The sequence below is a fragment of the Polypterus senegalus genome, chromosome 11 (genome assembly GCF_016835505.1).
Source record: "Polypterus senegalus isolate Bchr_013 chromosome 11, ASM1683550v1, whole genome shotgun sequence".
Taxonomy (NCBI): Eukaryota; Metazoa; Chordata; class Cladistia; order Polypteriformes; family Polypteridae; genus Polypterus; species Polypterus senegalus.
Window position 1 is genome coordinate 9,791,341 of NC_053164.1, and position 72,089 is coordinate 9,863,429.

At 43.1% G+C, this 72,089-nt stretch overlaps 1 protein-coding gene across 1 annotated transcript; it reads right to left on the reverse strand.

Moving 5' to 3' along the window:
• Positions 1 to 5,480: 5,480 nt before the first annotated feature.
• gpr184 (G protein-coupled receptor 184) lies at positions 5,481 to 56,193 on the reverse strand. The gene is made up of 2 exons (XM_039768039.1): positions 55,636 to 56,193; positions 5,481 to 6,696 (listed from the first exon to the last, which is right to left on the reverse strand). Exon 2 carries the CDS (start codon positions 6,691 to 6,693, stop codon positions 5,641 to 5,643), a length of 1,053 nt encoding a protein of 350 aa, XP_039623973.1. The 5' UTR covers positions 6,694 to 6,696; positions 55,636 to 56,193; the 3' UTR covers positions 5,481 to 5,640.
• Between the last annotated feature and the right edge of the window lie 15,896 nt (positions 56,194 to 72,089).

Consider the following 72,089-nt stretch of genomic DNA (forward strand, 5'->3'; position numbering starts at 1 on the left):
GCTCAGTGTGTGATCTTGAAAATTGTACATAGCGCCTTTCTATAATTAATACTGCTATATATATATATATATATATATATATATATATATATATATATATATATATATATATATTTCATTTTGAATTAAGCTTTGAAGACTGAACCTCGTGCTTTAAGGTCTTACACTTCAGTCTGCATGACAACTCTCTCTTAACAGCAGGGAGTCAGCTAAGCTGCTGCAGTTTGAGCTTTGGATCCACTAGGGGGCAGTAGATCCCCAATAAACGAAAATGTTCCCAGACTTCGTTTAGACTTGACTGATTGGGCAACGTCTTGTCCACCCTTCCCGTGTCATTAAGAGTCAGGGGCTACCCAGTGTAACACAAAGTGGTCTGTTAACTTTCATAGCTTAAGTGTAGTTTTTAAATCATAGTGTAATTGCTAATGTATCTATATAGCACCTTACATGATGGGTGCTATGACAGAAGCGCTTCATAAAGCATCCAAAAGTTTTCTTTTTCTATTATAAGGTGTGAGGGACAGATCAGCATTTCAGTCAGGATGGACCCTGATCCCTTGCCCGGCCAGGAGGCCTTGAATAAGGAAGGTCAGCAAGGAAACTGCAATTTCCCCTTGGGATTAATAAAGTATCTATCTATCTATCTATCTATCTATCTATTATATAGTGCCTTTCATATCTATCTATCTATCTATCTATCTATCTATTATATAGTGGCTTTCATATCTATCTATCTATCTATCTATCTATCTATCTATCTATCTATCTATCTATCTATCTATCTATCTATCTATCTATTATATAGTGCCTTTCATATCTATCTATCTATCTATCTATCTATCTATCTATCTATCTATCTATCTATCTATCTATCTACTCCCCTTCCTACACCACAGATGAAGATGAAGATGACACCCACTGTATGCCTAACTTACCTAGAAACGGGTCTGTATTTGAATTGCCTTTCCCAAGGTTTCTTCCATTTCTTTCCCTACTAGGGTTTTTTTCGGAGTTTTTCCGTGTCTTCTTAGAGAGTCAAGGCTGAGGGCTGTCAAAAGGCTTTGTGCCCATTGTGGCACATTTGGGCTATATAAAAATAAATTGTATTTTATTGTATTGCATGGGGGTGGCACAGTGGGTAGTGCTGGTGCTTCGCAGTTAGGAGACCTGGGTTCACTTCCCGGGTCCTCCCTGCATGGAGTTTACATGTGTCTGTTTGGGTTTCCTCCGGGTACTCCGGTTTCCTCCCACAGTCCAAAGACATGCAGGTTAGGTACATTGGAGATTCTAAATTGTCCCTAGCGTGTGCTTGGTGTGGGTGTGTGTGTTTGTGTGCCCTGCGGTGGGGTGGCACCCCTGCCCAGGGTTTATTTCCTGCCTTGCGCCCTGTGTTGGCTGGGATTAGCAGACCTCTGTGACCCTGTAGTTAGGATATAGCAGGTTGGATAAAGGATGGATGGATGTATTGTATGGGCACAATGTCCCCCCACTACTCAGGGTGGAAGCATTCCATCTGGTGAGCCTCAGTTTAGGAGTAACATGGGAGTTGTGTTATTGATGGCACAAGGACTATTGTGGACCCAAAATTGTTGAGCTTCTGGGGTTGGACAGTTAAAGAAAGCCCTCCACTTGAGCTGGTGAGGAGCTGGACAACACTCATCTTGGAAAAGAAAAGGAAAGGATTGGACTGAATTGTGTGCTACTGAAGCACTTTGGTTGAACCCTAGACTGTCCATGTGCAGTTGTGTCTCGGGTTTGGGGTGCTGCTACACCATAAAGGTCATGGCAAAGGTTGAGGCTGCTGCCTATTCAGGTGCAAGGCGGGATCCAAACTTGGGTGGGATGCACATTACTAATAGTCAAACTGACTCCTTGGCTTTGTCACCGAATAACCTGTCACACTTCTCTTGGGGTTGCTATTCAAACCCTTCAGGCTGTCACCTTGCTTGGAGTTGAACCCACCTCTCTAGTCCGAGGCAGTGTCATTGACCAACACGTATAAAACTTCACTCTCAGAGCGGGTGGGCCTTGAGGTTTGTGAAAAATGTGAGGAAAGCCAAACAGGAAAGCAGAAAGAGGAAGGATGCTAATGACTTCCTTAGTTAGAAATGTGAGCATTAATTTGAGTCACATGCTGGCTGTGGGTTTATTTGTCATCTTCTGTTCCTGTTTTTTATCCCCATTTTTTGTATATTTATGTTGAGGTTGCAAATTAAAAATAAAGAGATGGTTTTGGAAATGGCTGAAGTCGCTGAGGTAGTTAAAAAAAAAAACTCCTTGGTGGTGGGACTCCAGGGTGGGTGGATGATATTCGGCCGGAGTTGTTGAAGATGTTTTTGGGCTATCTTGGCAGATACATGTGGGTGGTTTGGGCACAGGGCCTCCTTGATTGGAAAATGGGGTTGGTGTCCACCATCCTTCGGAAACTTTAGGAAGAACAGACTCCTCAGACTCTCCGGGTAGGCCTAGGCCAGATTCCAGCTGTTGGGCAAGACCTCGGATTTCAGGAAGGAAAATACGTGGATTTCATCCTGGTTACAGAACTCTGGAGTAGCTTCTCCCCTCACAAGGATACTGGAGGGTTCATTGGAGTGTGCCCAACTAGACTCCAAGTGTTTTGTGGACCTGGAGAAGGCATTTGACCGCGTTCCTTCCAACACAGACAGGCTTATACATAACTTCTCACAGCACACGGTTTATTTACATTTGCGCCCCCACAGCACAAGGTAAAGCACAGTCCCACCGTCACCAACGCCTTCAGTCCCCCACACAGGCTTTGTCCTCTTCCACCCGACTCTGGCCAATGACTTCTGGAGACTGGCCCCTTTTTATAGGGTACCCTGGAGGCTTCTTCTGGCAGCACTTCCTGCAGCCACTGTGGTCTTCCAGGACCAGAGTTCAACACGTGTGCTCTAGAGTGAGGAATCAAACTTGAGTATCTCTCAGGCTAAAGGACCAATCTGGGTTTGGAGGACACCAGGAGAACACCACCTTAGAGCCTGTAAAGTCTGGCGGAGGACAGATAATGGCAGGGTTTGGGTTAGGCTTTTTGGTAAAACTGCAATAGACAGACATTTTAGACAGGTGTGCACCTCCAGCTTTCTTGCAACAGTTTCTTGAAGGCAGCATGACTGAGCCCTGGTGCACAAAGACCTGGAGGAACTTAAATGTACCGCATGGACCCCTGGCCTCAAAGCTACTCAACACCTTTGGGTTGAATTGGAACTGCACCTGTGAACCAGACCTCATCACAACGTCAGTACCTGACCTCACACATGGGCAGAAATTCCCCCAAATTCACTCCAGAATCTTGTGGAAAGAAGAGTGGAAGCTGTAATGGGGTTGGGAGCAACGCGTTGGTCTTGGAATGGGATGTCCATCAAGTTTGTGATGGTCAGGTGTCCACAGATCTTTTGACCATGTAGTGTGTTTCATGAGGACTTTCAATTATTTCTGCTCATATTTATTATTTCCAAAATATTCCTCCCAATCTTTCCCTGCTTCTTAGATTCATCCCAACTTTAAGGTTACCTTTGTGAAGTCAAACGTGTCCAATCAAGATTATAACAGGCATCTAGGGATTGTTCTTGCCTTGGGCCCAGTGATTGTTGGGATAGGTTCCAGCTTCTCAATGAACTTGCTCTGGATAAACAAGTTTGGAAAATGGATGGATGGATAGATGGGCAGATGGATGGATGGATGAATTAGTTGAGGATCGATGGATGGGCAAATTGATTAGTGGAAGGATGGATGGATAAGCAGATGGATGGATGGATGGATGGATGGATTAGTGGAGGATCGGTGGATGGATGGGCAAATTGATTAGTGGATGGATGGGGAGATGGATGGATGAATTAGTGGAGGATTGATGGATGGGCAGAGGGATGGATGGATGGACGGGAAAATTGATTAGTGGATGGATAGATGGATGGTTGGATTAGTGGAGGATCGATGGCTGGATGGATGGGTAGATGAGCAAATTTATTAGTGGATGGATGGATGGATTAGTGGAGGATCAATGGATGAATAGGCAGATGGATGGATGGGCAAATTGATTAGTGGATGGATGGATAGATGGATGGATTATTGGAGGATTGGTTGATGGAGGGGTGGATGGATGGATGGATGGAAGGGAAAATTGACTAGTGGGTGGAATGATGGATGGATGGGCAAATGGATTAGTGGAGGATAGACAGACGGATTTCTGAAATCCTATCAGTCTTTGCCGTGGTGTTTTCAGGCTCTCACTTTGCTGTTCCTTATGCCTGCATGTTAATGCAGAATTAGTCACTGATATTGAAAGGCTGTAAGTGATGGAGACGGCGCCACATTGGTCCCCATACCTTTCAAATATCAGTTTAGTTGTTAAACTAAAAAACAAAGATTAAATAATACGAAGTTCACATTTTCAGAAGCGAAGTAAGGTGTTTCAGCAGCCCCACTACTTGCTCGTCTCTGAGATTACCTGATTCCATTAACATGCAGCATTTTGTACTTGGAGAGCTTTGTCTTGTGCTTCAATAAGTTCATGAACGTCAGCTCAACATTATCAAACACAAACAACAGAAATGTATTTTAGAATGTGGTGTAGACCTGTATTTATCAACATTTTTGGTGTCATGACCCACTCAATACCAAATATGTGTCTTTGTGATGCACTAAGGGGGCAATCATCAGATCTTCAGAGTGGCAACCCATCTTGTGACCACCATGGCCTCATAACCGATGTAAACAATAGCAACACGTGACTGACCGGCAGCGGTCTGTGCCCCATAGTAGTTAAGAATTACTGGTGTGGGTGTTGTGAGTTTGGCGCCCCATCCGAGGGTGGCTCTCAGTCCATCTGGGACAGTCACCAATTCTCAAGTGGCCTGAACTGGATACACCAGTTAGAAAAGGAATGGTGGGACAGATTACTGTAGCCATGTGTGTAAGAAGCTGAGGAGAAACTGAAAGCCTCCATTCCTTTCTCATGGTTGTGTGTGGCATTTGTTACATATGTGCAGCTGGTGATCACTTTCTGGAAGTTGGAGTCTGGAAATGCACCCCTGTTGGGGACTTTGGGTACCACTGGAGGGTGCTGCTGGGGGTGGAATGTCCTGGTTTTTCCATATGAGCTGGAAATGCTCTGGATGACCTGGGGATGACAATGGAAGAAGTTCCTGGGTCGGATTTAAAAGAAAGCCTGCTGCCTCACTTATCTGGGTCAAGAGGGGGGAGGCAGTGGGCAACGCTCAACAGGAGGTGGAAGGAGAGAATTGGTAGTTGTTTATTGTGACAGTGAGGAAGGTATTGAAAGTGAATAAAAATATTTTATTTGTACCCAAAATTGTGCTTGGGCATTATTGTGTCTGCAGTCTGGGGCTCACTGGCGACCCCTTGTGGTTACAGTGGCTAAACTGGCTCTGTCTCCTGCCCAAGGCTGGTCCCTATCTCTTCTATGCCATCATTCTTCATCAAATTAAATTGAACAAGGCGAGTTTGATAATAAAAAGTTATTTTATGTCAGTGGTTGCCATGAAAGGCGCTATATTACAAGGACAGACTGATCACTTTGCGAACAACAACAGTGCTTTACTCAAGGAAAAAAAGAGCAAAAATGGGATCAGCTGAGGAATTGCTCATCCCGACTCAGGTCCCTTAAATTTTGTCCAACGCAGTCCAGGAGGTGACGACCCGAGTAGACAATTGTCTGATGGACAGTTTACTGCTGCTGTGTGGAGGCCATCTGTGACCAAGATGGGCGCAGAGCGATCGGCTGATTCCACTGAGGTCCTCCCGCACACAGTTACTGGAAAACACATAGAGGAAGGGGTCAGCCACGCTGTTTAGACTGGACATGGCCAGGGAGAAACTGAAGAGGTGATGCACGTGGCGGTCAAAGTCACAGCTCCCTGGGTGGAGGGAGGACACGATGGTGCGGAGGAAGAGGATGATGTGGTAAGGGGCGAAGCAGAAGGCAAAGATAACAATCACCCAGATGGACAGCAGCTTCACTTTGCGCTTGCTTTTGTCCTGAATGCTGCTGCTCTTGCGCACCCCTCTGAAAACCTGAAAGTTGCAGAAGATGAGCAGAGCCAGGGGCACCAGGAAACCAAAGGTGATGCGGATGTAGTTGAATTTGGCCACCAGCGTCGAGAGCGGGTAACTGTCATAGCAGTCCTTCATTTCACTACTGCCGTTGAGCAGGGTGTTGTTGTTGCTATTGACCAGGGCCACTGGCAAGTGAACACCCATCACCCCGAGGATGACAAAGGCACTGATGTACCAGCCATACTTTGGCTTGCGGAAAGCCTTGGCCCATAGCGGGAAGGACACGGCCAGGCAGCGGTCCAGGGAGATGCAGCACAGCATGAAGATGCTGATGTACGTGTTGGAGTAATAGATGAAGCCTGCAATGTGGCACACATGCCTGCCCAGGTGCCATGTGTGGTTGTTGTAGTAATAGTGGATCCAGAGTGGCACCGTCAGGGTGTACAGCAGATCCGAGAGGGAGAGGTTCAGCAGGTAGACCCCCAGGATGTTGTGGCTGCGCACCTGCTGGATAATGGGGCAGAGCGTCAGCAGGTGGGCCACCAAGGCCAAAGTGAACACAACCGAATAGATGAACACCAGCGGCCAGCGGCCCTCGCTGAAATTGATCCCGCAGCGAGTGTCGTTGGTCATCGGGCCAGGCGGCGCCTCAGCCACCATCACCTGTGGGAGGGAAAGGAGGACAAAGAAACGTTAGAGACGGTCAACAGAGACCTCCTGCTGGCCAAGCCAGATACTGCTTGACGTGTCTCCCCATTCAGGGCAGTGAGGCATAAAAACAAGTCAGTAATTTGCCCAATTCTTCTACAGAATGTCCCTCAGCATTGCCTTTTCAATCTCACAGATTACAAAAAGAAATACAGAAATTAACATAAAACCTAAATTTTCCATCACATGATCAACATTCATTTCTTTGTTGAGATGGTCTTCGTGTCAGGTGCTGAGGAGTGGGCCAATTGGCCCTGCAGTGGTCAATAAAATTGTGTGCATGTGCAACCTGAACTGTCCAGTTTAGCAGTGATTTCGTATTCATATTAAAATGAGGACCACCATTTTTTGTTTCTGTATGTTGTGGTGTGAAATTTTGAAAACAAGTTGTTAAATACTTTGTATTTTGTATGTCTTTATTTGTATGTCAGACAAAGCAAATGTAATATTAGTGTTTTATTTCATTCATATGCATTTTGTGTCTAATCCAAGAGTCTTTAGGACTGAGTCAGGAAGTTAGGGCAAAGTTGGCAGGTGATTCTCTGCAGGACATACTTGCTCAATCAACCCCAACAGGAAAGCCAAAAACTTCCTAGCTGGTGTCGCAGGTGGCTTACGCCCACCTCAGACCACGTGGGGGCAACCACCCTGGTTGCTATGGGGACCACGGGTACAGAGCTTAGACGCTCAACCCTGTCGGGGCCCGTGGTCACTGCCAGGGGGAGCCCTGGACCTCAGCACTTCTGGGTGTGGCGGAGAAGAGGAGCAGGTACACCTGGAGTGCTTCTGCTACACTGGGGAGTGCCGGTGGAAGATTGCCGGGAAGCACCTGGAGCACAACCGGGTGCATATAAAAGGGGCCTTCATTGAGGGACTTGAGTCGGGTGGAAGGCGGATGAGGTCTGGGAGGAGATCAGGAGGTGGCCTGAAGAGAAAGTGAAGGCATTGTGTGTGTTGGCCAGGACTTTGGGAACTTTTGGGGTTTGTGAGCACTTGAAGAGTAAATAATAGTATATATAATAAACGTGAGTGGGGCGATTACAACGTGTCTGCCTGTCTGTGTCCGGGCCAAGTTCCACACTGGCAAATGTCACTCAACAAACGGTGTTAGGGGGCAGGTGTGAAAATACGCCAGTAAATGGGGGAATTCTATTGGTCTACAGTTGGATGTATGGTTTTGAATCAGAAGCCATTCTCTTCCACGACGCCCTATTGGCCGTAAGGTTTGAACAGAGAATGGATTCATTTGCTTGCTTTACCCCTCCTTCATCTCTCTCACACCATCACCATGAAGAAGCATCTCTCTCACACACCATGAACAGCTCAACAGCCATATCGAGACAGTCATGTGGCCTGTCCTGAAGAAAGCCGACTTAAAATGAGGACTTAACTAAACACATTTCAAGTAACTAACAAATCTGTGTGCCGCCTGAAACTACACCTCAGCATTTATCAGGTGGTATGGTTGGCAGTTTTCACTTGTGCTTGGCATATTGTTATTTTATAAATATTATCAGTCAGTCATTGTCCAACCCGCTAGATCCTACCACGGGGTCACAGGGGTCTGCCGGAGCCATTCCAAGCCAACACAGAGCGCAAGGCAGGGACAAACCCCGGACAGGGCACCAGCCCACCACAGTAAATATTATCAGTAATACATTATTTAAAGTTATAACTTAACTCCTGCTTGTCTGTCTCTTTATATAACTGACTGAGGTTACAGATGTAGAAGGGAAGGTGGGGAGAAGTTATAAAAGATCTCCCACATTTCAAGGGAGAACTGTGTGGTTTGTAGTGGGGGTAGAGAGATAAGAGTTGGTCTAATTCGGGAGGGTTAGGCTCGACTGTTTTCAGTACCCATCATGAGTTGAAGCTGTAAACATCAGGGCTTTGTTGTTCAAGTGTACAGTCATATGAAAAAGTGTGTGAAGCCCTCTCAGCCTGCATAATAATTGACTCTCCTTTCAACAATAAAGATAGGAGTGGTATGTCTTTCATTTCCTAGGAACATCTGAGTACTGCGGTGTTTTCTGAACAAAGATTTTTAGTGACGCAGTATTTAGTCGTATGAAATTAAATCAAATGTGAAAAACTGGCTGTGCACAAATGTGGGTCCCCTTGTCATTGTGCTGATTTGAATGTCTGTCACTGCTTAATGCTGATTACGTACAACACCAAATTGGTTGGATGAACTCGTGAAGCCTTGAACTTCACAGACAGGAGTGTCCAATCACGAGTGGTGAAAGGTATTTAAGGTGGTCAGTTACAAGTTGTGCTTCCTTCCCTTTGACTCGCCTCTGAAGAGTGACAGACAGCATGGGATCCTCAAAGCAACTCTCCAAAGATCTGAAAACAAAGATTGTTGAGTCTCCTGGTTTAGGTGAAGGCTACAAAAAGCCATCTCAGAGGTTTCAACTGTCAGTTTCAACTGTAAGGAATGGAATCAGGAAATGGAAGGCCACAGGCACAGTTGCTGTTAAACCAACACAGCAGGTCTGGCAGGGCAAGAAAAATACAGGAGTGGCATATGAGCAGGATTGTGAGAATGGACAACCAACAGATCAATTCCAAAGACCTGCAAGAACATCTCGCTGCAGATGGTGTATCCGTACATCGTTCTACAATTCGCACAAAGAACATCTGTATGGCAGGGTGATGAGAAAGAAGCCCTTTCTGCACTCACGCCACAAACAGAGTCGCTTGTTGTATCAAATGTTCATTTAGACAAGCCAGATTCATTTTGGAACAAAGTGCTTTGGACTGATGAGACACAAATGGAGTTATTTGGTCAGAACAAAAAGCATTTTGCATGGAGGAAGAACACCGCATTCCAAGAATAACACCTGCTACCTCCTGTCAAATTTGGTGGAGGTTCCATCATGCGGTGGGGCTGTGTGGCCAGTTCAGGGACTGGGGCCCTTGTTAAAGTTGAGGGTCGCATGAATTCAACCCAATATCAACAAATTCTTCAGGATAATGTTCAAGCATCAGTCACAAAGTTAAAGTTATGCAGGGGTTGGATATTCCAACAAGACAATGACCCAAAACACAAAGGCATTCATGCAGAGGGAGAAGTACAACGTTCAGGAATGGCCGTCACAGTCCCCTGACTTGAATATCATCGAAAATCTATGGGATGATTTGAAGCAGGCTGCCCATCAAATTGAACTGAACTGGAGAGATTTTGTATGAAGAATGGTCAGAAATACCTCCATCCAGAATCCAGACACTCATCACAGGCTATAGGAGGACAGCGTCTGGAGGATCAAAGGAGCAAAAGTAGGCTCAATGAATAAATATATATATATATATATATATATATATATATATATATATATATATATATATATATATATATATATATATTCATAACATTCGTAGTCTGAGTCCGGATCTGATTGTATGGGTGGTTACCTACCCGGTAATGCATGTGTGGTTGGTCTGCCAGTTGGCAAACATCTGTCATGCCCTCTCAGTTGCGAGAAGCAGATCATAGAATGTTACATAGTTTACTGTCAAATAATGCAAAGAATACGCAACATGGACAGTAAACTATGTAACATTGGGAATGAATATTATCTTTTAAAACAAGTCAAATACGCATCTATTTTTGTACCAAAGTATTTCTCTCTTGTAATTAATTTTCCACCATAGGTGCAAAAGGGATGGTATTGTTTCTAGTCTGTTCTGCATCAAGAAACACATCCCAGGGGAAAAAAGCACCCCCTTGCTGGATACAATTAGTAACAGAATTATATGCAGATGTCTTAAGTGAACCGCACACAAAACACATGGCACATAACACAGGCATGGAGAGCAGAGCGGGTAGTTGTAAGCCAATGTTTACAGTATGTCACCGTGAAGTTTATTTCATTGTATCTGATTTTTCTCATAGGAGCAGAAACCAGACACATTTATGGTAAGCCAGCTGACAGAAAAAGACATGCAAGACAAGCTGGCTGATGGAGGGTGGGAGACAGATTCACGACAAACAACTCAAAGACGGATAGTTGAACTATTTGGTGCATGGCCAAGAGCCCAAGTCTGCTACTTTACATTTCCTTTGTGTATGAATTCCAAGATCAGGAATTTTGTAAAACAGGCCTGACCCATTGCCTTGAAGTTTATTTCAAAGCCATGCCATTCAGATGGCAGAGGGAAACCACCAGAGAAGAAAAACAGAAGCATGTGAAAGTCACACAAGCTGCCTCTTTGAAATGTGACCACAAGAAATAAGTGATGAGAACAGGTGAAGATGTTGTTTCAGTTCAGTCCAGAAATAAAGAGCCCGTGTGACATGAATTCTATAAATGTGAGTGGTTACAATGACGAGGATCCAGCACATCATCAGAAGCATCTTCACCACGCTGTCGACATTCCTTGCTGGAATCTGATTGTCAGCGTTCTCCCACTTGGCTTCTCTCCAGCCTGAATATGTACTTACTGTATACAAGATTATACATTTTATTCTGGGATTGAATGTTATCTTTTAAAGCAAGTCAAAATACACATATATCTTTATTGTACCGTATTTCTCTCTTGTAATTATTTTCCACCATGGGTGCAAAAGGAATGGCATTGTCTCTACTGTAGTCTGTTCTGCATCAAGAAACACATCCCAGGGGTGAAAAAGCGCCCCCTGCTGGATACAATGAGTAACAGAGTTATATGCAGATGTCTTAAGAAAACCGCACACAAAACACATGGCACGTAACACAGGCATGGAGAGCAGAGCGGGTAGTTGTAAGCCAACGTTTACAGTATGTCACCGTGAAGTTTATTTCATTGTATCTGATTTGTCTCATCACGGTGGCGCAGTGGTAGCGCTGCTGCCTTGCAGTTAGGAGACCCAGGTTCGCTTCCTGGGTCCTCCCTTTGTGGAGTTTGCATGTTCTCCCCGTGTCTGCGTGGGTTTCTTCCGGGCACTCCGGTTTCCTCCCACAATCCAAAGACATGCAGGTTAGGTGGATTGGCGATTCTAAATTGGCCCTAGTGTGTGCTGGGTGTGTTTGTGTGTGTCCTGCGGTGGGGTTGGCACCCTGCCCAGGATTGGTTCCTGCCTTGTGCCCTGGGATTGGCTCCAGCAGACCCCTGTGACCCTGTATTTGGATTCAGCGGGTTAGAAAATGGATGGATGGATGATTTTTCTCATAGAAGCAGAAACCAGACACATTTAGGGTAAGCCAGCTGACAGAAAAAGACATGCAAGACAAGCTGACCGATGGAGACAAATTCCCGACAAACAACTCGAAGACTGGCACGGCAGGATAGTTGTCCTATTTGGCAGTGGGCCAAGAGCCCCGGTCTGCTAATTCAAGTTTTCTTTGTGTATAAATTCCATGGGCAGGGGTTTTGTAAAGCAGGTCTGACCCATTGCCATGAAGTTTATTTCAAAGCCGTGCAATTCAGCAGATAGGAGAAAACCGCTGGCTGTTTTAAAACGGGACCACAAGACATAAGTGATGAGAACAGGTGAAGGGGTTGTTTGGGTTCAGTCCAAAAATAAAAAGCCCGTCTGACATAAATTCTATGAATATGTAAACATGCGAGTGGCTACAATGACGAGGATCCATCACAAAGTCAGAAGCCGTCTCCGCACTGCCAAACATGCCTGCCGCCGGATGGGCGTATAGTCGTCAGCATTTCCCCACCTAAAGAACTGGCTAAGATGAATGTCTGCACTGTTCCTTGGCTCCTCTCTGCCCTGGATATGCACGTATGTATGTATTAAATGAATTATAAATTGTTTTATTAATGGAATGGAAGTTATCTTTTAAAGCAAGTTAAATCCATATATCCATCTTTATGTACCTCAATTCTCTCGCCTGATTATTTACGCCATGGTTACAAAAGGGATGGGTATTGGCTCCACTCTCTGTTCTACATCAAGACAGGACACATCCCGGGGGGAAACAGCGCACCCTGCTGGATACAGTAGTTAACAAAAGTAACGGTAACTTAAATAAATGATGCACACATAAACAGTAAAGGGGCAGTAAGCTGGGAATTGAACATCAGCCAGGGTTAAAACAGCAAGGGACATCTCACAGCCGTATAACAGTAGGGACTACCCACAGTTCCTTGCGGTTCATTCAAATGTATTTGGAAGCAGTCAGTTCTTGGATTTGTGATTATTTTGTTTTGTTTTACGGGATTTGTGATTGGGACTTTACACCTTGGATGACCTTTGCCTTGTCGTGCAAATTCCTTTTTGCCTTTTCTGCTCCACAAGGCTTCTTGCTACAGAGAGCTTTTGTGAAGAATGTGAACGGGAAGGTCTACAGGACGGTAGTGAGACCAGCTATGTGATATGGGCTGGAGAAGGTGGCACTGACCAGAGTGTAGGAGACAGAGCTGGAGGTGGCAAAGATGTTAAGAGTGTGACGAGGATGGACAGGATTAGAAATGAGGACATTAGAGGGTTAGCTCAGGTGGGACAGTTGGGAGACAAAATCAGAGAGGCGAGATTGTGTTGGTTTGGACATGTGCAGAGGAGAGATGAGGGGTATACTGGGAGAAGGATGGTAAAGATAGAGCTGACAGGCAAGAGGAGAAGAGGAAGACCTAAGAGAAGGTTTATGGATATGGTAAGAGGGGACATGCAGGTGATGGGTGTAACAGAACAAGATGACGAGGACAGGAAGATATGGAAGAAGATGACCCGCAGTGGCGACCCCTAATGGGATCAGCCGAAAAAAAAAGAAAATTTGTAAAGACTCGTGTTTGTCCTCGTCGCTAGCCGGGTTAGATTGTTATTCCCTCCAGTGGGTCTTTCTGGAAGTTTTTTGGGACTTTGTGCTTGATGAACTCTCAAGTTCACAACACTGTTGGTGAGGCCACCTGCACATCACTGCAAGGGACTAACCCACAATCCCTGAAAAGGCTGCGGCCACCCACAGTTCCCTGCAGTTCATCTAAATGCGCTAGGGCAGCGTTTCTCAACCTTTAAGTATTTGCGACCCGAGTTTTCATAACAGTTTTAATCGCGCCCCCCTAACGAGGAGCCCACTAATACCAGGTTGTTCTTTTTTAATTAATGATATATCATAGATGCATATTTTATTACACCTACTTAACTTTTATCGACATTTATCTAACTCTATATTTATTTTTCTACTGTAGTATCAGAATGTAGTTTAAATCAATTTATTTTGGTTTCAATAGATGTAGTTTTCATATTTTTGATTCTTGTTTTCACATCGTCGCGCCCCCTTTTTGTTACTTCGCGCCCATACTACCCCACACAGAGTTTGAGAACCACTGCGTTAGGAAGTGAGAGATTTTGCTGGTGCCGATTGTGATTGTCTGGATTTTTAATCATTTTGCTTTTTTTTTTTTTGGATTTTGAAGTGGGATTTTGTTCACATTGGATTGCCTTTAATGTTTCGGGCACTTGCATTGAGCTTTCTTTAGTGCATCAGAGCATTTTTTGTGAAAATAAACCTTAAACTTTATAAAGACCCCATGCTTGCCCTTGTATCCAGCCAGTGTTTGAGGGTAAATCTGGGGCATTTGAAGAATTACGGCCCTCTCTCTTTGGGCTTTGGAACTCCAAGTTCTTGCACTGAATCACTGATGTTGACGAGCAGGTGACCCAGCATTTTGGGGGACCACCCACAAAACACAAAGCTCCTAACAGAGTCATAACGAGGCTAAATAAAAAAAAAAAAAACAATAATGCAAGACAAAAACAAAAGTAAAATTAACATAAACATTAGAATAGCATTTGAACCCCAAGCAGTAGGGGGAGCCCTGGCTGAAATACAACAAACAAATCTTCCAGCAGCAACCCAAGCTTTTTCTAGATCAGCAGCCCTCAATTCCGGTCCTGGAGGGCTGCAGTGGCTGCAGGTTTTCATTCTAAACCTTTTCTTAATTGGTGACAAGTTTTTACTGCTAATTAACTCCTTTTCCTTTGATTTTAATTGACTTGTTCCTCTGAATTGCTTCATTTCGTTCCTTAAATGGCACCCAAACAGAAATGAAATGTGAAGTGAGGGAGCCAACAGAAGACCAACTCAGTCAGGGCCTCAAACTCCAACCAATTTCATTCCAACCAGTTGCTTAATTAGGCACTGATTCTTGTTGTTAATGAAACCCGTTCTTTAATTCAATGGCTTGTTGTCTTCCGAAATTGTTGATTTTCTCTTTTCTGTTAACATGTTTTGTGGACCAGAGCAGATCAACATTCTTTCTTTATTTTCAGATATTGTATGATGGTCACAGTGTTGCTGGTCATGTTTTGGCTCATTTTGTATCTCATTACTGCTTGGCTGCTAAATAAGGAAAAAAGAAACAATTAAGGGGTCTGAGTCTTCAAGAGCAAGTTGAATAAAATTATTGCAAAAGAACATAATTAGGAGCAGAAACAGGTCACTCATTAAGAAAAGGGTCAGAATGAAAACCTGCAGCCATTGTGGTCCTCCAGGACCGGAGCTGTGGATGGCTGATATATATATATATATATATATATATATAGATATATATATATATATATATATATATATATATATCTCCTCGGTTTGCGAGCATAATTCGTTCCGGAAACGTGCTCACAATCCAAAGCACTCGTATATCAAAGCGAATTTCCCCATAAGAAATAATGGAAACTCAGATGATTCGTTCCACAACCCAAAACTATTCATATAAAAATGATTAATACAAAATATAAAGTAAAATACATAATACAAATTTACCTGCACTTTACCTTTAAAAAGAATCATGGCTGGTGTGAGTTTCTAAACTCATGTGGGACTCCACCCAACGGGACGACACGCAGAAGAGCGTCCCAAAGCAATCGCAGTCTCTGAGCGCTGTAGCAGTTCGCCGCATAAGCGCATCCAAAAAGATCGCAGACATACTATAAGCGCCTGTCGTCAATGGGTCATACAAAGAACATTATAAAGATCCCACTATAATAAATAACAGCGCTGTTGCTGTTTCAAGCTGAATCAAGCTGGTGTTAAAGTACTGAGACTCAGCTTCGTGTTTTGGGGAGCAAGATGGGGACTCGCACTTCACAGTACACACACACACAGTCACAATGCTGTAGTAAACAGTATACGCTTGTACGGGTGTTGACTATATGAGTGAGGCACACAGACTCAGACGGAGAATAGGAGGCAATTGCCAGAGAGAGAGAGAGAGCGCTGAGAGAGAGAGATGGGCAAGCGAGCGAGCGAGATAAGGAGAGAGAGAGAAGAACCATCAGCTCAGTTGTGATCACATGACGCTCAGCAGACAAAGTGTATCCATACTGCTCGTACTGCAAAACATCACTCATTTATCAAGTCAAAATTTATTAAAAATTTTTGCTCGTCTTGCAAAACACTCGTAAACCAAGGTTCCACTATATATATATATATATATATATATATATATATATATATATATATATATATATATATATATATATATATATATATATATATATATATCCATCCATCCTCTAACCCACTGAGTCCAAATACAGGGTCACGGGGGTCTGCTGGAGCCAATCCCAGCCAACACAGGGCACAAGGCAGGAACCAATCCTGGGCAGGGTGCCAACCCACCACAGGACACACACAAACACACCAAGCACACACTAGGGCCAATTTAGAATCGCCAATCCACCTAACCTGCATGTCTCTGGATTGTGGGAGGAAACCGGAGCGCCCAGAGGAAACCCACGCAGACACGGGGAGAACATTCAAACTCCATGCAGGGAGGACCCGGGAAGCGAACCCGGGTCTCCTAACTCCTAACTGCGAGGCAGCAGCGCTACCACTGCGCCACCGTGCCACCCTGTATATATATATATATATATATATATATATATATATATATATATATATATATATATATATATATATATATATATATATATATATATATATATATATATATATATATATATATATATATATATATATATATATATATATATATATATAAAGAGATCTATCAGTGTGAAAGGGGGCTTTGGTGGTAGTGCAGTCCTCGACTTGAAAGGTACTATATAGAGCAGGGGTCTCCAACTCCAGTCCTGGAGGGTTGGCTGCAGTGGCTGCAGGTTTTCATTCTAATCCTTTTCTTAATTATTGACCTGTTTCTGCTGCTATTTAACTCCTTTTGCATTAATTTTAATTGACTTGTTTGTTAAGATTTGTTCCTATGAATTTCTTAATCGTTCCTCTGAATTGTTGCATGTTCTTTCCTTAAATGGCACCCAAACAGAAATGAAATGTGAAATGAGTAAGCCAACAGAAGACCCACTAAGTCAGGGCCACAAACTCCAACCAATTTCACTCCAAATAGTTGCTTCCTCAGGCACTGATTCTTGTCATTAATGAAACCCATTCTTTAATTCTGTGGCTTGTTGCTGCTCTCATTGTGCAATAGCATTTCCAAAATTGTTGATCTTCTCTTTTCTGTCAAAATGTTTTGGGGACCTGAGCAGATCAACATTCCTGTGACCTTCATCTTTCTTTATTTTCAGATATTGTATGATGGTCACAGTTTGCTGGTCCTGTTTTGGCTCATTTTGTATCTCATTATTGTTTGTCTGCTAATTAAGGAAAAAGAAACAATTGAGGGGTGTGAATCAAAGTCAAATGAAATGAATTCAAAAGAAGTTCATTCACAGCTTAAACAGATCACTAATTAAGAAAAAGATTAGAATGAAAACCTGCAGCCACTGGGGCCCCTCCAGGACCGGAGTTGTGGCCCCCTGTTCTAGATGATCTTCCATCCCAGTATTAGCCTGGCCAAAACACACTGAGCTTCAGGTGGATTACCTGTCCTGAAGTGCAGGTGGTATAACCCACAGACAGGATTTTTCCATCTAAGGTCATTATAGTGTGATGTGGGATGGCCCAGGAGTTAACTGGATCATGTGATTGACTGAGGACGCAGTGTCGGCCAATCGTATCATTTCTCTCTCTTTCTCACTCTACCACTTCTTGGTTTCTCCTGTTCAGTCCTCGGCCACACAGCCCATATAGACAGCCAACATCTTGCTGTTCAGAAAATGTTTTATCTGAGATGATGTTCTGATCACTGATAGTCCTAATACCTTATAGAGATTTCATCTGGTAAATTGTTCATGGCCAAAAGTATGTGGACACCCATAAATAACACCCCCATATCTGCTTGTTGAACATCTCCCTCCTAAATCACTGCCATTACTATGTAGTGGGTGCCACTTTTGCTACACAGAGATGGCTGCAGGACTTCCCCACTATAGCAGATGGCATGAGTGGTGTGGTGGTGTGCTGGTGAGGTTATGGTGGCGATTCAAAGGTGAGTCATTCAAAGTTGACTCAATGTTTCTACAAATCATGACATGAAGTTCTAAAATTAGAACTGCCTCATCAAAAATGGACTTGAGAAAATGTCGAACAACAAGTTACAGTAGAAGTTCCCAATTACTTTTACTCATTCAGAAACACGTCTTTCTTTCTACCGGATACTCTGAACAAGAGTGACTGAGCATGTACTATAAAAACAAATCGTGCCTCATTCTGTTCCATTGTGGCTTATGTGTCACATAATTTGTGTTTTTTTTTCCCCACTGCATTTCATAATACTATGTTTTGTTTCTTTGTGATATTAGTAAGGACATGCAGGTGCACAAGTGTGGGGTCTCTTTTCAAAAATTCAATGCTTTGATTTGATTTTGTAGGGTCCTGTGCAGACCCCATTTTCTTCCTTTACAGTTGTGGACAAATGTGTTGGTCCCTTTACAGTTCTTTGAAAACATGGCGTCACATCAGCTCTGTGCACATGCAAAGAAATGCAGTTTTCAAAGAAAAGAACTCCAAAACCTACTGTGAAACATGGGAGAGGCTCAGTTAGGTTAGGATTTGGGGATCCTTTACTGCATCTGGCACGGGGTACCTCAAGTCTGTGCAGAGAGCAATGAAATCTGTGGAACATCATGAAGAAGAAAGAACACACTGGTGAGCTCAGTAATGACAAAGGGTCTGGTAGGCCAAGGAAGACCTCCACTGCTGAGGACAGAAGAATCCTAACCTTGACAGCCGTTGGGGGCTTTCCCTTGATCAGACAGATCATATACAGTCTACAGGGGGCCGAGGAGGACGTGTCAGAGATGACTATCAGCAGAAGACTTCATGAACAGAAATCAAGAGGACACACTGCAAGATGAACACCACAGAAACAGGAAGGCCAGATTACAGTTTGTGAAAAAGGACTTCAAAGGGCCTGCAGTATTCGGGGAAAAGGTCTTTGTGGACAGACGAGACAAAGATGAACCTCATCAGAGTGATGGCGACAGCAAAGTGTGGAGACCAAAAGGAACTGTCCAAGATCCAAAGTAGACCACCTCATCTGCTAAATATGGCGGTACAGGGGGGGTGTTATGTCTTGGGCATGTATGGTTGCCACAGCCTCCCTGGCACACTTCTCTTCATTGATAATGGAACTGCTGACTGCAATGGCACAGTGAATTCTGAGGTGTGTAGAAACATCAGATCTGCTCAAGTTACAGAAAATTCCTCCAAACTCTCTGGACGGCACTTCATTCTACAACAAGACAACGAGCTAAACAGACTGCTGAGGCAACACAGGAGTTTATCAAAACTAAAAAATGGAAAAGCCAGTCACCTGATTTAAATCTAACTGAGCAGGTCTTCCATATGCTGAAGGGAAACCTGAAGGGGACAAGACCCCAAAACAAGCAGGAGCTGAAGATGGCTGCATTGGAGGCTTGGCAGAGCAGCACCAGAGAAAGACCCTCAGCACCTGCTGATGTCTATGAATGGCAGACTTCAAGCAGTCATTGCATGTGAGGGATACGCGACAAAGAAGTAAATATGACAACAGCTTTCATAGACCTGCCATTGCTGTGTCCAAACATTACGGTGCCCTGAAATGGGGGGCCGTGTAGAAAAAGTGTTATCATTGCTAAATGGAAGGACTGAAATGCATACAAACCCCTTAAAAGAAAGTCTGCAGTGTGCACTTTAATCACAGCATAGACATTGTTTGACTTGTAATTTCAAACTGTGGAGCAGAGGGGGAAAAATGTGGCTTTGTCCCGAACATTATGGAGGATACTGTGTACATATTGTATATAAAAATGAGAGATTATTTGTAGAACAAGTTAAGGAAAGAAAGCACAGGTTTCTGTGTTTTTTAAATGGTAATCCAGTGGTTATTGCCTGCTATCCCCATGATCATACACACTGCCTCTCTTTCAAGGTCTCTGATCTCATGAGTTGATCATTTGTTCTTTTCATATCCAAATGAACTCCACAATTATGGCAACCTCTTGCTGCATTGTAACCATAAACACCGCTACATCTGACTTTTCCCTCTTATTCAAGGTAGATAGTTTGGAGCAACTAGGCAAAATTTGGTTCAAATCTATCGAAGGGTGTTGGATTGTAATACTTGGTCTGCACCAGCAGGTGGCACTGTGCTGCAAGCTGTAGCACAAAAAACGGGGTTGGAGAGAAAGAAAACACACACAAACACTTGACCCCCAGGGTTAAAATTTTGGATTCAAAATTAGTGTATCTGGTTCAAATGGTCCTCAAGAGCAACTATGTAAACCAATGTGGTCCAGATCAAAGGGTGTAGGATTGTATGGAGAACATACTGACATACATATACGAGGTGTGGCAGAAAAGTAATGAGACTGGCAACACTGCAAGCGATCTGGCAACGCTGCGCTGTTGTCCTTGATAGAGCACATGTATCAGTACCCTCCCATAGCTCAGTGCGAGTTTCAACTCCTTCCGTTAAATTGCGCGATTTTTGTGACTGCTATTAGTGAAGTTGTGTTTTTGGTTGTGCGTCACGCAAAATGGAACAGCGGAATTTGGAGCAACGTTGTGCCATTAAAATTTGTGTTGAGCTTGGAGAATCGGCAAGTGTGACGTTTGAAAAGTTAAAACAGGCCTATGGGGAACATTCTTTGTTCCGAGCTCAAGTTTTTCAGGGAGGCCTTCAGCTTTGAAAACCAATGAAAACATCGAACGTGTGAACACTCTTGTGAGACCGTCGTTTAACATTAAGAATGTTGAGTGAACAATTAAATTTGAACAGATTTACCGTTCATCAAATTTTGACTGAACATTTGCACATGTGAAAAGTCTGTGCCAAAATGGTGCCAAAAAAACCTCACAATTGAGCAGAAGGACAATCGAAAAAACGCATTCCTGTGGTTCCGCAGCCCCCTTATTCACCTGACCTCAGTCCGTGTGACCTAAACTGAAAAATGTCCTCAAAGGACGTCATTTCGGCACTTTAGAAAACATCCAAAAGAGTGTAACGGACATGCTGAAGACCATACCGGTTGAAGACTTCCAGCGCTGCTACCAACAGTGGGAACAACGTCTCCATCGGTGTGTAGCTGCCTAAGGGAACTACTTTGAAGAGGATAACATTGATGTTTGAAAAAAATAAAAGCTTTGGTAAATAAAAAATCTGTCTCATTACTTTTCTGCCACACCGTATATATCGTATATACACATACATACATTCATACACACATACATCCTTATACATAATTTGATACTATCCATATGATGTATGGTGTTCGCAGCAATACCTCGAACAGTCACAAGATCAGCGGCCGCAGGAAGGATGCGTAGGAAACAAAGTCACGTGACTGACGCGGAACGTAGACTTGCTAATATGACCACACTTACATAATGAGCACAACAAATAGATGAGCAGCGTACGGCTACAAATGCTACCAATGCTAAAAGAAATCGTGCAAATCGGACACAAAGGACAGATGAAGAACATGTTTTACAGAATGCTACTAACGCTGACAGACATTGTGCCAGCCATGCACAAGCGACTGAAGAAGCTCGTGCAGCACGGGTTGAAAGAAATCGAGCAGCCCGTGCCTTGCGGCGGCTGATAAGGTCTATTTTAACCACAAATCAGTGCCATGATAACAAAATCATTTCAAAGACTTAACAAAACAAATAATTCTTTGCAGAGAAAGTATTGATTTCACAAACGTAGAATTTGTAGCATGATTCGATCGGGATCTCAGTCACTAACATATATATATATATATATATATTATACATTGTGAGGGATGGCCCTGCAACATGGAGGTGCCCTGGATTCCTGCAGGGCATTATGGATAATGGAGTTCGCCTTCGCAGCCCTGCTGGATACCGTGGGGGCCGCCAGGGGACACTGCAGAGAGGCACATGGATTTATATTTTCCTTATAGCCTGGAAGTATTTTCTAGTCATGGAGACAGAAGAAATGAAGTACTTCCGGGCTGAAGAAAAAAGAGTTTTCATCTGACCCAGAAGTGCTATGGAATCACATGGACTGAGAGACAGAAGCACTTCCGGGTCAAGGACTATAAAAAGGACGATGGGAAACCCAGCAGACTGAGCCGGAGTTGGGAGGGAGCGTAACGGGGCTGCTGGGTAGAGAGGAGGGTATATTGTGATTAGTGATTGTTTATTATTATTGTTTTATTGTGTATTGTGGAGGTGGAGGTGCTTGGTGCACATTATTTGGGAATTAATAATAATTTTACCTGGTGTCAGTACGTGTTGTCTGCGGGTTTCACTGGGGAACAGAGACCCCTGCTGTCACAATATATATATATATATATATATATATATATATATATATATATATACACACACACATACATACACTGACATTATACACTCACCTAAAGGATTATTAGGACCACCATACTCATACGCTGTTTGACCCCCTTTCGCCTTCAGAACTGCCTTAATTCTACGTGGCATTGATTCAACAAGGTGCTGAAAGCATTCTTTAGAAATGTTGGCCCATATTGATAGGATAGCATCTTGCAGTTGATGGAGATTTGTGGGATGCACATCCAGGGCACGAAGCTCCCGTTCCACCACATCCCAAAGATGCTCTATTGGGTTGAGATCTGGTGGCTGTGGGGGCCATTTTAGTACAGTGAACTCATTGTCATGTTCAAGAAACCAATTTGAAATGATTCAAGCTTTGTGACATGGTGCATTATCCTGCTGGAAGTAGCCATCAGAGGATGGGTACATGGTGGTCATGAAGGGATGGACATGGTCAGAAACAATGCTCAGGTAGCCCGTGGCATTTAAACGATGCCCAATTGGCACTAAGGGGCCTAAAGTGTGCCAAGAAAACATCCCCCACACCATTACACCACCACCACCAGCCTGCACAGTGGTAACAAGGCATGATGGATTCATGTTCTCATTCTGTTTATGCCAAATTCTGACTCTACCATTTGAATGTCTCAACAGAAATCGAGACTCATCAGACCAGGCAACATTTTTCCAGTCTTCAACTGTCCAATTTTGGTGAGCTTGTGCAAATTGTAGTGGAGATGAGTGGTACCCGGTGGGGTCTTCTGCTGTTGTAGCCCATCTGCCTCAAGGTTGTGCGTGTTGTGGCTTCATAAGTGCTTTGCTGCACACCTCGGTTGTAACGAGTGGTTATTTCAGTCAAAATTGCTCTTCTATCAGCTTGAATCAGTCGGCCCATTCATTCTCCTCTGACCTCTAGCATCAACAAGCACCCACAGGACTGCCGCATACTGGATGTTTTTCCCTTTTCACACCATTCTTTGTAAACCCTAGAAATGGTTGTGCATGAAAATCCCAGTAACTGAGCAAATTGTGAAATACTCAGACCGGCCCGTCTGGCACCAACAACCATGCCTCGCTCAAAATTGCTTAAATTACCTTTCTTTGCCATTCTGACACTCAGTTTGGAGTTCAGGAGATTGTCTTGACCAGGACCACACCCCTAAATGCATTGAAGCAACTGCCATGTGATTGGTTGATTAGATAATTGAATTAATGAGAAATTCAACAGGTGTTCCTAATAATCCTTTAGATGACTGTATATATATATATAGGTCTGCATATGTATGTGTGTGTGTTATGGGTAAAGCCCAAAAATTGGATAAACTTAGCATTAGCCAGGTAAAGCTTGTATCATCTGAAGCACTTTGGTAAAACTGGAGTGAAATAAAAGCTTCTCACTTTACCAGGTAATCTTATGTCTATCCACCCTTATAAAGCCCATTTTAGCAAAATGTTATTTCCAATTCCAGCTTTCCGCAGTAATGCTAAGTTAATCCAATTTTCGGGCTTCACTCATAACGTGTGTGTGTAAAAGTCAAATGCTACTTTGTGTGTGTGTGTCTGTTGTTGTTATTCAATTATTCTCATAGGTTCTGACAAGACATGCAAGTATGAATTTCAGTGTACTATATGCATTATGTCTGCACACTTGACATTAAACCTGACCTTCTTAACCTGCCCCTCTGTATTGGTGGGTGGAGGGGGGTCACATCATAGCCCTGATTGTAAGGCAGGGGAAATCTATAAAGAGAATGTCAGTCTAACACAAAGTGCGGCACACACAACGTTCAGGGTTTCAAACTGATCGAGAGAAGCGCTCACCCCTGTGCCACACCAATCTAACCTAACATTGTGAAATCCTACAAAGACACAGGGAGGACATGCAGAATTCATACATGTGGTGAACTGGGCCAGAGGATCCAATCCAGACTTCTAATTCAGGAGAGCCATTGTGGCCTGTTAATTATAGGACCATCCCTGCCCCATGGATCCTGCGTCATGTCACATCATTTTGCCAATTCAAAAAGTGTCTCTCCTGTCACCCAAGTCCATGCATTACTAGAAATGTCACACATACTGTTTGTTTGCAGCTGGTGACACTTCATCATGTGCTAGTAACAACACATTCTCTGCAAAAATAGCACTGCTTTTTCCTCAAGAAATTAAACATATCAAAACAGGAAATCGTGTCTAATGCATTTAGGCTTGAATGGAAAAAAAAAAAACACTAAAACAAAACAAAAAAATATATATCTGCACGTAGCTCAAACAACAGGAAGCAACCAGAGGTCTGACGTTAACAACTGTCTTCAGTGACCGTCTTGGCTCTCCTGTCTCTGATAATGTCTGGTTATTTAGACACTGAGAGAAGTGCCAGGATATCAGATGGCATTAAGAAAGAGTACACTGGTGAGCCAATGCCAGCGGGCAGGCGGGATTTGTGCACATACAAAAATACAAGCAGATGCAAACCAATTTCCTATAAACAGAGCTTCCATTTTGTGAGGTCCTCTCATCGGTCCCACATCACTGACCACTCAGATGAGAACTGGGTAAGGCAATGACAACTGAGTGTGTGTTATGAACTTGACAGTCCCGAAGCATGAAAGACCCACTAAATTACACAAAATGCCCATCAGAGGCTAAAAGGCTAAAGATTTCTTTTAACAACACTGTGTCCGACCAAAAATAAGCTCAGCAGAGCACAATGGGACAGGAGGCAATGCCTTCAAATCAGGCAATTCTTAACGCAAACAAAGAAACTCCCAACGTGAAATCCAAGAATGGTCAAAAAGCACAGAATCAGCTCTTTGCTCGCCTTGGATTGCCTTCGCCTTTTCAGAGAATTCCTCTTTGCCTTTTATGCTCCATGGAGTTTGCGGTTATTACAGAGACGTTCTGTGAGTAATATTACAGGGGGTCCTCGGGTGACGACACAGTTCCGTTCCTACAACAGGGATGTAACCCGAATTTTGGTGTAAGTCAAAACACACTTAAGTCACTTTCCTATCCTAACACATTTGCAAAATCATAATCTAGAACACAAGAACACAACTAAGCCACAGAAAAAGGACATAAATACAGTGGACCCTTAACTTACAAACTCAATTCGTCGCGAGGGCTGGTTGTAACTCAAGGTAGTTGTAAGTCAAGACTATTTCTCCCATAAGAAATAATGGAAATACCCATAATGCGCTCCGAACCTCCCACAGCAACACTTACTTAACCTTTTCAATATCAAAAAGGGTTGTATAATGTGCATAATTTACCAAAAACACCAATAATTTTTCTAATGTACTACCCAAAAAGTTATAAAAAGTGCCTAGCCTACCAGAAACAACAAGTTCATACTGTACTCACCATTTAAGTTGACATCTTTGGCCTTGTTCACACGGGCGTTAAAATCAAGCGTTTTTTTTGCGTCTGTAGCGTCCGGTGAGCGCGGATCAAGCGCCGAGTGTTTTCTACACGTAGGAGTCAATGAGAGTGTTCACACGGGCTTTGGTGACGTGCGCTTGTCCGCTGCGCGTTTATACGGCATCAAAAAAACGTTGCATGCAGCTTTTTCTTGGCGTTCAAAACCCAACTAACGCAAGGAAACTGCTTCTAGTTCGTTTTCTGCGCGTGTATTTTACGCTTCGGAGGAGCGGGGGGGTTCATTTCAGTGCATAACACCGGTGTAAGCGCACACTCGACTACTGTTTCCTTACCTCAAAGTGACAAGTAGTCTCTTGGGCTAACACCAAGTCGCATATTGGTTGATCGGCGTGCAATGTGGCATTGCACCAGCTGCAGCAGACAATCAAAAGTGGAAACCGACATTCGACAGTAATTAAAAAACTTGCGCGGAAATTTTCGCATTTCTTCATAAAGCACAAAAAAACTTCCTTTAACCCGACGTTGTGCAGTCAGAGGATGAACCCAGTAGCGGCGATTTTTCTCTCCCTACGTCGCGTATTACGAGTATTTTTAAAACAAGAAGATTAATATCTAACATAGCAAAATGGTCCATATTGAAAGGAGGCACCTCAAATAAAACGACAAGGGCTTTCATATCCAGTTCCTGACACTGCCTCCACAGGTTAACGCACAAACTACAATTTGGGCTGCAGGCTGGCGTTAGACAGAGACAAACGAACGCCGGTGTAGAAGTCAATCGATCACCACCACAAAATGCAACATAAACGTCTAGGACGTTCAGAGCAAGTTCGTTAATCCAAAAACTTAACGCCCGTGTGAACAAGGCCTAAGGGCTGCAGGAAGGGAGGAGAAGGAGGAGGAGAATGAAATGGAAGGTGGGTATTGTTTGGAAGGAGCCTCCTTATGCAAATCTTTTCTTTGTGGATTTCGACATGCTGTACATATTAGCGAGATCGGTCACACGAACGCCACTCTCTTATTTCCGCACAATTTCCTTCTTTGTTTCGACTGTGATCGCTTTCTTTACCTTCGTTACCTTCTCTTCCTTCCTTAGTAATTGTTGAAATAAATGATATAAATCACTGCACTGACTGAAATTACATCCACAAACACACGTATCTGAGCTCCGACTGACGCTTACGAACGCTCTCGGCTGTTTGTTTACAATCGCACAAGCGGATACACGTGACCGCATTCAGGTCGTAACGCAAGACGTTGGTCGTAAATCAAAACAAAAATTTGGGTCGTAAATCAAGTTGTTCGCATGTCAGGCTGGTCGTATGTCAAGGGTCGACTGTATATATCATATATGTGTATATGTATATACATGTACATATTGTCAGAGATGCCAGGGGCCACGACCCGGCCAGGACGCCATGAGGGACCGGATGTGGGTCTGCGCCCACCCTGGATCACGTGGGGGCCGCCTTCCTGGTTGCTTTGGGGGTCACGGGTTGAGGGCTTGGAAGCCCCACCCTGTAGGGGCCCGTGGTCACCACCAGGAGGCACCCCAATGCCTTGGGGACCTGTTACCTCAGCACTTCAGCCACACCTGGAAGTGCTGGGGGGAAGATTTAGGAGGACACACAGAGAGCTGCCGGGAGAACAGCCGACACTTCCGCCACGTTGGGGCGTGGCCAACGGGGGAGTGTTCGGAACACCTGGAGCTCATCCGGGGCTGTTATAAAAGGGGCCGCCTCCCTTCATTCAGGGCTAGAGTCGGGTGGAAGGAGGACGAGGCAAGAGAGGAGAGTGGAGGCTGCCCGAAGAAAGGCATTTGTGGCCAGGACTGTGTGTTGGGGTTTGTGCACTGATTTTGGACTGGGTCTGAGTGACCATATCTGTAAATATTGTAAATAATAAAATGTGTGGTGGTGACAAACAACATGTCCGCCTGTCTGTGTCCAGGTAGGCTCCACAATATGTATATGTGTATATATGTATAGGTATGTATGTGTGTATGTGCATGTATGTTTGTATATGTACATATGTATGTATGTGTATATATGTACAGTATATACATGTATATATGTATATGTGTATATATGTATGTATATATTATATATATATATTGTCACGCACACGTGAGTAGGAGATCACGGACGGATTCAAATGCACCTGGGGACACATTCGCCGGCAGGGAATGGCGGGGTACTAACTTTCTCCCTCTGCTATATCATAGGAGAAAAGACCTTCCTCCACCATAAGCCGGGTTTTGACCGCAGTACGGTACTTCCGCCCTTCCTCCGCCATCTTGCCCTGACGTCATCAATCCCATCCTCCCTCAAGGTCCTTCCCAGCATTCCTCCACTTCCGGCTCCTCCCTAATAAAATGGCCGCGGACGCCATGATACGGCGTCGTGCATATGAACTGTTTAGTTTATATTTTGACCTGCTTTTTCATTTAATTTATTGTGGATTGTCTACAATATACGGGGCCGGAAAACTCCAAACCTTTATGCTGTCTACTTCTGCATCTTTTACAATATATAAATATATATATATATATATATATATGTGTGTGTGTGTGTGTGTGTGTATGTATATATGTATGTATGTCTGTATGTGTATGTACTGTATATATGTATAAAATGTAACTCTGTCGGTCTGTATGTCTGTCCGCTTTTCAGTACTTAACAGATTTCGATCGGGTTTTTTTCTACAATTTGCTTGAACATTCCGGTTGATTTTGCGACTTCTCTCATCATGCTAAATATCATGGTTGCGCCAATCCAAGAGAGTGGCTGTGTGCGGGGCCCTCCTTACGTTGGTCGTAATTCAAAACAAAAATTTTGGTCGTAAACCAAGTTGTTCGCATGTCAGGCCGGTCGTATATCGAGGGTCGACTGTATGCTGTACAGTAGTAACAGAAAAAATTAGTATAAAAAAAAATGTCACGTCTCAATTGTTTCAAGTTTTTATAGAAGTGAGCGTTGTAAATTCAAAACGTCGTATGTCGAGACGTTGTAACCCGAGGACCCCCGGTATTATTTTTTAATTTATTTTTAAACATTCTGCGCTTGCCCTATTTTACTAGTTTGATGGTGTCCCCCTCTAGTGGGCATTTTTGGAAGTTTTTTTTTAGGACCTTGTACTTTACAAAACTCTCGAGATTCATAGCAATTGTCAGACACGTGCGCATGGGAGGCAGCTAGAGGACTTAAATAATAGTAATACCAACGCCAGACCAGGGGGTGGCGAGCTGCACTGACTCCCTCTCTCTCTCTCCCGGTCCTCTACAGACTGTCCTCGGGAAATGCCAGCAGGTACCGGCGCCATTGATGATGCCACTTCTGGCACCGACGCTCCGGCTGATGTCACTTCCGGTCACGGCCTTTAAAGCTGCCATTTTACCAAACTCAAATCAGTTCTGTTTTGGACATTGTGCCCATGCACAACTCATTGGAAAAATACCCATTTTGCAGCCAGGGATGTTATATGGGTGGCTTTCTCAAACCTTTCATGTTTCCTGTGTCTTATTATTGTGACACAATATTAATGGAAGCAATGAACAAAATAGACATTTAACGTAGAGTTTGAATCCCAGCTTGATGAGGGGAATTCTGGCTAATATAAAACAGAGTGCGCGTGTGTGTGTGTGTGTGTGGCATCCACATGGAGTGTGGGCGAGACTGCAGTGTTTAGTGAGTGGACTTGAAGGTGGTAGGGTATGGGGCACCAGACACACCCACATGGGTGCAACAGCAAACTGTGACTGCAATTTATCCCCAGCACCACAATGCCTAATCACCAACAACTCTTCTTTCTCTCTCTCTCTCCTTCTCTTTCTATGACCTCCACTCCCCTCCTCACAAGCTCCGTCTCCTTCCTCCCAACTCCGGCTCCTCTACTGGAGGGAGGCGGCCCCCTTTTATAATGAACTGGATGGGCTCCAGGTGCACCGTCTGACAACACTTCCTGGTGTGGCGGAAGTGTCAGGAGAGCGCACTCCAGGTGCCCCGGGATTTCTTCCGACAGCACTTCCTGGTGTGGCGGAAGTGCTGCCATCCAAGGTTCCATAATCATCTGGACGCCCCTTGGTGGTGGCCACATCCTCCCATAGGGATGAGCTTCCCAGCTCCATTCCAGTGGCTACCAAGCAAACCCGGGTGGCTGCCCTGTCGTGGCCCAGAGGAGGTATCGTCCCTCTCGTGGACCGTCCAGGCATCTCGGCTGGGTGGGGTTCCCACCCATCTGGCACACCACCCAAGCCCTATTCCTATGGTAAGGTGACCATGAAGATGACTGAGCGAGTGACAGTGCTGGTGGCACAGTCTCAGCCAGTCACAAAGCAGATGATGTATTCCATTGGTCACATGGGTTGCTTGCATGTCCTTCTGTTATATCTTCAAAATTCAGACCCCCAGAAGCACTTTGTGAGAGAATTCACAAGTATGTTACATTCCACACCTCTCACCCCGCCATAATTTTTTTTATTGTCCTGTCTAATCTTCTTCTTACCCATGTCACTTAGGAGGCCCCATAGGCACACATAGACCATGATGGCAAGGCACCTCTTCACCAATTTCTGCATTCCATGAGTGGAAATGACCAAGATGAACCTGCTCTCACCGCCACCCCTGCACAATGAAGAGCTTGAGTCTCGCACAGAAGTCACTTGCCCTACACACCAGCTTATACCACCAGGAGCAAAAAGGAACAGCTAGGCCATGATTCTTGTTCATTGACTTTAGTTTGGCCTTTAACACAATCATCTCATGGAGGAACAAAATTCATTATAATTGAACCCGTGTCTGTATCAGCTGTTTCTAGGGTTTGGGGGCTCAGTGGCACCCCCTGTCTTTTACAGTACATAAGAAAAAAACTGTGTTACAGTTGTTGCCTAAACTTGAATAGACACAGCAGAACCCACAGAAACAGAACCAGCGATTATGGAGAGCTGGAGGTGTGATGCTGTGCAGTGCCAGAGCTTCGAATTATACCCGATATAGCCATCAGAGTACACCAGCTACAGAGCATGCAGGGCATCAGAGCATGCCACATCAAAAATAGCAAGCTAGAAAATGTATTTATGGCGTAACAATGCAGCTGCCTCTGCCTGTGAAGTAACCGGATATGAAAGTTGGAGCACTTTGCATTTTTTATTTCTTCATCCAAGAGTCAGTTACTACATTTTTGTTATCTCTTCTAAAAAAAATGGTAACAGTTACATTAAAAAATTAGCAATAATAGAATGCAGTTCCACATTAAATGTATGCTTTTTAACAGCACTTTACAATGGAGATCCAAATGCATCAAAAAGAGCCCTGTGGTGGCTCAGTGGCTTTCATACACGACAGACTGCAATTCAAGTAATGTGACAATGGCGCTGACTGATTTATTACCTGTGATTAATTGTTGTTCAGTTTTCTTAAATATTTTTGCAAATACAGTGGTGTGAAAAACTATTTGCCCCCTTCCTGATTTCTTATTCTTTTGCATGTTTGTCACACAAAATGTTTCCGATCATCAAACACATTTAACCATTAGTCAAATATAACACAAGTAAACACAAAATGCAGTTTTAAATGATGGTTTTATTATTTAGGAGAAAAAATCCAAACCTACATGGCCCTGTGTGAAAAAGTAATTGCCCCTTGTTAAAAATAACCTAACTGTGGTGTATCACACCTGAGTTCAATTTCGTAGCCACCCCAGGCCTGATTACTGCCACACCTGTTTCAATCAAGAAATCACTTAAATAGGAGCTGCCTGACACAGAGAAGTAGACCAAAAGCACCTCAAAAGCTAGACATCATGCCAAGATCCAAAGAAATTCAGGAACAAATGAGAACAGAAGTAATTGAGATCTATCAGTCTGGTAAAGGTTATAAAGCCATTTCTAAAGCTTTGGGACTCCAGCGAACCACAGTGAGAGCCATTATCAACAAATGGCTAAAACATGGAACAGTGGTGAACCTTCCCTAAGAGTGGCCAGCCGACCAAAATTACCCCAAAGCGCAGAGACGACTCATCCGAGAGGTCACAAAAGACCCCAGGACAACGTCTAAAGAACTGCAGGCCTCACTTGCCTCAATTAAGGTCAGTGTTCATGACTCCACCATAAGAAAGAGACTGGGCAAAACGGCCAGCATGGCAGATTTCCAAGACGCAAACCACTGTTAAGCAAAAGAACATTAGGGCTTGTCTCAATTTTGCTAGAAACATCTCAATGATTGCCAAGACTTTTGGGAAAATACCTTGTGGACTGATGAGACAAAAGTTGAACTTTTGGAAGGCAAATGTCCGTTACATCTGGCGTAAAAGGAACACAGCATTTCAGAAAAGAACATCATACCAACAGTAAAATATGGTGGTGGTAGTGTGATGGTCTGGGGTTGTTTTACTGCTTCAGGACCTGGAAGGCTTGCTGTGATAGATGGAACCATGAATTCTACTGTCTACCAAAAAATCCTGAAGGAGAATGTCCGGCCATCTGTTCGTCAACTCAAGCTGAAGCGATCTTGGGTGCTGCAACAGGACAATGACCCAAAACACACCAGCAAATCCACCTCTGAATGGCTGAAGAAAACAAAATGAAGACTTTGGAGTGGCCTAGTCAAAGTCCTGACCTGAATCCAATTGAGATGCTATGGCATGACCTTAAAAAGGCAGTTCATGCTAGAAAACCCTCAAATAAAGCTGAATTACAACAATTCTGCAAAGATGAGTGGGCCAAAATTCCTCCAGAGCGCTGTAAAAGACTCATTGCAAGTTATCGCAAACGCTTGATTGCAGTTATTGCTGCTAAGGGTGGCCCAACCAGTTATTAGGTTCAGGGGCAATTACTTTTTCACACAGGGCCATGTAGGTTTGGATTTTTTTTTTCTCCCTAAATAATAAAAACCATCATTTAAAAACTGCATTTTGTGTTTACTTGTGTTATATTTGACTAATGGTTAAATGTGTTTGATGATCAGAAACATTTTGTGTGACAAACATGCAAAAGAATAAGAAATCAGGAAGGGGGCAAATAGTTTTTCACACCACTGTATACAGTAAATAATAATTGAAAAATCTTTATATACAATACGCTACTGTGGCTGTTAATTTGTCTGTCTGTAGCTTGCAATAGTTTGAACTATTGACATGAAATTTGGTACACAATATACTATGTGACTTCTACTGCCCGCTTTAGGGGTGATGATTGACCTCCAAGGCTATTCCTCTTTTTATTTTTATTTTATCATATAATCCAGCGGCTGCGGTGGGCTGGCGACCTGCCCGGGGTTTGTTTCCTGCCTTGCGCCCTTTGTTGAGAAGCATCCATCTGCAGAGCCGCAGCACCAGACCTGACCGCAGTTGTAGACCCGCACTTACAGACCCGGAAGTGACGTCTCTGTCATTTCAGGACTGACTTCGTGAAATTACTTTTGGAGGCTCTCGGCAAAGCCCAGAAAGCAACGTCGGGTCAAGGACCCATTCAGAAATTAAGCGATTAAAATGAGAAGGGAAAAAAGACTACATTGAACCAAATAATACGCATCATCGTGAAGTTCAGAGGGTTTCTGCCATCACGTCGCGTCACACATCAAACTAAACAATACGGATCGTTTCTGTGAAATATTAATATTAACATTAATGTTGTGTTCGGGTCTGTGGGAACCATTTAACATGTCGGCAAAATCATCATCAAGATCTGTGTTAATTGAAAATAGTTTTTCGTTTACATTCATGAAACGAAATATACAATATAATTACAATGTTTGCACCACGTTAGAGTTTAGTAAAACGTTAATAATAAAAGTCATTACGTTTTTTTAAAATGTACTATGCATGTGTGCAATATTGTTCTAAACCAATTTAGAATTAACATTTAGGCCAATCTAATATTTTTAAATATGTATGTGAAGAAAACGTCTGCTTGGTGTGTGGGTGTGTGTCCTGCGGTGGGTTGGCACCCTGCCCTGGATTGGCTCCTGCCTTGTGCCCTGTGTTGGCTGGGATTGGCTCCAGCAGACCCCCATGACCCTGTATTCGGATTCAGCAGGTTGGAAAATGAATGGAATGGATGTGAAGAAAACGACAATACATATTCTACACTGAATTCTGCTATATATTAATTGCCTTATACAGAACTGCTCTAGTTTTTGTCACTTATTATTATAAACGATGGGCCATCAAAAGAAAAAAAAAAGAGAAATACTAACAAGAACACAATTTATTTATATAACACCCTCAGAATTCAGAAAGAACAACAGGATTGATATAACATTGGCTACAAATAATATCTCACTAAATAAAGATACATACAGGATATACAAAACATTCAAATAGAGTAAAAGACAATAATCCAGACTAAAATACAACATATAACACTACAAACAAATCTTGAACAAATAGCATCAACTGTGATAAAAATGCAAACCCCGAGTACCTGGACAGATAAAGGGGGTAAAGTGAAAGAAGGGGCCGAATGTCAGGTCTGCTTAATGTCTTCCTAAACAAATGAGTTAAAAACAAATGAATGGAGTCAGCTGATGTCATTAATTTAGGGAGGTCAGGGCGCTATATACAGCTGAAGGCCCTGCTGTCACCCACAGAGTGCAGGTTAGTGGGGGGCACCGAATCAGAGGACCTTAGTGGGCAGGTCAAGAACAGAATTTGATATTCAGTCCTGTAAGACACGGGGAGCAGTGAAGGTGCAGCAGGATGGCTGTGATGTGCTCGCTGTTGGTGCTTCGTGTCAGGACTCTTGCAGTTGAGTTTTGAATCAACTGGAGTTGTGATAGAAGATTATACTATTATAAAATTAAGATAACTTAGTTATTATATTATAAATGAAGGCATGAGGGTTGCCCTGGACATGACATAAGCTACAAAGTGTCTGACAACGGGTCCAAGGATTTCATCTCGATACCTAATGGCAGTCAAGGTGCCGTTGTCTAACCTGTAGAGGTCTGTGCGTCCCTCCATGGATATGCCTTCCCAGTCTGACCATCACTGACGCACCGCCAAACCAGTCATGCTGAACGATATTACAGGCAACATAATGTTCTCCGCGGCTTCTCCAGACCCACATGTGCTCAGGGTGAACCTGCTCTCATCTGAGAAAAGCACAGGGCATCAGTGGTGGACCTGCCAATCTTGGTATTCTATAGCAAATGCCAGTTATGCTCCACAGTGCCCAATAGAGGATGTCGGGCCCTCAGGCCACCCTCATGAAGTCTGTTTCTGATTATTTGCTCAGAGACATCACACCAGTGGCCTGCCTGCTGGAGGTCATTTTGTAGGCTCTGACAGTGTCCATCTTGTTCCTTCGGTCCTGCTGATGGGTTAAGGACCTTCTACTGCCCTCTCCAGCTCTCCTGGAATCTCCTCCATGCCCTTGAGACTGTGCTGGCAGACACAGCAAACCTTCTGGCAATGACACGTATTGATGTGCCTGCCATCCTGGAGAAGTTGGACTACCTGTTGTACTTTTTTTCCTTCTCGTTTTTATCGCTTAATTTCTGAACGGGTCCTTGACCCGACGTTACTTTCCGGACCTGCCGAGACCTTCCAAAAGTAATTTTACGAAGTCAATCCTGAAATGAAGGTGACGCCACTTCCGGGTCTACAACTGCGGTGACGTATGGTGCGGTGGCTCTGCAAGTGGATAGTATTGTGTGCCTGTGTTGGCTGGGATTGGCTACAGCAGACCCCCGTGACCCTGTAGTTAGGATATAGAAGGTTGGAAAATGGATGGATGAATGGATAATCCAGCGTTTCTTAAACCGTGGGGCTGAAGCTGTACAAGGGGGGAGTCGAATAAATGAACAAGGCATCAAAATTATTTTTTTACATTTTTATTTCAAATTTAAATTTTCAATCATATAATCTCAACAAATGTATTATAACTAAAATTAACATAAAACATTTCTAAGGCATAGATCTACTGACTAACTGACGAGCGGCACCACTACTGCTGCCGCTTTTATAGTCGCATATTTTCAATTCAGAAAGTTCGAGATGTATCTGTATCTGTCGCGAATATTCGGGTAACAGTACTGTAGATCAGGTGATAATGCGGCACGACTGCACCACATTGGCAGCGTAGCCAATATTGCCAAATTGAGTTAAATAATTTACTAAGTATTGGGTTATTTTCATGATACAACTAACAGCGGTATAATATTTGTAAGTAAGCTCGTCTCGCGCACATTGACTTCATCGGTGTCCTCGTTTACGAGATTTTAAAAAATGTAAACATATTTAATCATTTCTTCACATAAAAAATAATTAAATAAGAATACATAATTTATTCTTTGTTGTTGGGATTATGTGAATTTCCCTTGGGATTAATAAAGTAGGCCTATCTATCTATCTATCTATCTATCTATCTATCTATCTATCTATCTATCTATCATATAGTGCCCATCTATCTATCTATCTATTATATAGTGCCTTTCATATCTATCTATCTATCTATTATATAGTGCCTTTCACATCTATCTATCTATCTATTATATAGTGCCCATCTATCTATTATATAGTGCCTTTCACATCTATCTATCTATCTATCTATTATATAGTGCCCATCTATCTATCTATCTATTATATAGTGCCTTTCACATCTATCTATCTATTATATAGTGCCCATCTATCTATCTATCTATCATATAGTGCCCATCTATCTATCTATCTATCTATTATATAGTGCCTTTCATATCTATCTATCTATCTATCTATCTATCTATCTAGAATCACTACCAAAAACCACACAATGTATTTTAACAGTTATTAAAGCACTTTAAAAAAAAATTGCAAATATTTCATCGAAGTTAGCCGAACACATGCAAATCTTATGGAAATAAAAATGATAGGATATACCGCGACACCGCACAAGTATCATACTTTGTTAGTTGTATCATGGGTTATTCTCATCTATCTTATATTATGCAGGGATCACAGAATGATTCCAGGTAGAAAATGGGTTTGGGGTGATAGACACGAAATAGGAAAGTTTGAGAACCGCTGGTATAGCCTAATCAACTCTCGGCGGCAGCCGTGCGGCGCATGTGTATAGGGATGCCGTTCTCATCCCTACCGCCTTCGCAGTCACTTCCCCTTCCTCTTATCTTAAATCATTCTTGAGGCAGACTGGATTAAAAAAAACGTACTAAGTAATTGCAACACAAAACACTGACTTAATCAGTTTCACCGCGAAAAGATGCCGACGAAAGAAGAGAAGAAGCTCAGGAAGCAGCAAAGGCATCGTCTCTGAGCAAACGAATGCTAAACGTACAGTAGAATGAAAACTAGGAATGATCAAGTCAAGTGGATTCACTGCACGATATCTAATAATACAAAATGACCAACACGAACCTAAAATAGGTATCTGTGTTAACACATGAAGGGAGAAAAGGAACTGAAATAAATTTAAAAATCTAGCAATTAATTAGTTAAAACACAGTCATTTGTTAAAGTAAAAAATAAGAAGTTGGACAGGAACCGATTAGTTGTATGACATGAATACGAAAGGTGACAACAATAATCGTTAAGTTTTTAATTCGGGTCAGATGATGCAATGAAGCACAAGCGGCTCTTCAGGTCGATAAACGGTAAGGCGCTCTCGGCCCGTTATACCGTTATAATTACAAGTAATCAGCACCGGCGCACTGCAGTCCTGCTCCATTCTCCCTATTAGCCCCCTAGCGCTATCCGATCTTCTGCCCGCAGATCAACTGCAGTAGGATTTGCGGGGCTCGGGGTCTTAGCCTCCTTTGGTGATTGTCCCACGCAGTTGTTGCAAGTCTCAACAGCGGGGTTTTGCGCGATTCATACATCTATGTAAAATTGAAGAGTGGGGGATCTGCTCCCCCTGGGCTTTGCGCGAGTCGTACCTGTATCTTAAATAAAACATTCACAACTGATCAAGTGCGATTTTGTCTAATAACCACTCTTTACAATGGGGTTACAAGCGCAACACAAACAGCCTTGTATATACACACACACAATGGGCAACAATGTAGCACAGGTCTGGCATTTCATATAATAAATGCTGATACCTTTATTAAAGAGTCCGTGACTCCTCTCACCCCCAACTGCGCTCGACAGCCTCCCACCTGCGTTGTGCGCTGAGACCCTACTGTTAAAATAGGCTGGAGTTGGTGGTCTACTGTGCGTTCAGCTGCCAAGTTCGCAGGGGCCTCCGTGCAGCCGTGAGTCAAGGTAATTCTTGGTAGCGAGAACCAATCGGATCGCTCTCCGCTACCAAGATGATGCGGGAACCGTTAAAAGCGGCTGCTAAGCTGGCCTTGTGCTCATTTTCCGTCTTCTCTCCTTCTTTTACCATGAAGGGGGTAGCGAATGAAGGCCGACCGCCTGCGACACTGCTTGCTGTGCATTTAAACAGTGAAGGGATACTTTGGATAAATGCTTTGCAATTGTTCCGCATTGTAAAAAATGTCAGTAAATTTAACGGTAAAAATACTGTGAATGGTGAAAATAAAATACCTTTTCTGAAGGGAAAATTACCTTATGTTCTACTGAAAATTACCTGTACTGTATATACGTCTTATACATCATTATTTTTTTACAGCCAAGTTCTGTAAAATCGATATTTTTCAACCTTCAAAATATGCTACATACCGTTTATTGATACATTACGGTTACACTGAAAAAAATCTGTTAATTTTACTGTGTAAAACTTAAAACGGCAAAGGTAAACCACAGTGAAATGTAAAGCGCTGTGTCACTAACGCCGGAGTTACGATATTTGCATATTAAACGCCCCTTTTAACCATATCGTTCCTGGTGAACCGCGTACCTCTGCGTAGTTGAGGCAAAAAACTTAAGCTAGCCGACTTATTTTACCCTGCGTGCTGAAGGCTTTTTGAGGTTATGGAAGCTGACTTCTGGTGGGTTGTATTCGATAACCTGGCACACCTGTAGGGCACCATACACCACAAAAACAACCTTTACTTCTCCACCAGGCAATGTGCTAGAACTTCCTTAAATAGGCTTAAACAACTCTTTTCAATGTATATAATTAAATCCATCCAGCCCGCTGTATCCTAACTACAGGGTCACGGGGGTCTGCTGGAGCCAATCCCAGGGCACAAGGCAGGAAACAAACTCCGGGCAGGGTGCCAGCCCACCACAGGGCACGCACACACACATAACCTGCATGTCTTTGGACTGTGGTAGGAGACTCACGCAGACACGGGGAGAACAGGCAAACTCCACGTAGGGAGGACTCGGGAAGCGAACCCGGATCTCCTAACTGCGAGGCAGCAGCGCTGCCCACTGCGCCCTTATAATTAAATGATACAACAAATTTTCTAATACTTTAATGCCTGGCATACTTTATTACAGTGCATGGATTCCAGGTTATGGTTAAACGTTCACTTCTATTGTAATATGTTGTAAAAGACAGTCCGTTATTTACTGTAAACTTGAACCGTAGACCTAAAAATATTGTTGCCTTATTTTTTACGGTAAAGTTCTGGTAACTACATCTGCCAGTTTTTTTTTTTTTTTTTGTACCGTAAATCTAACTTTAAATTTCCCAGAAACCTGGACTCTCCTCTTTCTCTCTTGTGCAATTCTGTGAGCCCCATATCATATGTAATAGTTATTACAAGAATACAATTTATTTTATATAGCGCCTTTCCCATGCTCAAGGCACACATAACAAATATTATTACAGAACGACTCATCAAGGTAGCTATTAATAGGTGAGTACAAATAAACTTCTCAACGTGCATAGAAACCCCACAAAGCTTACAAGAACTAGTGAAACAATCGTAAAACACGGAAAAACAAAATCTATAAATAGATAATAACGCAGCTCAAATCAGCCTAACAATATAGTGAATAGAGGAAAGAAAACCATGACAAGCTCCATTGTCTCTTCGAAGCAAATAACTTAACAATTAGTCAAAATACCTCGAACATTGAAAACATGTATACAAAATATTTTACCTCCCCATAAAAACTAAAACCATTTAAATAATTTAAACCTACCATGTCAAAGTGAAAAACAGAGGCACATCATTCATTGTTCTTCCTTTCCGATATATCATCAAACTCTTAGCCCTTAAACTTTTCGCACACCAGGCCTGAGACCTTTTATAGGCTGTTTTATACACGGGGTGAATTAGTTTCTTTTAAAGAGACACCACTCACCTGACTTACAAACCATGTGCTGCTATTTGGGCTATCGATCCGATCATCTCCCGTCCTACAAGATGATCAGGGGTGTATCACGATATTTAACATACATCAGGGGCTTGAGCCACTGCAGCCCCTCACTTCTCAACCCCACTGTCCATTTTTAAACCCGTCCTGTGTTTATATCAGTTAGGGCAGCTGCGCTTTTCCCGTGTTATTAATTTGTTCAAACACCATTTAGTTATAGCTGCAGGCTGATAACATCCATTTTTCTAAATAATTTTCATTTTGTAAAGCACTTTGAGCTACATTCTTTTGTATGAATATGTGCTATATAAATAAATGTTGATTGATTAATTGATAATAATCTGCAGATAAAGCTGTTCAATGAGTTGAATCGAGTCTTATATGTGCTGACATAATTGTTTTCCCCTCTTATTCATTTCCAGAGAAATTACTTTTATTGTCCTCTAGTAGATAACTCCCCAAAAGTAGCAGGAGAAGGGCGGGGCTGTGTGCGCCTTTTACGCACGCGCACTCTACCCGGCGTCACGTTTATATTTACCGCGGGAAGCAGCGGAGTGTTTAAAGCACATTTATACTTTATTGATTATAATTATCTAGCAATAAGTGACAGTATTTGGTGACTGTCGCATAGCTGACAGTGTCACGGCAGACGACGTGAGACTGCTGACGGAAAGAGAGTTGCTATTGCCGACTTTAAAATAAAAAAAGAAGGTGGCGTATAACCAATCATGACAAACACCATCCATCCATCCATTTTCTAACCCGCTGAATCCGAATACAGGGTCACGGGGGTCCGCTGGAGCCAATCCCAACCAACACAGGGCACAAGGCAGGAACCAATCCTGGGCAGGGTGCCAACCCACCGCAGATGACAAACACCCGTATCCAATTAACCTGTTCGCCTGTGGAATGTTCACAACAGGTGTTTTTGGAACATTCCTCAACTTTCCCAGTCTTTTGCTGCCCTGTCCCAGCTTTTGCAGGCATCAAATTGAAAATGAGTGAAGATTAAGTTAATCAGTTTATCAGTTTGAACATTCGATATCTTGTCTTCATAGTGTATTCAATTGAATATAGGTGGATAAGGATTTGCAAATCATTGTATTCTGTTTTTATTTACATTTTACACAACATCCCAACCTCATTGGAATTGGGGTTGTAAGAGGAAACCAAAGCACCCAGAAAAAGACCCCCATAGACAAGAACAGAACAAACCAATCCATACAGACCATGACTGGGAGGGCAGCTGAACTCGGGTCCATGAAGATATGAAAGCAGTTCACTCACCACTGTGCCACTCGCCTTCTATTGAATAAACTCACTTGTTTTAATGGGGAGCTGGAGCCAAAATTGGCAGCATCCAGTACAAGGCAGGAACCATCCTGGACAGAGGGTCCGTCTGTCACCCAGTGAGCCAGTTAGTAATATTATTACTTAAGTGACACCTTTATAACATCTGACAGGCGGTTGATTCCATTTCTTTTGGTTTTCTAGCTGGAGCACAGACAGGTGAAGGGACTTAGTCAGGGGCACACAGCATCAGGGGTGGGATTTGAACCCACAGCCTCACAGTTTGAAGTTCATGGTTTGTGCTTTTATATACCTCTTAAAAACACAATGCAACAATGAAATTAGTCAGTGTTTATATAGCGCCTTTCACAGCTGTCACCTTCACAAGTTATTTTATGCAGTACTTAATAAAATAAAAGTGTCAATGTTTTTATAGTGCCTTTCATAACTGTCATCTTCACAAGTAAATTTATGCACAACTTAAGAATGCAGAAATTAGTTACTCAGTGTTTGTATAGTGCCTTTCACAGCTGTCATTGTCACAAGTTACTTTATGCCCACTTAAAATGTCAATGTTTATATAGTGCCTTTCATAACTGTTGTTTTCACAAGTAATTTTATGCTTCACTTAAGAATGCAGAAATTAGTTGCTCAATGTTTATATGGTGCCTTTCACAGCTGTCATTGTCACAAGTTATTTTACACAAAACGTACATAACAATAAGGTAATCAATGTTTATATAGTGCCTTTCACATCTGTCGCTGTCATAAGTTATCTTATATAAAACTTAATGATAACATTAGAGACAATTAGTCAAAGTTTATATAGTGCCTTTCACATCTGTCGCTGTCATAAGTTATCTTATATAAAACATACATAACAATAAGGTAATCAATGTTTATATAGTGCCTTTCACAGCTGTCGCTGTCATAAGTTATCTTATATAAAGCTTAATGATAACATTAGAGACAATTAGTCAAAGTTTATATAGTGCCTTTCACAGCTGGCACCTTCACAAGTTATTGTGTACACCACTTGAGAATGCAGCAGTTAGTTACTCTGTGCTTACAGTATACGTTGTCTTTCACTGCTGTCACCTTTGCAAGCTATTTTATGCAAAGCTTAATCATAACATTAAAGTAAATTAGTCAAAGTTTATATAGTGCCTTTCACAGATGTTACCTTCACAAATTATGTTATACACCACTTAAGAATGCTGCAATAAGTTACTCAGTGTTTATATAGCGCCTTTCACAGCTGTCGTAAGTAATTTTATGCAGCATTTCTCTCTTAATAATATAAAAATAAGTGTCAGTGTTTATATAGCACCTTTCTTAATTCATCTTCACAAGTAATTTTATGCACCACTTAAGAATGCAGCAACAAGTTACTCGGTGTTTATATAGTGCCTTTCACAGCTGTCACCTTTACAAGCTATTTTATAGAAAACCGAAGACCTCACTAAAACATCCAATCAGCAGTAGCGATGGGTGCTGCATGTGTACAGGGGGCGGGGACTTAATCAGTGCGACCTTAGAACCCGCACTTACTGAGAATTTCTCATTTGCAGGGGACAATCGCAAGCCCCGATCCCCATCACAAATGGGGTACAATGGCTTCCTCTCAGTGCCAGGGAAACACAAATTGACCCATTTTGTATAGTGGCACACAGCCCTGGCACCTGATTTATAAAGCAGGCATACGCACAAAAAGAGGCTCGAAACACCTGTATGTATAATTTAGCATATATTTATCCATCCAACCTGCTACATCCTAACTACAGGGTCACAAGGGTCTGCTGGACCCAATCCCAGCCAACACAGGGCGCAAGGCAGGAAACAAACTCCAGGCAGGGCACACAAACACACACACACACCAGGGACAATTTAGAATCGCCAATGCACCTCACCTGCATGTCTTTGGACTGTGGGAGGAAACCCACACAGACACGGGGAGAACATGCAAACTCCACGCAGGGAGGACCCGGGAGGCGAACCCTGGTCTCCTAACTGCGAGTCAGCACCACTACAACTGCGCCACTGTGCTGCCCTTATTATTATCTATGTTATTATTATTATTGTAGTTATTATTATTATTATTAGTAGTATAGTAGTAGTAGTAGAAGTAGTATTAATAATAATAATAATAATAAAATAATAATAATAATAATAATAATAATAATAATGTGTTTCATTTATATAGCACCTTTCACATGTTTAAGGCGCACCAGAAGTGCATGCTGATACCTGACATGTCTGAAGCGGACACTTGGGGCCGCCTAACCCTGAGTAAGCCCACCGCTGATGGGACTGGACTAAAACTCCTCATCTGTACCCTTGCTGTGCCGTGTTCATTAATATTCCTTCAGGTCAGGACCTCACGTCTCATGCTTTTGACACACCACTGCCACCCCACCCAAAACAAATCCAACTTCTTGACTGCCTATAACCTTTACTGGAAAGTCAGAACGGATGTGGTCAGGACGAGGTCAGTCATGCTGTTCAGCAATGGAGTCTCATGACAGAGAAGTCCTTCACAAATGAAGACAAAAGCCACTTTCACTCTAGCACAGAGTTGTCCCTGCTGTGACCTGGCACAATGTGACCCTCTGTCACTGGTGCTTGAATTCGGGACACACATGGGATTCTGGAAAATGAGCTCAGGGGGTTCTGCTGCATGACTCCAGTAGTAAGGTAGCATGGTGACCCAGTGCTTGCAGGGTCACCTACGTTGTTGACTTTCAGAGATCAATGTTTTTTAATTATGGTGGGATGTTGGCTCAGGCTTTAGCACTGCTGACTCTCATCTCTATGGAACCGGCTTCAGTTTTTAACAGGGTCTCTAACTATAAAGGCTTAATACTGTAATGACCTGTGGGGTGTGAGAGACAGAGAAATGGATTCAGCAGCCTTAAAGGACCGTTGACTATGGCAGTGACTTCCACCACACCTCCAGCTCTTCTGTGACACGCCAGCTGAATCGTCCCCTCAGTCTGCACAGCCACACTGGCCAGTCAGAGGCATTCTGACTGCCATGCCACCCCCTCAATTCCATGAGCCAACCCAAGACAGGGGTCCGGTCCAAAGATTGCTAGAATGAAACACTTCTTCACAGTGTCGTGTCTGCAACCCTCCACATACTGTAGATGAAGCCGCTTATATAGCTGGCTTCTCTAGGTATCCCCGTCACCTTCAATTGTCCTTGGAGCATGTCTCAGGTCCAGATCCGGGACCACCACCACATTACCCTCCTCTCAAAACTAACATTAGTGCTAAAACAGTCCTCCAGATCTGGGATGGCATTCGGCTCTATCCCACTTCTGACACCCGCATAGCAACCCAGGGGTGCGAGAGACGGAGGAATGGACTCATCCATTTATACCAGATCATTGGTGTGGCACTACAAAGGACCATTGGGCACTTGAATGATGCCATTCAGGTCCTCTGCAGCACCACATGCCCCCACCTGTTTTATTCCCTTGTCCGCTTCATACGCGTTGCACAGCTCTGTCTCAGTCCACTCACTCAGAGTCAGAGGTTACTACCACACACTCCCTTGACTGCAGTACCCAACCCAAAGTCGATAGTCCTCAGCAGCCAGAAGACACAACATAAAGTGCTTTCTCACAGTGCCATGTCTGGACCCCTCAGTCACTCCATTCACAAGACTATTTAGATAGCGGCCTTCTCTGGGTTATCCCCTGGCCCCCACCATAGTCCATAGCTTCCCGAAGGGCATGTCCCTCTCAGGTCTGGACCTAGGGTGGCTACTATATATTCTCCCTGGTCCATGTAGGGGCTCTCCCACAGCATTGTTAGGGTTCTGGTGACTGAACAAGCCCCATGCATGGCAGCAGAGATGACAGGGCTGCTCTGTCTCGGCTCAATGGACCCAAGTTTTAATTATGGCTTGGTAATTATCTGCATGGTGCTTTCACGTTCTCTTCATGTCCTGCCACATCCTAAAGGCATGAAGGCTGAGCTGATCGGTGAACAGTTTTTGGTGGGAATGGCAGCTCCATGGAGAGGACTTCAGTTTTGGACACATCTCTTTCTCCTTCTCTCTCTCTATAGACTTCATATTTTCTCCTAAACTCCATGTGGGGCTCCTCGAACGTCCTAAAGATGAGCTTGTCAGTTTAATTAGTGACCGAATGTGACCATGCATGGCAGCAGAGATGACAGTGCTGCTGTGTCTCACCTCCATGGATCCAATCTACTTGTGTGTAGTCTCCGTTGTCATGAATTTATCTGAGTGGGATTCCTGCCACGTCCACCGTTATGCGCCAGTTAAGTTGATAAGCGAACAAATTTTAGTTGAGTGGTGGCATAGCTGTTTGTGCTGCTGGCCCACAGCATCATGGACCGGAGTTCAATTTCTGGCAGGTTCTCCATGTGTCCTAGTGGACTTTCCTACCTCATCCAAAAGAGCCGTGGAGGTAGAGAGGTGGCTGTTTTTCTGGGCATGGCAAATGTGTTGTGGCAAAGCCAATAATGAATTGGACGATTGGCTAAGAACATTTGAATATTTGTGACAACAATGGTGTGAAATGTTGTATACAAGTTGATAAATACTTTGTATGTCTTTATTTGTAACTTAAACAAAACAATGTAATATTACTGTTATATCATTGATAAGAACTGCAATAGTTTAATGTTTAAGAACCCCCCCAAACTCCCCTTTTAGGACTGAGCAAGGAATTTTAATAGCAGGGCCGGGGAAAAAGTGCCTGAAGCCAGTTTGGCAAGTGATTGTCTGCAGGACCCTCTCAATCAACCCCTGCAGGAAAGCCAAATTACTTAGCTGGCAATCCCAACAAACAGTTTTGGGGGCAGATGTGAAAAGTATTGTGTGCCCCCACTGGTCTGAAGTATCTGTAGCTGTTTGGGATTGGTTTGAATCAGAGGCCATTCTGAAGCAACGACACCCTATTGGTGTAAGGATTTGGACAAAGAATGTATGGATTTGGTTCCTTTACCCTTACCCATCTCCCTCTCTCTCTATCTATCACCATCATGATGAAGGGGCATCTCACACCATGAACTGAAAAGAAGACCACATTGAGAGGAACAACTCGGCAGCCATATTGAGACAAGTGTGCAGCCTGTTCTGAAGAAAGCCATAAAAATGATGAATTAACTAAAGACATTTGAAGTAACTAACACGTCTAAGTGCCCCCTGAAACTACACATCAGCATTTATCAGGTTGTATGGCTGCCAATATTCAAATGTTCTTTACTTATCGTTATTAGTTTTATGAAAATTTTCAGTAATACATTAAGTTGTAACCTAACTCCTGCTTGTCGTTTTACTTTCTCATATACGAAGTACGAGGAAAGTGTTGTAGTCGTCCAAAGATTTGATGTCAAGATTTTGATGAATCTTGACATTTTAGACCTCTCCTAATCCAACATTTTATGACTATTATCAGTAATACATTATTTAAGTTGTAACCTAACTCCTCCTTTTCTTCCTCATATACAAAGTATAGAGAAAGTATTTTAATACTTTGATGTTGAGATTTTGATGAATCTCAACGTTTTAGACCTCTCAAGTCCCAAACTTTATGAATATTATCAGTAATACTGTACATTACTTAAGTTGTAACTTAACTCTTGCTTGTCTTTTTACTTTCTCACATACGAAGTATAGCGAAAGTATGGTAATTATCCAAAGATTCGATGTTGAGATTTTGATGAATCTCGATGTTTTAGATCTCCCCGAGTCCACCATTTTATGAATATTATTAGTAATACATTATTTAAGTTGTAACATTACTCCTGCTTGTCTTTTTACTTTCTCACATACGAAGTATAGAGAACGTGTTGTAATCGTCTAAAGATTCGATATTGAGATTTTGATGAATCTCAACGTTTTAGACCTCCCTAAGTCCAAAGCTTTATGAATATTATCAGTAAAACATTAGTTAAGTTATAACCTAACTCCTGCTTGTCTTTTTACTTTCTTGTTTACAAAGTATAAAGTATTGTAATCGTCCAAAGATTTGATGTCAAGATTTTGATGAATCTCGATGTTTTAGACCTCCCCGAGTCCAACATTTTATGAATATTATCAGTAATGCATTATTCAAGTTGAAACCTAAATCCTGCTTGTCTTTTTACTTTCTTGTATACAAAGTGTAAGAAAGTATTTTAATTTTCCAAAGATCTCATGTTGAGATTTTAAAGAATCTCGACGTTTTAGACCTCCCTAAGTCCAAAGCTTTATGAATATTATCAGTAATACATTATTTAAGTTGAAACCTAACTCCTGCTTGTCATTTACTTTCTCACATATGAAGTATAGAGAACGTGTTGTAATCGTCTAAAGATTTGATGTCAAGATTTTGATGAATCTTGACGTTTTAGACCTCCCCGAGTCCAACATTTTATGAATATCATCAGTAATACATTATTCAAGTTGAAACCTAACTCCTGCTTGTCTTTTTACTTTCTCACATATGAAGTATAGAGAATGTGTTGTAATCATCCAAAGATTCAATGTTGAGATTTTGATGGATCTCAACGTTTTAGACCTCCCTAAGTCCAAAACTTTATGAATATTCCCAGTAATACATTATTTAAGTTGTAACTTAACTCCTGTTTGTCTTTTCACTTTTTCGTATACAAAGTCTAGGGAAGGCATTGTAATTCTCCAAAAAATCTCAACGTTTTAGACCTCCCTGAGTCCGAAAATACCATTTTTGGAATTGTGTTTGTGTGTGCAAATACGATAACTTGAGTATGCATTGTTAGGTCAACCAAATTCTGCATATAAGTATTTGGTGCAAAACATAGATTTCTATCAGCTTTTGGGCTCTTTCTGTTAACCAGAAGAGGTACTTTACCTTTTATTCATGCAGCTGTAGAGTCCGATTTATTCAACTTTACTTTTAAAATAATTATTCAATATATTATTCATTTGATTTGATTTGTTGTTAATGTACATAATGTAAAAATATAATCATTGTCTTGTGGTTTACTCCTCAAATATCCATCCCCATATCTGAGTATATACTTTCTAGTCGAGAAGAGACCACTCCCGATGTTTACTCTCTAATTGCCTGAAGTTATACTTGTAGAAGGGAAGGTGGGGAGAAGTTATAAAGTACAATGCCTTATAAAAGTCTATGGGATTTGAGGCATTCTGACAAAGGCTACACGTTAAAGAATACAAAAGGGGAAAGCAGAGTAATTGAGAACTCGACCACGACAAAACAAATGGGCCACTTAGCCCATCAAGCTCGTCCAACCTGTTCATGTCGATCGCAGGTTCTTAAGCTGAGGGTCGCGTGTTCTCCAAGTTTGGGTCGCACAGAATTGTGAGTCACAGCCATTATGAATGGGAAAGGGTCACCAACAGTTTGCGGAAGGCCTTGTGATGGGTCACCGTGAGCAAATTAAGAAAGCGTCATTGCTCCGTTACAACCAATTTTCCAAGGGAAACCCCCCCCCGGAATGACGCTTTGCAGTAATTGTGGGTCACAAAGACACTAGAAAAGACAAGAGAAATATAACCTTAATATAACTGATCTACTTTGTCCAAAATGACATCAACTTGAGATCTCAAGGTCTCTAAAGCCCTCCTCTCCACCACACTACTTTCATTTATTCCAAGTACCTGTTGGTTCTTTACGTGAAGAATTTAAAATACAGCTCTCCCATTTTCCTTACATTTCCACGTAGAAGGGGTGCCCAGATGTCAGCCTTCTATCAAAGTGTTACTGACTGACACCTGCATTAGAGAAAATTTGGGGACTGGTCATCAGCGTGGCTTCCTCTCCGCTCCATTGCCTTGAGTTCACTTTATAGCTGGATCATTAAATGTATGGAGTTTGCATGTTTTCTATGTGTCCATGGGGGGCTTCTTCCTCCCACTATTATTACCAACAACGGGTTACTGTGAATTGGCCAGGAGATGATCACATGCTGATGAACCAGTCAAAAAGGAACAGTATGGTTCAAAATACCAGAAGATGAAATGTGACGGATCAAAGTGAAGTAAAAATAAAGTTTGGGGGCATCTGGTGATAGAGGATAAGTTAGAAATCAGGCATTTGCTGCTGCTGCTGCTGGTGACGGTGGTGACGGTGGCGGTATTCCTGCTCCAGGTTTTTTGCACTTAGTTCTGCTCTCAGTTTTGTATCTACTCAGCTTCAAAGCGAGGCACTGCTGATGATTATTCAGGTAAGACCAAGACGCTTCATTTTCTCTCTCTGTGAGGTGCTAAGTGGTGCAAGATGGCAGCAGAGTGAATGAACTGTTTAAGCAGCTGGCTTCTCCTCCACTGCATTCTGTGTTCCTCCAGAGGTTTGCTTAGTCCTTCCCTCTCAGGTAGTCCACATCTTTTTGGAGATCAGCTGCCCACCAATCATTCCGACGAAGCAGTGATAATCCTCAGTATCCAGCTCATCTGCAGCCCACGCTTTTCTCTGACGTTTGTTTTCCCAGCACATCTTCCTCTCTTACACTCCCAATTCCTGCTGTTTCTTCCCACTTCCTTGTTCGCCTCCCATGCTGACGGGTCTCATTCCTACTGGCCTAATCTCTGTTCCTTTTCCCTCGAGGTCGTTGATTTCCAGTGAACTTTGAAACACTCGTTCATCTGGCAACAAGGCTGATTTCATCAAGTCGAGTTCTAAAAGTCCCTAAAGTCCGACTGTCTACCTTGGTCGCTTATTCCAAGTGTCTGTGGTTCTCTGTGTGAAGAAAAACTTCCTAATGTTTGTGTGAAATTTACCCTTAACAAGTTTCCAACTGTGTCCCCGTGTTGTTGATGAACTCATTTTAAAGTCTTGATCCAATGGACTCACTCCCTTCATCATTTTACACATTTTAACCCTTAAACTGCCACATACTTGGAGGTTACTGCACCCCTGGCCACCAAATACTTTTTTTCTGCACTTATAAGTAAACGTCACAATTCACAAAGAAAAAGTGAAATTTTGAAGGAACGTATATTTTTTTTCATGCAAAAAGTACTGCAATACTGATCATTTTACACACGGCCAATGAACTGTAAAAACTATTAAAAAAAACTACTGTAACAATCTAATATTATACGTACAATCTGCAAGTGACGCCATTCATGAAACTCAGTAAATCACCGAGCCAATTGCTCTTGAACTGGCTGCACACAGAGGCCAACACTGATGCTGGCAGGCCAGTCTAGTGCAGCAGGTGAATACCAGGGACAGTGATGCTGATTTGATGCTGATTCACTAGGGGGCGCCAGTGGTCATGAGCTGGCTGCTCAACGAATGTATGGCACGGACTGATCAGCTCCGGTGTGTTGGCAAATTGCATTGGGAATCAACTTTAGCCGGTTCTGGCGGTTTAAAGGTTAATCAGGTCACCTCTTAATCTTCTTTTGTTTAAACTGTAAAGGCTCAGCTCTTTTAATCTGTCCTCCTAACTCATCCCCTGTCACCCTGAATCAGCCTCGTCGCTCTTCTCTGGACCTTCTCTTGTGCTGTTATGTCAAGTAAACCCCTACTTAGAATTTACCATTTGACTCACCTTGATGGGTAGTTCTGGATGAGATTTTTGGAGTTTGTTACAATCCCAGCCAAAACAGGGCGCAAGGCAGGAAACAAACCCGGGCCAGGGTGCCAGCCCACCGTATATCCTTAAAAATTCCTTCCATTAACTTAGATAGATAGATAGATAGATAGATAGATAGATAGATAGATAGATAGATAGATTAAAGTCACTATATAATAGATAGATAGATAGATAGATAGATAGATAGATAGATAGATAGATAGATAGATTAAAGTCACTATATAATAGATAGATAGATAGATAGATAGATAGATAGATAGATTAAAGTCACTATATAATAGATAGATAGATAGATAGATAGATAGATAGATAGATAGATAGATAGATAGATAGATTAAAGTCACTATATAATAGATAGATAGATAGATAGATAGATAGATAGATAGATAGATAGATAGATAGATAGATAGATAGATAGATAGATTAAAGTCACTATATAATAGATAGATAGATAGATAGATAGATAGATAGATAGATAGATAGATAGATAGATAGATAGATAGATAGTGTGGACTATGGCTGACCATTCCTCCAGAGGGAACCCTCCCTGTTACATGGAGATGCCCTGAATTCCAGCAGGGCATTATGGACTATGTAGTTTTAGTACACAGCCCTGCTGGATAATGTCGGGGCCACCAGGGGCTGCTACAGGGAGGCTCAGAGATGTTAATTTTCCATATAGCCCTGAAGTACTTCCAGGTCACGAGGACAGAAGAAATAAAGTACTTCTGGGCTGACGAAGAAGAGGAGTTTTTATTTGACCCAGAAGTGTTACAAAGTCACATGGACTGCGGGTTCAGAAGCACTTTCTGGGCCAAGGACTATAGAAGGACTATGAGAAATCCCAGACATCGAGTTGAGCTGGGTGAAAGGGTGGCAACGCATCTGGGAGTGGTGGAGTGTTTATTATTGATTATTGGTATTGGATGAGTATTGTGGAGTGGAGGGTGCTCTGTGCACTGTGTAATAATAAAAAGTCAACTTATTGGACTTTTACCTGGTGTCTGGCATTTGATCTGAGTGTTCAAGAGGACGATAGCGCTCTCTATCTGTCACAATAGATAGATAGATAGATAGATAGATAGATAGATAGATAGATAGATAGATAGATAGATAGATAGATAGATAGATAGATAGATAGATTTGAAAGGCACTATATAATCTTTTGAATCACTGACTTTAATATCGTCAATACCCCACATGGCTATGTTTGAAAGGTGGCAGTTTTAACCATCTAGGAGGGTCTCTTGGAATGCTAGGACCACCAGCAAGGACTAAAATATCAAAAACAGGATCGTATTCGTGATAAGCCACAAAGCTACACTCCACATGCCCTCTTACAAAGTAAAGTGTGTGGGTGGCTCTTCAGAGTGATGCCATAACTGTTGTTTCCCCATATGAAGGTTCCAGAAAGAGCTTTAATTTATTCAGATCTGTGACAGGTAACGTGATGAACAGATGATGACAGATTTGAGAAACATCTCCAGGTTTCTGATTTTCAAAGGCTTCATATAATATTGTGGACTGTGCTCAGGTTTTCTCCATCTGTTGTATCCTGCTAGTTAGTTTCCTAAGCATACAGTACTGTACAGTACATTAAATACTGTATTTGTGTTTTGTAGACATATTAGGAACCTTTATAAAGCCCAAAGAACCAAATTCATATTCAAATATCCCTTCCCAAGTTAATTTTTTAGTACATTACAACCTTTAAAAATGGTCGGTTATCTACAAGGAACCACACAGCCCAGTGAAATGCCATTAAGATACCATTTGTTTTAAGTGTGCAGCCCCCATTTTTGTGAAATCTGGTGAAAATAACTAAATGTGACCCCTGGTATCCCAATTACAGATCAGTTGATGTGTCCTGCACAACTTCATGAGTCCTTCTGATTATTCCCACTGAAGACACTGAAGATTGGCTTACTCTTTATTATAAGGGTGTGATTTCCTGCCCAAATATGGTCTGAAAATGGCCTACAAATGAGGGTTGTTTTTAGGCCCAGCGTCAACAATAAGGGGGGAAACTCCAAACATTTCATCCATAACTACACATCAAGGTGAGTCAAATGGTACATCATAAGTGGGGGTTTACTTGTACTGGTGAGTAAGGGGGTGCTGGACAAAAAATACTGAAGTGATTTCAAATTAATTCTTATAAAACCCCACACCTTCCCCACTACACACATACAAATACACACAACATGGAGTCCGCCATGCGAGTGTAATCAGCCATAGACAGAGAAAAACCACACTGTGTGGTCCAGACCACCAAATACATTGTCTAAAATAATTATACACTGGATACAAAAATATATACCGTAGTCCTGCCATTCTCATGCCTAATAGCCTATTAACCTAACATGCATGTCTTCGGACATATGCGTTAAAAATGGAGCATAAGGGGAAAACTGACACATACACAGCGAGAGAAGATACAAATCCTACTCAGCGCTGAGAGACGCTGCATGCATGCTGGTAAGGCGGCATCCGCAGTTCACTGCATTGGCATGCCAGCTTAGGTGTGAAGGATGGCGAGGTGTTGTTCACAAACTTCTGGGGGTTTCCTTTTATAAAACTGAAGAATGACGATTTGAGTTTAATGCTGAATTTCAGCTGCACGTCATGTGGATGGGTGTGTGAGTGGGGTATAGATGTGAAAGGCGCTATATGATAGATAGATAGATAGATAGATAGATAGATAGATAGATAGATAGATAGATAGATAGATAGATAGATAGATATGAAAGGCACTATATAATAGATAGATAGATAGATAGATAGATAGATAGATAGACTGCGGTGGGTTGGCACCTTGCCCAGGATTGGTTCCTGCCTTGTGCCCTGTGTTGGCTGGGATTGGCTCCAGCAGACCCCCGTGACCCTGTGTTCGGATTCAGTGGGTTAGAAAATTGATAGATAGATAGATATATAGATAGATAGATAGAAAGGCACTATATAATAGATAGATAGATAGATAGATAGATAGATAGATAGATAGATAGATAGATAATGACAGGCACTATATTATAGATAGATAGATAGATAGATAGATAGATAGATAGATAGATAGATAGATAGATAGATAGATTTTAAAAGGCACTATATAATAGATAGATAGATAGATAGATAGATAGATAGATAGATAGATAGATAGATAACAGATGAATTCCAAAGGCACACATGTGACTACACTCTTAAAGATGCCATACGGAAACCTTTTTCATTCTCAAATTAACTATTAACATAAACATTCTGGATATAATCTTTATTTATTAAGATTTGTAATGGTTTGAATAATTAACCATGAAGAGATGATAATGATTTTTTTAAAGGAGTCTCACTGCAAACAATAATTCAGTCTGGTTCAAATTATCTTGATCTCTTGTCTTCTACTATGCATCCCGCTGTAGTCCACATATTAGAAACCTTCTCAAACAGCCAACCTTTAGAATTAAAATGTCCCGTTGTCAAGCAATGAGGCACCACACCACCCAGCAAAGTAACCATTTTAAAACCTATATTTGTAAGAGTGGAGGCAGAGTCGGCGGTTACAGCAGCTGCAGCTCTAGCTTAGAGTTTTTGGGTGGCTGCATGTGCTCCACGTGCTCACGAAGGTTTTGTTTCATGAACAGAACAGCAGTTTAGATTGACTTCCCGATATCAACAGCACAATATGTGCACGTGTGTGTGACTCAGGTAATAGACAAACAGATACTGTGAAATGCACTATATAAAAAGACATATGTCATGGACACTATATAATTGATAGATAAATAAGAAAGACATTATATGATAGATAGATAGGACACTATAAAAATAGATAAATATGGAAGTTTGGAAGTATGGATACGTATAAACGGCACTAAGATATATGGCAGAGGTGCACGTGTAACTATGTCGCCTTCATTTTTTTCCTATCTATATACAGTATATATTTATATATCTATCTCTATCTATATCCACATCAATATCCATATCTCTAGATATCAATACACCTTAACAGGTATATACTTCTGATTAAGGGTCCTCAGTGATTTGGGTCTCACAGATTTCCTGTCCAGCTCGCCTTTTTCCACTTCAGCTCACAGTGTACGCCTGTCTAATGTCGCCCTTGAAGTTGGCATAAACTTTGAACGGCGCCCACAGTCTAAACCACCATCGTTGACGGACTGTTAGATTTCAAGTCAGTGAAGTTCGAGCTAAATTTGGACAATTATGAGCAGCCAGCGGCCGCAGCCGTGTAGGAGAGATCGCTCTTTCGGTTACCTTTTGTTTGATTGTTGAGACACTTCGGGCACATCACGTTTATTTTTAGCTTTATTCTGTGAACACGTAAACAAAGGAAATTCTACCAGAGTTGCTCTTCCTTGATGCCCATTCCCAGGCGGCTGCGAGCGCTCTTCAGCGGACTTTTACAGCGAACAAGTGGCATTGGGGTTGGCGGGACGTCATTTCTAGCGTCTGCGGCTTCGTTCAGTTCAATGCAGTATTTTGTTGTATTCATTTTTATTTAAGTGACCATAAGACTCCCTAAAAAAATAGAAAGGACAGTGGCCCTCGAGTCCAGCTGGGACTCCCACCGGTTATTCCGAGTATTATGTATATAGCGCACTTCACAACAGCATGGAACGGTTTGTGGTGGACCGTGTGTGATGAGCGCTTGTATGCGCATCTGTCGTCTCGGTCATCAGCCATTATTTTCCGTTCGCTTCAGATCTCAACTTTTTGATGACTTTTGCATGTCTTTGGCCAGTACTGAATTTCCAGTCTTAGGGTGAAGCCGTCAGTCTTCCGTGAGCTCCTCGAGATCGCCAGACTACACAACTTGACTACACAATTCCTGGCACTACCCGGCAGTGAACACGAGGACAAGGTGCTGAAAATGAATTGTACTTACAGATCGAACAGATGCAGCCAGACGTCCACCACGCGCAGTTCACAAAGATGTGTGTTGACCCGTCTTATGCAGAAAAATCCAAAGTGATATTCGAGACCAAATTGATTCCACTGTCCCAGTGCCCACAAGCCGCTGCTAAAAGTGACGCGCACGCACTGAAATGGCCGTAGGTGAGCAGGTTGCCAGTTCTCGGATGATCTGCAAAGGCGTGCAAAGGGGGATTGACGAGGAGGCGCAGGCGGTGGGGCTTTCTTTACTCGCTGGGGACTTTCAGATGCATTTAACTTAACAGAGGAAGTCTTTGACAGGCAAAGATTTTTTTATTTTTTTTTTTACGTATGACGCAAGAAGAACGTGTGGGTAGAAATTTGGTTGCAACTGAAACGAGAAGTTGGATACTTTTTGCCAAGCGTCTGGAAGGCTGTCGTGGTTAGAGGGGGCGCAACGGAGGGCGATGAGGTCAAAAGTAGCGTGTGCTGCTATGAAAACGTGACGGGACGACGTAAAAATGAAAGCTTGGATTGAAGAAGGGCTGCAAAATTGAAACGCGCTGTTCGCCGTCATCGCCACTTAACAGTTTTTCTCAACTCATTTAGAGAAAAGCCAAGCAAAATGACACCTTTTATTGGCTAACTAAAAAGGTGTCATTTTGCTTGGCTTTTCTCTACATTCATAATGGCTAACACGGTACAACAACCTAGTTCAACTCATTTAGAAACTTTCTCAGAACAAATAAACAAGTTCTCAGAACGCTTAACCCAGCAATCAGAACCCAAAATATGTGCTACAAAACTATTCTTTTTCAATGCTAATTTAAGTACTGCTCATGTTTCTCTCACACTTTTTATGCACTTTTGTTGCATACCGGGCGGGGGCGCGATTGTCCCCAAGGCCCGCACTCACACTGCGCTTAACGTTCTGGGCCCGGGCGCGCTTTCTTCATGCGACTTTGTGTAAAGCTCAATCAAGATCCGAACACGGAATGACAAGCATGCATTTGAAAATGATTTTACTCCTTTTTTTTTTTTTTTTTTTGGAGTCCTATAGGGCAGGATAACCCCCTGTTTAATTCTTCAGGCCAGGTATCCCATAAGCCCTCCTCAAATCCCTCCCCCCAAATCCTGGAGGGCTGCAGTGGCTGCAGATTTTCATTCTAACCATTTTCTTAATTAATGACCTTTTTGTGCTGCTGATTAATTACTTTTCCATCCATCCATTTCCTAACCCGCTGAATCCGAATACAGGGTCACGGGGGTCTGCCGGAGCCAATCCCAGCCAACACAGGGCACAAGGCAGGAACCAATCCTGGGCAGGGTGCCAACCCACCGCAGGACACACACAAACACACCCACACACCAAGCACACACTAAGGACAATTTAGAATCACCAATCCACCTAACCTTCATGTCTTTGGACTGTGGGAGGAAACCGGAGCGCCCAGAGACCCACGCAGACACGGGGAGAACATGCAAACTCCACGCAGGGAGGTCCCAGGAAGCGAACCCGAGTCTCCTAACTGCGAGGCAGCAGCACTACCCACTGCGCCACCATGCCGCCTAATTACTTTTCCCTTCTTTCAAATTGACTTGCTATTTAAGATTTACACCCCACAGTTGCTTCTTTTGTTCTTTAATTTACAAGTCAAACAACAGGAGCAGACTGTGTCTCAAAACCGGCCCGGACATCCTTCAATGAGTTAGGTGACGAGGTCAACCCGCTCGGCCCATTACTTATTGTAATTTTCTTAAAATTTGTGATGAGTACGCAGCTCGCTGCTTGCTATGAGCCTAGGATACGAACTCTATCTAAACTGTTGCCAAACTTAATCTGTACACTGTTGTTTAGACACAAATTAAAATTTTGAAGACATGCTTAGAAATAAAATTTAATGAAAAATAAAAATTTAGTAACACGACTTACACGTTATTAGAGTATACGTCAAATGCCAATGTCATGTCCAAGTGCCAGTACCCTATTACAGCGGTCCCCAACCTTTTTAACACCAACGACTGCTTTACTAAAAGCACATTTTTCTAGGGACCGGTGGTTGAGTTTGGGGCCTGATTAGGGGCGAGTTCGTAGGGCATTTTTATACACAATTTACATTTCTATTATTATTAAGTTATAGTAACGTAATAGAAATTATACAGCTTACCATAATGCAGAATCAGTGGGTTTTCCAGCAACCAGACAATCCCATTTGGGGACGATGGAAGACAGTGACACGCGAAGTGTGTTGCTTATGTTCAGTCTACTCCGTAATCTCGTTTTGGTTGCTGTCACTGCAGAAAACGCTGCCTCACAAAGATAGGATGTTGGAAATGGAAGCAGCTTCACTAGCTTCTTTCACGTAATTTTAATCTTCTCATGTCTACAAGTTATCCACTCATCCATTATCCAACCCGCTATAGCTTAACTAGGCAGGAAATAAACCCCAGGCAGCATGCCAGCCCACCGCAGGCCACACACACACTCGAGGGACTATTTAGAATCGCCAATGCACCTAACCTGCATGTCTTTGGACTGTGGGAGGAAGCCAACGCAGACACGGGGAGATGATGCAAACTCCATGCAGGGAGGACCCGGGAAGCGAACCCTGGTCTCCTAACTGTAAGCAGCAGCGCTACCCACTGCGGCACCTTTCCGCCCAAATTTTTTTTTTTCAGGGCGCGAATGATGCCCAAATCCAATGGCTGAAGCACTGCTGTGCAATTGGGTGGGAGGAATTCAACGCGAACATTATCTAAATGTGGAAGCATGTTGTGGGCAGCACAGTTATCAATCAGAGCCGAATCATCCTTTTCTTCTTCTTCATATTGTGAGGTTTCTGAACTCTTTTGGGATCCCCTCCACCCCTAACCCAACGGGAACGTCACCCTGAAATGCGTCCCGAAGCAGGATTGCCATGTCTGTGTCAGATTGTTTGTCCGTTGCTGGGGCAGGGAAACCGCAGGCTCACAGCGTGTTGTCCCGTTGGCGGAGGTCCCAAGAGAGTTTAAAAACCTCCCATTTTATGGAATGAGTGCCGCATTAATAGGAATGTTTCTTGAACGAGCGCCACTGAATCACATAAAAACGGCTTCTTCGGTGTCTTCAAATGCAGCAGTAAACATACGTTTGCAACCCCGAGATTATTCTTCTTTTTTTTTGCATATAACAAAGATATATGCATTGCATTTGTCATTCAAACAGATTGCACATCACATTAATACTGTTATCGTTATTTAGTGTCTGCCGTTTCTATAGGAGGGTGAGATTGAGTTCAGTTCCAGTGGATGTTTTTCAAATGTTGATGACATTTCTGAAAACCACAGAAAACAACACCAGCAACAAAAACAGTACGAGGAAAGCTCGAAGAAAGGCATTTTTTTAACAATGTTTTCGGGATCGTTGTGCAATTGTGCATAAAGTGAGCTGCGACCACAGAACTAACTTCTCTGTGGATGATTCATTCAGGCACTTCAAGCTCACTTCGTTGTAATGAAAATATCTGCTGCTAAATGTACTTCGTAGTGTAAACAAGGCGCTATATAGCGCCCGACCCGGCACAGACCACGCTGAGGCACGTGTTCACACTCATCAAGGCTCATTTATTTTTCTTCAGCTGTGTGACACGCCTTCCCCGTGCCACACAACCCAAACACAGTCCAAGCACAAAACACAGAGTTACCACCAAACCAACACTTTCCTGCTCCACCACTCCTCCCAGGCAACCTCGTCCTCTTCCTCCCGATTCTGGCCTCGATTGCTGGGAGGCAGGCCCTTTTACACCCCACCCAGAAGTGATCCAGGTGCCTGACTGGCTGGTCTTAATTGCACCTCCCAGTGGGGCTGATAAACCGTCCAGTGTGGTGGCTGGATCTCTGCAGCACCCCCTAGCGGCCACCCCATCTCCCAACCGGGCTGCTGTGGTGGACTCCATGTCCCATGGAGCCACGGGGGAGATTGAGGAGGAATCCACTGCCAGGGAGACTGCCCCCAAGTGCCCCGGGGAAGGTATTGCAATGTCCATAACGGCTCCCCCGGGACGTATGCGGCAGAGGCGTCCCGGCCGGGCATGGGATCTGGCTGTCCGTCACAGTAGTAACGAGATTTCTATAGAATCGTGTCATATGGGGAAACTGTCGGGACCATAAAAATACTTTGCTGCAATACTCGGCCTCTGTCCTCGCTCTGCGCCGCTGCAAAGCCCCGCCCACCTAGCGTTCTGAACAGTGTCCTCAATGAAGGGGGCGGCCTTTTTGCTGTGGCCCTGCACCGAGTGAGTCTCCGTTGTCGGCAGTTCTCTCGCGGCCCGGCTGTCACACGGGATTTGGGGACCCCTGCCCTATTAGACCAGTAGCTTGCAGTTCGCTGCTTTTAGCAGCCACATCATCAACAATACTGTTAGTGTCAAGTTTGGCTATTGGATACTTTTCTCCACCGACATCAACATGAATGCCTCAAGATGTTCTCGCGTCGTTGTGCTTCTCAGGCGGCTTTTAATTCTCCTCAACACAGAGAATGATCTTTCACACTGCACTTGTGACACAGGGAGTGTTAACAGGGGCTTGTCGGCAAATCCAGTGCTCTTGTAAGTATCGGTTAAGAGGTTCAACCGGAGTAGCACCTTAGAGTAGCAGAGATGACGGTCTTTACAAGACTTGCAAGTTGATTTTACTCCTTTTTTTTTTTTTGGAGTCCTATAGGGCAGGATAACCCCCTGTTTTATTCTTCAGGCCAGGTGTCCCATAAGCCCTCCCCAAATCCTGGAGGGCTGCAGTGGCTGCAGATTTTCATTCTAGCCATTTTCTTAATTAATGACCTTTTTGTGCTGCTGATTAATTACTTTTCCATCCATCCATCCATCCATCCATTTCCTAACCCGCTGAATCTGAATACAGTGTCACGGGGGTCTGCCGGAGCCAATCCCAGCCAACACAGGGCACAAGGCAGGAACCAATCCTGGGCAGGGTGCCAACCCACCGCAGGACACACACAAACACACCCACACACCAAGCACACACTAGGGCCAATTTAGAATCGCCAATCCACCTAACCTTCATGTCTTTGGACTGTGGGAGGAAACCGGAGCGCCCAGAGACCCACGCAGACACGGGGAGAACATGCAAACTCCACGCAGGGAGGACACGGGAAGCGAACCCGAGTCTCCTAACTGCGAGGCAGCAGCGCTACCACTGCGCCACCGTGCCGCCTAATTACTTTTCCCTTCTTTCAAATTGACTTGCTATTTAAGATTTACACCCCACAGTTGCTTCTTTTGTTCTTTAATTTACAAGTCAAACAACAGGAGCAGACTGTGTCTCAAAACCGGCCCGGACATCCTTCAATGAGTTAGGTGACGAGGTCAACCCGCTCGGCCCATTACTTATTGTAATTTTCTTAAAATTTGTGATGAGTACGCAGCTCGCTGCTTGCTATGAGCCTAGGATACGAACTCTATCTAAACTGTTGCCAAACTTAATCTGTACACTGTTGTTTAGACACAACTTAAAATTTGAAGACATGCCTAGAAATAAAATTTAATGAAAAATAAAAATTTAGTAACACGACTTACACGTTATTAGAGTATACGTCAAATGCCAATGTCATGTCCAAGTGCCAGTACCCTATTACAGTGGTCCCCAACCTTTTTAACCTCTCGCGGCCCGGCTGTCACACGGAATTTGGGGACCCCTGCCCTATTAGACCAGTAGCTTGCAGTTCGCTGCTTTTAGCAGCCACATCATCAACAATACTGTTAGTGTCAAGTTTGGCTATTGGACACTTTTCTCCACCGACATCAACATGAACGCCTCAAGATGTTCTCGCGTCGTTGTGCTTCTCAGGCGGCTTTTAATTCTCCTCAACGCAGAGAATGATCTTTCACACTGCACTTGTGACACAGGGAGTGTTAACAGGGGCTTGTCGGCAAATTCAATGCTCTTGTAAGTATCGGTTAAGAGGTTCAACCGGAGTAGCACCTTAGAGTAGAAGAGATGACGGTCTTTACAAGACTTGCAAGTTGACAAAGTTGGCCCATCTTGTCCTTGTGCTTTATAATTGTATTTCATCACACTAATAATCACTCACAATGATGAGAACAACAAAATGCCTAATACATAATCTAAACTAATTATTAGTACAGAAGAATTTAAATACTAAGATAAAATAAATCGCAATCATGTATACGCTAACCGGAAATAGCGGAATCGAAACAGAAATCAGCAAAAGGCAGTTTTGACCAACTTTTTCGCTGCAACTTTGTGTGCTGACAACTAAAACGGACGTAATATGGTGTATTATATAGGACTGTATAAATCGCAGTACCGGGCAGAAAATGTTTACTAGTTTAGTAGTTTAGAAAATTAATTTTAATGTCAAACAGGAAACAGATTAAGGGTTTCCTCGCACCCTTGCACCCTCAGACACCACGTCAGACACCAGGTAAAAGTCCAGTAATGATATTTATTATAACAATAATGTGCACAAAGCACCCTCCACTCCCAAATACTCCAATAACAATAAATAATAACAAATCCTCCAACCTCCCAACTCAGCTCGTCTGTCTGGGATCTCCCAAAGTCCATAATACTCCTTGACCTGGAAGTGTTTGTCCCTCAGTCCATGTGACTTTCTATCACTTCCGGGTCAGGTAGAACTTCTCTTTTTCTTCACCCCAGAAGCACGTCATTTCCTCTGTCCATGTGAGTGGGACGTACTTCCGGAGTGTAAGGAAAATAGTCCCTGGGCCTCCCTGCAGCGACTCCTGGCGGCCCCCATGGTATCCAGTAGGTTTGTGCATTTAAAGACCACTGTCCATAATTCCCTGCTGGCATTTGGGGCACCTCTACGCTGCAAGGGGGGCTCCATCTGGCGCCCTGGAGGTATTGGCCGGGGTACATGGCCGGCCATATCTTACACAGTATTTCAAATTTATTTCATGAAATGGCCGGCTCATGACTAGACCAGAGTCCACGGCCCACCGGGCATTGCCCAAATGCCCTAATGGCCAGTCCGCCCCTGTCAAACAATAATGAGACATAAAACGAGTCGGGAAAACTGTGTCCATCACACGATTCGTGAAAATTAAGAAAGGTGAAGGTCTCAGTAATGTTGATCTGCTCGGGTCGGTGGCGTAGCTGGGATGGACGGATTTTTTGGGGGCGGCATTATTGGGCAAAAGGATCCGTACAATTCGTGTGTAAGCGGCAGGGTTCAGAAAAATACCACTCATGAATGAAACAGTAAAATTCTCAGATTTTTATCCACAAATGCTTCAAAGATCATTTTCAGAATGTCCTTCTGTGACTGCATCAGACACAGCAGTTGAAATTTATGAGGCAAAAACAAAAATAAACATAAACGTTACACCGATAATCATTTCTAATTTACAATTTATAATTTCGTTTCGTTATCAATCCGACTGCGTTCTTGCTCTGCGCAGAAAACATCCCCAGCTATCACTTGTGCACTACACTGGTTCAGGTTTTCACAGCGTAATTATATAAAACTAATAATTACAACACGGCTTGTCAGTGCCATCCATCCATCCATTTTCCAACCCGCTATATCCTAACTACAGGGGTCTGCTGGAGCCAATCCCAGCCAACACAGGGCGCAAGACAGGAAACAAACCCCGGGCAGGGCGCCAGCCCACCGTAGGTCTTGTCAGTGCGTCTATATGATATTCTTGTCTAGTTGATGCTTATAAATAATTATATGTGAAAAATTATTGCTGTTTCTCTATATATGAACAAATCTATGCAAAATTTATGTTAATTTCTCTCTATTTGTCATTTAAATTTTCTATTTAAATAGGTTAATATATTCAGATATGTTGGAGGGCAGCAGATTGAAGCACCGCCCCACCCTGAGCGGCACAAACTTGAGCTACGCCACTGGCTCGGGTCTGCAAAACATTTTATTGGTGTCTTCTGCTGTGGCACAATGGGAGCGCCAACAAACCATGGAATTACATAACGAGTTAAATTAACAACAAGAGTCACCTTCTAATTATGAAAACGGTCGGAGTTTGAGGCGGTCAATTTAGCAGGTTGGCTCACTTCACATCTCGTTTTTATTTGGCTTCCATTTAAGGATACAGAAAACAATACAGAAAATTGTTAAATAGCAAAGTAAATTTAAATGAAAGGAAGAGAAGTCAATTAACAAAAGAAATTGGTTGCCGATTAAGAAAGTGGCAGGAAAGAAAACCTGCAGCCACTGCAGCCCTCCAAGATTGGAGTTGGACACCCCTGAAATAGGCGCATGCGTCATGGCTGCCACGCGTTCCTAGCGTTCTTTCTCTGTGCACGTGAGACGTATCAACGTGCAGAGCCACACCACCATACGCCACCTCAGATCTGCGCTGGCTGTCTCAGGGTGGAAGTGACATCTCCACATGTCTAGACCAGCGCTTTGGTAATAAATACTTAGACGTTTCTCGCTAACCTTAACATTGATCCTGCTTGCTAACCGTACTAACCTTCACTTCTGTCCTACAGTATAACTGCTGGCGTAGACCTTCGGTGACGTATGGAGCTCTGGGTCTGCACTTGGATATTATTGGAGCACATCGCCAGAAATGGATATGACACGTGCGTGAGTTGTAAAACCAGCAAAAATATGGGTGTGGCCTGTGAGTTTAAGTTTTGGTACGTGACGTCAACTTCGTTGTTTGTGACAGCAGGCTTGCAGCTCCAACAGGATCAATCTGCGTGCGTCCATGTTTGACGAATGGTTTGATGCGGTGAAGCAAATCACCAAACTTAAATGCTGACATTCAAATGTCTTCATGGTGCTTTTCTCCATTTCTCACATAGGCGATGTAAGTGCCACATATTCCCCATCATAATGACGTGAGACATTTGAAGGTCTCACATGCCATCTTCTGTGTCGCTGTTGCCATCTTTTATTTTCTTTAATTCTTCTATTTTGCACTTTCACAACAGCATCAGAATGCAAAGAATTGTTATCTTCAACATCTTTCTGCCCTCAACTCACAACACATCGAAACCGGACGTGGTTTTCTCACCGTGATGATTTCTCACAATGTCACCCGGTGGAACCCTCTGGATTTACTTATTGCAATAAAAATAAAACATTTTATTGATATAGTGCCTTTCCCACGTGCAAAGTACGCGTGTTAGTATAGACAGTATATTTGTTTGCATAGCAGCAGCGCCCTGAAGCATTAAGTATATTTGTCACATTTGTTAAGAGGGGCAAAATACTTAATTATTAATCATTTAAACTTTTGTAAAATGTTGTTATGTTCAGATATGCTTACCTTGTGATATTTGTCCTTCCTGAACCGCCTTACAGTGGGGCATTCCCAATATAAGTAACGTATCTGCCATGAATACATGCAGTGAAGTTCATCAGAGGAACTCTGCCACTTGGACAGAGGCCATGGTGCTGTAAGAATCATGTTTCTGGACTTCTCTAGCGCCTTCAGCACCATCCAACCTCTGCTCCTTAGGGACAAGCTGACAGAGATGGCTGTAGATTCACACATGGTGGCATGGATCATGGACTATCTAACACTGTTGCTGTGGTGTTTTTGGGGTGATTTCTCCATTTCTCCTTCAAACATGGTGTGACATCCAAAGAGTTCAATTTTGGTCTCATCTGACCGCACTTTATTCTCCCAGTTATTGCATTGGCTTGTCCAAATGTTGTGCAGCAAACTGTAAAGGAGCGTCAATGTGCTTGTTCTTCAGCGGGGTGAGTGTGCATAGAGGAGGCCATGGCGGTCAAGTGTGTTACTTATTGATCTCTTTGAAACAACTGGACCTGCTAATTCCTGGTCTTTCTAAAACTCTCGCCGATTGGTCCTTGGCTCTTCTGATTATTTTTTTTTATCAGAAATCTTGGCCGGTTTATGGTGAAATGATGTTCTTTCCACTTTCTGATTTTGGCCCCAATGGAGCTCACTGGAACCTTCAGAAGTTTAGAAAGACGTCTGTCACCAATGCCCACAATAAGGCCATGAAGGTCTTGAGAGAGCTCTGTGCTTTTACCCATCATGATGGGTTCTTGTGCGACACCTTGGGAATGACAAGACTCAATTGGTAGATATTCATCTGCACTGATGGGGGGCTAGCTGGGCTGCTTTCTCAGTACTCACAGATGTCAGCTGCTTTCTTGGCTTTCTAGGCCTTCTTGAACCTTCTTTTCTTCATGTGCTCAATACGGATTCTCTGTGTCATTCCACTTTATTACACATAACTCAATTTATGGTCTTACTTTAATTTCTTTGCATGTGTGGATTACTTGGGTTGTTACCAACATGTGGTGAATAATATAATATAATATCCATGCATCCATTATCCAACCTGCTATATCCTAACTACAGGGTCACGGGGGTCTGCTGGAGCCAATCCCAGCCAACACAGGGCGCAAAGCAGAAAACAAACCCTGGGCAGGGTGCCAGCCCACCGCAATAATATAATATAATATAATATAATATAATATAATATAATATAATATAATATAATATAATATAATATAATATGGCAGACCCTTATATGATGGAAGGACCAGGGAAGAGAATGGATCCAGGACATTATCTCCCACAGAACGCTAGGTGGCAGTCCCACTGGATTGTTGCAGTGCCATGGATTCCCACAGGGCTCCATGGGAGTTCCCTGCAGCCATGTTGGATGCCACCAGGTTAAGCTGTGGAGCTTGCAGAGCCCTGCAACGCTGAGCTTTCACCACACCTGTGAGTGAATCCAGACCTGGCTCACGAGCCACCTAGAACACCACCAGGAACAGAATTAAAGGAGCCAGCTACCACCCAAGGTTCCAAAGCCTTAACCACTATGCCACACTGCCTGCACATTGCTTGTATGTAAGACTTTACAATATGATGTACCAGACAATTGTTAAATAGTCTTTTTTTGTGATGTTTGTGCACAACACACACTAATTAACACTCATTTTGAGTAAAGTTTGGTTTTAGGTGAGCTGCACGCTTTATGAATCATCTCTACTGATCATCAGAAGAGTAATTTAGAGGTCATGAAGATCTCTCAAGCAGATCCGGCGCCTCACTTGCACAAGCTCCAGGCTTGTGGTTTTCCTGATGTGACATAACACGATCACTATCTCCTCCTGTTTTTCTCGGGTTCCTTTTACTTATCTCGTTTTGCGCACTTTTTATATTCCTGTCATCAAGTATGAAGCGCTAAGCTGAGCCTTCAAAATGTCACATGTGCTTCTGGTGAGGATGGGATGCCTAAGTCCCATCTGCCTTGAGTGTGAAATGCACCACGCCACAGTGTCGGTGGCGATGAGTCTGACGTGAGAGAAATATTATAATGCAAATAGAAACCCCTACTTGGACGGGGGGGTTTCCTTGGACTCAGAGAAAATCCAACCTCATACGAAACCTCGAGCTGATCAGACAAGAGAAGGGAATTTTCGGTTGACTTGGTGACATCAGAGTCGGCTCATCCGTAAATCGACTCATGTTTTACCTAGAAGAAGCCCTTCACTGGAAATTTTGGAGTTGATGACGGCGAAGGTGAAACCTTACGGGAGATGGCTGTCCCCATCATGTGGCACTCGACTCTCCAGAGCAGAACCAAGTAGACAAACCACACGTCAATTAAACTCAAACTCCTTTCAGCCTCGTGGACACAGTGACACCCACAGACCCCATGTCCTCCCCTTATTCTTGAATTCCACTTTCACCTTCCCAGACATTCGCCTCCACCCTCCACCCCTCAGTCTGTTTTTATACATCTGATGGTCATTTTAAAAATTAAAGGTGCCAAAGTGGATCTTCGGAGTGATGCCATAGGGCAACCATTTTTGCTTCCCAAATTAACCATCCACTTGAAAGACCCCTACCGTCAGGTTTGATCTTCTCCATTTAGAACTGTTTCAAGCCTGCTTATGACAGGACCACAGCAGAGCTTGTCCAGCTAGCATCACAGATGAAGAGTGCATTAAACTGAATCAATTGTGCTCATAAGAATTACCATCAGGGCCATAAGTATTTGGACAGTGACACAATTTTCATAACTTTGACTCTGTGCGCCACCACAGTGGATTTGAAATGAAGCAATTGAGATGTGATTGAAGTGTAGACTTGCATTTTTAATTTAAGATATCATTTGAGCCATTTAAAAAAGACATTTTTATACCTGATACCCCCTCCCATTCTCATGGGCTCAAAAGTATTTGGACAATCTAGCATAACCACAAATCTAATGATCAGGTTCAATAATTTGATTGAAAATCCTTTACTCCAAGTGCTGGGTGTCCACCTAGTGACGGCCGTTAATGCTGCTACCTTCAGGTGCTGCTGGTTTGTTTGACTTTCTGCTTTCAGTTTTGTCTTCAGCAAGTGAGTTTCATGTCCAGTTGGGTTGAGCTCAATTGATTGACTTGGCCATTGCAGAATATTCACCTACCTGTTTTGGCTCATTGTCCATCTGTACTGTGAAGTGTCGTCCTATCAGTTTTTCAGCATTTGAGCAGAAAGTGTAGCCCTCTGTACATGTCAGACTTCATCCTTCAACTTTTGTCAGCAGTCATATCAATAAACACCAGTGATTGACTTCAATTGGCAACCATGCATGATCAGGCCATAAACATGGCCTCCACCAGGTTTCACAGCTGATGAGGTATTCATCATTTCATGAGCTATTTCTTTTCTTCTCCGTGTTCTTCCCTTTCTAACATTCTGGTACCTATTGATGTTAGTGTCCTTTGTCCAAAAAAGATTGTTCCAGAACTGGAGAGACTTCTAAAAAATGTCTTCTGTCAAAGTCTAATCTGCCCTTCCTATGCTTGAGGCTTACCGGTGGTCTGCACCTTCTGGTAAACCTTTTGTCTTTACCATCATGAAGTCTTCTCTTGATTGTAGACTTTGCCAATGATAGGTCTTTCTCCCAGACAGTGGTCTTGGTTTGGCTAAATGTCGTGAAGGGCTTCTACACCAAGGACAGAATTCTGCAATCATCCAGCACAGTAGTTGTCCAGGCCTTCTGGTGTTGCTTAGCTCGCGAGTGTGATCCTTCTCATTAAGAATGTACCAAATGGTTGATGTGACCACTCCTGGTGGTTCTTCTGGTGTTGCTGAGCTCACCAGTATGTTCCTTCTCATTAAGAGTGTACCAAATGTTTGATTTGACCACTCCTGGTAGTTCTTCTGGTGTTGCTGAGTTCACCAGTGTGTTCCTTCTCATTAAAAATGTACCAAATGGTTGATTTGACCACTCCTGGTGGTTCTTCTGGTGTTGCTGAGTTCACCAGTGTGTTCCTTCTCATTAAAAATGTACCAAATGGTTGATGTGACCACTCCTGGTAGTTCTTCTGGTGTTGCTGAGCTCACCAGTGTGTTCCTTCTCATTAAAAATGTACCAAATGGTTGATGTGACCACTCCTGGTGGTTCTTCTGGTGTTACTGAGCTCACCAGTATGTTCCTTCTCATTAAGAGTGTACCAAATGGTTGATTTGACCACTCCTGGTAGTTCTTCTGGTGTTGCTGAGTTCACCAGTGTGTTCCTTCTCATTAAAAATGTACCAAATGGTTGATTTGACCACTCCTGGTGGTTCTTCTGGTGTTGCTGAGTTCACCAGTGTGTTCCTTCTCATTAAAAATGTACCAAATGGTTGATGTGACCACTCCTGGTGGTTCTTCTGGTGTTGCTGAGCTCACCAGTGTGTTCCTTCTCATTTAAAATGTACCAAATGGTTGATGTGACCACTCCTGGTGGTTCTTCTGGTGTTACTGAGCTCACCAGTATGTTCCTTCTCATTAAAAATGTACCAAATGGTTGATTTGACCACTCCTGGTAGTTCTTCTGGTGTTGCTGAGCTCACCAGTGTGTTCCTTCTCATTAAAAATGTACCAAATGGTTGATGTGACCACTCCTGGTGGTTCTTCTGGTATTGCTGAGTTCAACAGTGTGTTCCTTCTCATTAAAAATGTACCAAATGGTTGATGTGACCACTCCTGGTGGTTCTTCTGGTGTTGCTGAGCTCACCAGTGTGTTCCTTCTCATTAAGAATGTACCAAATGGTTGATTTGACCACTCCTGGTAGTTCTTCTGGTGTTGCTGAGTTCACTAGTGTGTTCCTTCTCATTAAAAATGTACCAAATGGTTGATTTGACCACTCCTGGTGGTTCTTCTGGTGTTACTGAGCTCACCAGTATGTTCCTTCTCATTAAAAATGTAACAAATGGTTGATGTGACCACTGCTGGTGGTTCTTCTGGTGTTGCTGAGCTCACCAGTGTGCTCCTTCTCATTAAGAGTGTACCAAATGGTTGATTTGACCACTCCTGGTGGTTCTTCTGGTGTTGCTGAGTTCACCAGTGTGTTCCTTCTCATTAAAAATGTACCAAATGGTTGATGTGACCACTCCTGGTGGTTCTTCTGGTGTTGCTGAGCTCACCAGTGTGTTCCTTCTCATTAAGAGTGTACCAAATGTTTCATTTGACCACTGGTGGTTCTTCTGGTGTTGCTGAGCTCACCAGTGTGTTCCTTCTCATTAAAAATGTACCAAATGGTTGATGTGACCACTCCTGGTGGTTCTTCTGGTGTTGCTGAGCTCACCAGTGTGCTCCTTCTCATTAAGAGTGTACCAAATGGTTGATGTGACCACTCCTGGTGTTTCTTCTGGTGTTGCTGAGCTCACCAGTGTGTTCCTTCTCATTAAGAATGCACCAAATGGTTGTTTGTTTTGTTTTCTCAGCCTAATGATGGCCTGTTTTTATTTGCATGGACAGCTCTTTGGACCTCACATTGAGAGTTCACAGTGATAGCCTCCAAATGGAAATTCCTCACTTGGAATCAACTGCAGACCTTCTACCTGCTTAATAGTTAATGAAGTAATGAGGGACCTGCTCACACCTGGCTGTGGAACAGCTTGGCAGTAAAATGTCCAAATACCTTAGTGACCCTGAAAATAGGGGGACTATTGTGGCGGGTTGCCAGAATCCTTACCCGGCCAGGACGCCCATACTGTGGAAGGACTGCGGGAGAGTATTTGAGAGATAGTGTCTCCCCCGGGCCAATAGAGGGCAGCCCCATTGGTTTCCAGTGGGGCCACCAGGTATGAGCATGGGAGCTCAACCCTGTTGGAACCCGTGGCCTCCGCCAGGGGGCGCATACAGTAGAAATTAACAGGGCCCTTACTTGGTCACACTTCCACCACAACCAGAAGTGTGGCCTGAAAAATCTTGTTAGGCACCAGGTGCACAATAAAAAGGAGCCGCCTCACTCCATAAGTGGGCCAGAGTCGGGAGGAGAGGACAAAGCCTGAGGAGGAGTGGAGGGAGAAAGACTGGTGGCAAGAAGGGACTGAATGGTATTGGTGTGTTGTGTTGTGTTGACTGGTATTTTGGGCATGTCATAACTGTAAATAAATGTGTGTAGTGTGGCAAAACCTGTCTCTTGCCTGTCTGTGTCCGGGTTAGGGGGGCGGTACACCCCCTAGTGGCTCACACCATGTATAAAAATTGCTGTCATTCCTAAATGGCTCATATAATATTTTTTATAAACTCCTTAAATTAAAGCTGAAAGTCGACCATATATACAGTACTTGGGTGTGGAGGAAGTGCTGAGGGCCAGGGCTCCTCAGGCAATTAGGTGCTCCCTGGTGGTGACCACGGGCCCCTATAGGGTTGAGTTTCTAAGCTCTGTTCCCGTGGTCCCCAAAGCCACCAGGGCGGTCGCCCCCATGTGGTCTGGAGGAGGCGTAAGCCCTCCTCCGGTCCTCCTGGGTGTCCCAGCTGGGTACCACCCCCAGCCACTCGCCACTAAGGACAGGCATTCTGACTGGGATGATTGGTGATACCTTTAGGAGGAGGAACTGGAAGGACAGAGGATGTCTGCTTCCCAGAGTTATATGTTTTCCCAATGCATTGGGTGCCAGCATTCCCATGGCAGAGCTCCCATTTGTGCTCTTGCAGGGCATGCTGGGAGTTGTAGTCCGAGTGGTCTGCCATATTGCGGTTCCTTGGTGCTGCCAGGGTTAACTACAAAGGTGTGATGTCCCTAAATTTTTTTTTCTCTGCTTCACCCAGAAGTGCTCCCATTGTGCAGTGTTATGGCACTGGAATTACTTCTGGGTTTGGCAGAAAAGAAGTCGCCTTGTATTTTAGGGAGTAAGAGTTTTGGAGGTTGGGGTGGCAGCACTCACCTGGAGGAGCGGATAAAGAAGAGAAGGGCTGCTCGTTACATGTGATTGTAGCGTTTGGACTTTGTGATTAATTCCAGAACTTGAACTTGGAACCCTGTCAAGTCCGATTGTGTCTGGGATTTGGAGCTCAGTGTCACCCCCTTGTGGTCACTGGGGACATGTCAATCTTTACTAATTGTAACAAAGAGTCCTATCTGTAAATAACAGTGATAATAAGTTAGAAGGCAATTATGTGTGTTAGTGAACTCCATTAAATTTAATAACAGCACTTACTGTATATGGTAGGACCCCCATATCTGTGGATACGAG

What these genes read in the sequence shown, in the direction of transcription:
- gpr184 (XM_039768039.1), bottom strand. Translation starts at nt 6,693, where the DNA reads ATGGTGGCTGAGGCGCCGCCTGGCCCGATGACCAACGACACTCGCTGC.